We start from the raw sequence: 72,089 nt of genomic DNA, 5'->3' as shown, positions 1-72,089 counted from the left end.
TGAGCTGCTTGCCTGGTTCCTGTGGGAAGATCTAAACGATTAACCTCTCTGTTCCAGTGAAACCAAAACATCAAATCAGTGAAGAAAAACCCATCAACCAAAGGCTAACTCTTGGCGCATTTGAACTACATTATGTAGGGAACATGGTAAAAGCATCTGGAGTGAAATTCGTTTTAAAATGTCATATATAATCATAACCTAATTTACCTATCTCATAAATGCATTTCAATAAATACACGAAAACAAATGTATCACCATATCTACTTGCTGGAACCCAAGGAAAAGTTAATTTATCTGATTTTATCTATTATAATCTTGCACACAAATATACACACATACACACAAATACATATACACAAGTTTCAATTTCAAATTAAATTACAGACAATTGTGTTGAATGATAGATTTAGATCTGCTGTTCAGACTAACAAAAAATTTAGAACTTAGAAATAAAATGCAGAGTAAATAAATGAAAGAATAAAATAACGCAAGTACAAATAAAAATATAGAATGAATGGCTCCTTTTTACTAAATCTGAAAGTCTATTTTCCGGAAATGTGATATTGAGATGCTCGAAAATCCTGTTATTCCACAAAAGTATAATTATAAATCCTCTGACTATTGATTCACTGGTACTTTTATATAAAATAAATCATAACGTTATATAAACAAATTCAATTTATTAGAACTCTATAGTTTAGGTTTTTCTTTAGATACCGTGTAACAGCACATTAGTAATTGACACTTGTCATGCCTGAAAGAATTAAAATAAAGTGTAAAGGGTATAAACTTCGAATTCAACCAGCACTGGATTTGAATCCAGCTATACCACTTGGGCAAGTTTCTGAATTTCCTTAATTCTTGGTTAAACATAATTACTGGAATCATTTTGAAGATTCAGTGAGATAACATGTAAACAGCTAAGCTAATTTAGTAAGATTTTCTGTGTTTTTCTGGAATAAACTCTAGATTCTTCCCAACATTTTTCCCCTGGCTTACAAAGACAGGTAGATAAGCGAAAATTAAATTAAAGCCTAGGGTTCCAATTTTTTAAGAGTAAATACATGCTTTTTTTTGCACATCTAGAGAAAAATAGATTATGGCCTTTTAATTTACATTTTATTTATGTTTGATATAAGGTACTCAACACAAAATGAACATTCAGAAATGAGCTGATTAATAGATTATGCAGTCTTATTCAGAGAGAATGTGAATGCTTCTATATTTTAAGAATTTTTAAAAATTGGCAGTATTTAGGGAAATCCAACGGACAAAAACAAAATTAAGTAATGCCAAAATTACTATGATCATACTAACACTCATTTCTGGAAAAGGCAAATATTTCAATGAGTGTTTAATAACCATCTGTAGCTTGCATTTTTACAACTGCTTCAGAAAGCATTCTTGTTAATCTAACCAGAAGTAACAGTCCTGCCTCTGAAAGCCCACAAAGGTTTTGCACAGCTTCCTCACACCTCCCTTTCTCCCTTATAAAATAGGGATTGCAGACACATGGTATAGTCCTTTCTGGTCCAGAAGCTCATTGTCTTACTCTTCTTTGAAACTCTCAGAGTGCCTAGCACAGCAACATTCACACTGTTGGCTCTTGATAATTTATTAGTTAGTGAATGAATGAATTACCAGCGTGGTGTTCGCTATTCTGTGCACAAGGCTAATGTCTTTAAAATGACATTTTATTTAAATTACTACCCAACAATGTTGTTCTAAAAATCTTTCAATCTGTTTTGTGTTTGGGAACACATTAACAGTGGTCAATAATTTAGCTATTAATGTGAAGTGTCATTTCACCAGGGATCCATCCTGGGAAATGCGTGATATGGAAGCATTTATTTAAAAGAGTTTTAAAGTACTTATGTGCAGTCCAAAGCACTCAATTTCTAAGATAACTGCTTCACTAGCTCACTCTCTGGCAAGTCTATATGACTTAGGTTTTAAATTAGAGAGCAATGCTTCCTCACATTCCAACTTGAAAAATCATTTACATTCAACACCACATTCTCACGTGCTTCTGGTCACTCAAATAATACATTACTTTTCTTAGCATGAGGCAGTTTCAAAAGATTCTCATAGTATTGTTTTGTCTGATCCTTAGAACAGTACCAATACTGTTAGGGAAATTCTTTTTAGAGCTCATTTTATAGATTAAAAATCCAAGACTTAAGGAGTATCAGCTTCTTTGCCCAAGGTGTCATATGCTGGATGAGTAGCTGAATGAGGGCTGGTACTCGAGACTTCCCGTATCATGCCACGTGCTTTTGCCCTTTCTTCCTCTTCTCTTTGAGATGACGTAAAAGCAACACTAAGAGAGAGAGTAACAAGGGATACTTAAAGTACAGTAGAAGAAGAAAAATATGCACTGAAGGAAACTTTCTGAGGTCCTCAAAGTCTATAGAATAGCATGCTGTTTTCAGTTCTGTCTTTTGTTTTCGTTCTTTCGCTTTGTTTGGTTTTGTTTTAATCTCTGTTAATTTATTGCCTATTTTCCAATGCATTTAACACACACTGTTGTCGTTTAAAGCAATGCAAAAAAAAAAAAGACGAAATAGTTGTACCAAGCCATCAGTGTTTGTTCTTTGAAAGAGCTTTTTAAAATTTCTCATTCTGTTGGACTCTGTAGAAATTCTCCCCTAGTTCAACCCAAGAGATAATCCTCAGATGAAATGTCAGAGTCAGGTATAATTTTGGAAGTTGTCTTGTTGCTGCAGACGTGATTTACGGCACATTGTTCTCTTTTTTAAACAATGACCATTTGAGGAATATAATAAAATGTTTACCAAAAAAACGCCTAAAAATTATGATAGTATGGTCACTACCTATAATTTTAAGGAAAGGACGAATCACACTCATATACACACACAAACATGCAGACTTAGCAACACACACACACACACACAAATGCACACTTTTAAATTTTGGTTAGAAGAGTCATTTTGAAACTAAACATGAGCCAAAATAACTTTTTTAAAATTTAAAGTGACCTGGAATTTCACAGATCACAAAAATGTCAGTATAAAAACACCACATAGTTAACCTTTACTTCTTTACTATAAAACAATTTTATTAGTATATATAAGCAGGTAATTGAGTTTAAGAAACTATTTCATTTAATATTTTGTTGTATGCTTTTTTCTAACAGTGATAAAAATTAATAAAAGAGTATTTCTTTAAAAAATCTCATACTACTTTTAACTCTTTTAACATAAATTTCATATATCTGTATTATTTTTTGTGTCTTATTTCCTTTAGTGTGTTAAAGGCAATTCTTAAATTAGCATGATTTTAGTAGTTATATTCTACTTGATTTCAGACCATCTTCAATTCATATATTTTCTGTAGTTGTTATAAACCTATATCCTTACTGCTACACATCTTAATATTCTACATTATCTGTCATTATCGTACTAATCATTTTTATCGTCAATTTTTTTTAGTTTTCCCTCCAATGTAATACACTCCAGAATATTTGTAACCCAAAATTTTCTTGAAAACTAGTGACATCTCAATTTTAATAGTAGTAAATAAGACTATGAAAAATGATTATATGTGATTAAAAATAATGCAGAATATATATATATGTATTTGTTTTTACTTACTTAAAAATTGTTTGATGTACAACTTTAAAAGTTATAGGAGGGTCCAGCCTGGTGGCGTAGCAAAGTAGGCACGTTCTGCTTTGGTGGCCTGGGGTTCACTGGTTCGGATTCCGGGTGCAGACATGGCACTGCTTGTCAAGCCGTGATGTGGCAAATGTGCCACATATAAAGCAGAGGAAGATGGGCACGGATGTTAGCTCAGGGCCAGTCTTCCTCAGCAAAAAGAGGAGGATTGGCAGCAGATGTTAGCTCAGGGCTAATCTTCCTCAAAGTAAATAAATAAATGAATAAATAAATAAAAGTTATGAGAGGCATATTAAAGTATTGGATTTAAAATATAATAGACTGATCTAAATGAGAGAGCAATTCAGGAATACATGAAAGGAAATAGTCACAATAAAACTGAAAATGACAATATTCCATATGGTAAAAATTGTCATATGTAGTAGGTAATATTAAACATTTTAAAAACAGCAACCAAGGGGCCAACCTGGTGGTGTAGTGGTTAAGTTCGTGTGCTCCACTTTGGAGGCCCAGGGTTCACAGATTTGGATCCCAAGTGCAGACCTGTGCACCACTCATCAACCCATGCTGTGGTGGCATCCCATATGCAAAAAAATAGAGGAAGATTGGCACAGATGTTAGCTCAGGGACAATATTTCTCACCAAAAAAATAAAAAAGAGCAACCAAGAAAAAATTAATTAAATAAGTGATTATCGAAATTAAAACTAAACTTGCCATCCTAATTTTTAAAAATATGGGAGAAATAATTAATCCTTTTAATTTTAGTAGTCAGAGTCCCACTAAGGAAACAGCTGACACACTGAAAGAGTGCAACTGAGAAAATGAAAGAGCTAATGGTCAAGGATCTAACAAAAATAGGAAGCCATTACCACTCCCAGGTTTGAAGGGGCAAAATAACATATTCAAAAGGAACATAATGTTTGATATAGAAACAAGATACAGAATCAAAATGTCCATTGATATCAAATGTAAGTGTTAGATTACCTACTACATCAAAATGACACAGTCGACATGCTTTGACCACAAAATAAATGTTCACATTCAATTTAGACATAAAAAAACTCACTTGATAACATATACTGATTAATTCAACAAATATTTGTCAAGCACCCACTATGAACCAAGCAGAAGTGCTAAAGCATTGCCTATAGTAACCATTGTTCTTGCATTTAGAGAACTTACAGTTGAGTGGGGTATATTAGTCATTAAATAAATATTAACACATAAATATATAATCATAAATCATGACGTGGGCTGTTAAAGATAATTACACAATGTAGTTTATATCCTCATAAGATGCTGTATTGACTCCAAGCTGCCATAGCTTTGAAGGCTGTATTGGTTGGTATAAATCGTTGCAGATTGTGGGACCCAGATTCACAATCAAAACAACTTCATTGCACAGATAAGCTATGCTGTGGTCAGCACAGGTGTAGTCTAAACAACATCCTGAACAACTCAACGAAATTCCAATATATGTTTCCCCAAAAGTAGTTTCTCCATGAGGATAATCTACCTCATTAAGTTAGTTTAGTTAAAAAAGGAAAAGTTTAAAAATTAAAGCCACAATAAAACATAAATGTAGGAGATTTAAAATTCCCTTTGAATTCAAAAGAAAAGGGTATTTAGGGAAATATTCAGTACATGTTGCTAATTGCACTAATTATTATTTTGTCACATTTATTACCTTCATCTTTCATAGCATGAGTAATTAAGTGACAAAAACAGGTTTTATACTGTGATCAAACAATATTCTGTTACCTCCACCTACTGATGTCTTCAAAGAAAGTGCTGTCACAGTTTTTCCAGTAAAGAACTTGTAAGATGATAAGTAGAAAAATGTCGCAGTTTAAAGAACATAAGCCTAAGGCCTGGATGGACTTGATAGCATGGGTAACGATATGCAAAGAAAGACTTCCAACGGAAACTAATTTAACACAATTCTTACTTTCTGTGGCGTATGGATGCTCTTTTTTAGTACATCCATTGTAACGCTTACTTAATATCACAGGATCCTGTAGATGCAACTAGAAACTTCACCAAGGGTCTTCTCAGCAGAAGGGGAATTCCATTAATGATTGAGTTCTCTTTCAAGTGCTGGACAGCAGCCAGCAGAAATACAAAGTCCATAAGCCTCAAATAATTGTGTGATTGGTTTTGACACAGGCATAAAATAGTGCATGCGTGCGTGTGTGTGTGTGTGTGTGTGTGTTTAAAAGATATACTGGTCAATCTCTAGGGATATTCTGCCTTATGATAGCAAAGATAGAGTAGATAAAATACCCAGACTAACCCAAGCAAGACCGATATCACCTAAAAATACATGAAATAAAAAATGACTGCCACAGGCAAAAATAATCAGACAACATCAAGTGACCTTCTTTCCATGCTTCATGGTGCAGAACTTTGGATCTATACCTAACTAATGTTGACCCTTAGGGAGATCAGAAGCTGCTTTCAAAGGAGTGTTTTGGATATGCTTGTCAGTGCGTCTGAAGTACACCTCTGCTGATATTGTCTGACTTTCTGATTACAAGCATTTTTATAACAAAAAGTTAGCATTGCATTGTATCAGCAGTCACCATTTTGAACTATCCATTATCCAGATAGCCTGAAGCTTGGTTGAGACAATCGGTATTTGAGATTGATGGTCTATTTGGCAGCCATTCCTAGCCATTGTCTAGCTCTGATCCTCTACCTGCTTGAGTCACTATAAAGTTAGATTTCTAGACCACACAATACCAGAGACAGTATTATATAACACTTGGCTATTAAGTTTCATATGTGAGTAGAGATGGCCATATAAAAATATTAATGAGCCTTTTGCATACTATTTAAGACATTCCACAAAATATTATTTTGTTTTCCTTATCTTCATATCCAACATCAAATTATTTTGGAGTTTTGATGAAAAGAAAAGATTGGTGTCTCGTAAAGAATTTTGTGCTAACCTTTAATTATAAGGTAAATAGTTCTCATCATGCTTCCCTTTTTCTTGGACTTCCAGGATGTACAGATATAATTTTGTGCTCAAAATTGCTCTAGGTTTCCTTTCTGCTGCTTGTGTTTTGATATTTCTATAGTGTAGATTAATTTATTGAAAACCCATTTTGAAAGTATATATAATAAAGTAGTAAACTGATATAAAATTTAAATATATTCACATGGCTAATAATAATGAATGTAACATTAAATTTCTACCAAAGGTTAACAATAACAATAAAAAATTGTTTTTTTTACTTTGTTACTTTTATGCAGAATATATTTTCAAATGGTTAAAGTATTATCTAACAAGACTTTTTACTGATTACTCAGATATAAATTTTACTTCGATTTCTAATATTAATTTCATTGTGATACTGCCTATAAAACCCAAGAAATAGTCCCAAAACAGGCCAACTTTATTCAGATGCAGGACAAAGTTGACATATACAAAGTGGTATAAAAATTTGGACTCAGGAATGCTAGACCTTTTAATGAAAAAATGAGTTTTCCTCACCAAATCTCATTGGATTTAGATTTTTCTGTCTGGAATAAACAGAGTTCAAGTTAACAGGCTGTTTAATGACAATCATAGATGTTTCCACTTTAGAGACAGCTGATGCTGTAGTGTAGAGATAAATCAGAGCAATTTATTCCTATAAAATTTTGAACAATTTTCATTTCCAGACACATGCCATTTAATGAGATGCACTGCTGAAAGTCAGGCTTGTTTTTGACATTATTTCTAATTATCCCCAAACCGTTTTTCAGATTCTTGAAAAGAAAAGATCTATTATGAATCTCATATGTTAACATTCTAGTGTTAGCATGAAGAGAAAGAGTTAAAGTAGTAATAGTATGTCTTACCTTATCCCACTTTCTCTAGTTTAACATTAGACTCAGCCTACACAAAAATGAGCACCAAATGCTCAAGATTTTTACCGACAATTAAAGTATGTATCAACATACCAACCATTATTTTATTTCTTAAGGACCTTGATAAATCAGATAGTTTAAGACTCAGTTATAAATACTATAAATTGCATTCTAATGCAAGCTTAGCATTTGTTTTTATTAATGGACACTGCTGAATTAGAGATTATGATAAAATCAAAGGATGACTTTTTAATTTATTTTTATGCTGTGGATAAATGTTTCGAATTCTTCATATGAACTGGATATTTTGAATTGATTGTGGACATACTTTGGGGGAATGTCTAGATATGACAGAATTGCTTTTGGCACTCAAAGATTCCCAAAATATAATGCCCAGGTACTTTTCCACTTTTATTTCCCCTGGCTCTCTTTCTGTTTTCTGTGCTTAAGGAAAAGTGGTCTACTATTTTACTGAGAAACACTTCATCATCCCTTCCATCAAAAACTCTTTCTTTCACATTTCTCCTTTTGAAATTCAATCCCTCTTTCAAGGTCAATCTCAGCTATCTCTTTGCTTCTGGTCCTCCTTACATGATACAAACACTTGCTCTTTTGAACTTTTAAAGTGCTTTATACTTCTCTTGTGGCATTTATTTTCTGCTTCATATCTTGTGACCGCACCTATAGGATCCCTCCTTTCCTACTAAACAATGTTCTTCTTGGGAAAGACTGGATCTCGTGTATCCACTGATCTCTGGAAATGCCTGGCACCATGCATTCCTTGCACCTGACAGGGGCTTCACAAACATATGCGCTTCTTATTTTATGCTGTACCACTCCTTTTCCTGTGGAAAGGACATCAATGCATAATGGAAAGTCCTGGTACCAAAACGACAATAAATCTGGCCTCAACCTGCAATATAGTGGTCTGAAAGTTTTATTCATTCATTCAGCAGATCTGTACTGATACCCTGTGGTTAGCTGTAGACTACCTGAGTTAGAAAGTTGAGAATTAGGAAAGGTCATATTGGCCTGCATTTTGCCATTCTTTCCTTGAATGTAGGTAAAAGATCAATTTGATTTCTCTTCTCGTTGTCTTTTCACTTTCACTCTAGGACTAAGAGGAGTGGTTTTGAAAGTGTATTTCCCATAGTCCTTTAGGAGCTGTTGAAAGGAGAAAGGATTGGGAGCCAAGTGGGAGCAAGCTCTGTGACTCTACCCTCTGTTTCTTTAACCAGGGCAACCCTAACATTCTTTCCTGTTTTTTTAATTGGAATTCTGAAAAAACAGAAAGAAAGAAAGAAATTTTTATTTGTAGAATAAAACAAAAAAATACATTTGAAAACCCTGGTGGAGAGAAAAACAGTACTAAAAAGAAGGCAATCTCGGAAAGGTGAATTTTATTGCATTGTTACATTGTATTGCTTTTGTGATGAATCACTGTCTATGTTCGACTGGAACTTGTTTTCTTGCAATGTTCCAAACTATTTAAAGGAATTGTATCATGTAACCTATAGAAAATTGGGCATGACTATATAAGGTATATTGTTGCTATAGACCAAATAATTTAGGATAGATGCAAGGTTGAATTTCTTTGAAAAGGTAAACTGGTACTCAGTTAATTGTTTTCTTGTACAGGAACACTCAAGTAAAAGCACTTAAATAATAGTGCTTCTGGTTGGTTCAGTGACCCATCTTCTCTAAGATTCTCGGTATCATCTTTCTCAAACAAAATGATTGCAGCAGCTCCAAGCATGTCGTCCTCTCATGACATTGTTCAAAACCAAGAGGGGGGAAATAATCTTTTCCCCACTCCTTTTGACAGAGAGCAAACTTTTCCCAGAATATTCAGCACACTTCCTAGGTATGGGTTGATGGCCTTACTCTACCAGCAAGAGACTAGAAATTGGAGTGTATAGTATTTCCAGCTTCTATTGAGGGTAGTGGGCCCTGCCAGCAGGAGAAGGGAGAGAAATGGCTGCTCTGTACCAAATAGCAACTGAGAAATGGTATTAGGAGAGAGGCTTAAAAAAAGGCCAGATTCTTAATCTATATTAAATTAGAGTGACCCTAACTAATGCTGAAATAAACTATATTTAAAGCAGTTATTTGGAATAAAACAGCATCATTTCAATTTATGACTTCCTTCTCTTGCAATGTTAACATTTCAAATGGTTAACCGTGTATCACTGTTTTATTGCTGATTCATTTCCAGTTTATTCATATTTGGTTGTCATTCATTGCTTTGCCTTTTGAAGAAAGATTAAAAAGCAAGTCTGTTTGAACTCTGCATGCATTTTTGATTGTCGGTGCCATTTATGCATAGTGTGAATTAAGATGTGCTTGTGTTTCTTTCCTCTTTGATGCTTGTTTTTATGTCCACCAAACACGGCCCTTTGTTGCTGCATTGTTTCATCTCTTTATTTCTATTTTATATTTGCCAGAGAAAAAAAATTAAAGTATGTTAAAGAGATTTACTTAACCAAAAGATAAATCATTTTTAGACTTTATGTGAGAAAATATTAGATAATGTGGAAAATATTTTCATTTCTTCTACCTCAACTCTTTTCCGCCATGTATTGACACCTCGAACTATAGAAATCCAGCTTGCAGAATTACTGTCTCAGAAGTTCACATTTATATTTCTCCCTTAATTTTCATACTAAACTTTACAATGATCAAAGTCCAGCATTTTCCAACTAATTCAGGGTCTCTGTAAAGGGTGACCATTGCTTAAAATAGTGAAACATTAGAAATTCAGAAAGATTACATTATTCATTTAATTTATGACCAAAAAAGCAAGAACCACTCTGAAGCTAGAATGTAAGTTTATAAAATACAGCAATTTTTCAGCTTACATCAATTAATAATTGATTTTGCACTCAGACACACTTATTGATCTATAATTAAAAGACCTCCAAAAGCTATTTTTAAGCTGCCTTGCATTCCAAAATGTAACTGAAGTTGTAGAATGCAAGAAATTCTTAAGTTTTTGAAGAGGATTTGAAAGGATGCAGGCGTGCCCTCTAATCCATGTTTTGATGCAGGTACTTTTACATTTCTATACTGAACATTTCTTATTTTGTTTTACCATTATGATCCTTTTCATATAAAAAGCATTTTGGTAACACTGGATAGGAAATTGAGTAAAATTAAACATCAGTTTTAACTATTGAATTTTGAATTGCTTTTAATTTTGTGTGTCTCTATGTGTGTATATACATAGATGTAGATACATACACACATATTTAAAATATGTCCATTACCCCACCAGCATCCCCATTCCCCTGAAAGGGAGGTGGTAGGGAAAATATCTATTATAAAATTTCTTTAATGTTTTTGCTGTACTTTCTTCACATTTATGATATGTGTTCACATTTATAAAATATGAAGACCCCATAGGAATTGTCCTCACATAACTGGAGAGTTGCGGGGAGAGAGAAGGGAGCTCAGATTGGTGGGAAGGGGGGGAGCAAAACTGTGAGGTAGAAGCATCGCTCTAGAAAAAAGTACTGAAGCAGAAGAGAGAATAAATTTTTCATTGTTGCAGTGAATATGAGCTCTGTCCTCACTGCAAAAAAGATCTGGCGATGGAGAGAGGAAAGATTGTGTTGTTTTTGCCTGTGATTCCATTTTCAACTTATTTGTTTTATTTTGTAATTAATAAACTTTAATTTTTAGGGCAGTTTTAGGTTCACAGCAAAACTGAGCAGAAACTAGAAACTTCCCATTTATCTGTCCCCATTCATTTTCAATTTTTATCAAAGAAGCATTTGCTCTTGTTTTGGCGTGAGAGGTCCACACTTTAAAGAAAGTTTAAGCACAGCAGCTTAACACATAAAAAGGCTTGCTTCCTCACCCAGTCAGCCCAACAACCTGTAATATTACACTTTGTCGGGTAATCTCTATGAGATTTCAGACACAAGTCAGCAAGTTTAACAAAGACAAGCAGAGATCATATTAAGAGGGAAGGTAGTGAAGACTACCTTAAAATGACTTAAAATCATTTTCCTTTACACTGTTACTGTCTTTCTTACAACTTCTTATAGCATACACTTTTACTGATATTTTTACTGAACTCTTTATTGATATTTCAGTTTGCTTAGAAAAAAAATGTTAGCTGCAATGAGTCTATGGCTCTGAGTACTCAGTTATAACTCAGGAGAAAAGAAATATAACTTTGTCTCCAAATGTTTCTTATGCCTGTTCCTTATCTTCCATTCCTAATTGCCTAAACAACCCATGTTCAAGTTCTTAATGCCTTTGGGCTGAGTTTTATAATAATCTTTCATTTTTCAATCCTGTCCTATTCTAATCCATTCTATTCAACAACATCAACAAATTTTCCTAAATCACAAATTTTACACAGCCAATTCTCTACTTTGAAAGAAAGAAAGAATTAAACTTTCATTGACTATCTCGCTGTCCTCTATTGCCATTTAATCAACATCAAATTCTGTGTCCTGAAATATTAGACTCAGATAAAATTAATTTAATAAAGAGATGCGAAGGTTGGACATCATAGTGTCGAGGCGAGTAATCACTACTAGGGGTCTGGAGTTTCTACCGTTTCTGTGGAAATAAGCTGGAGAAAGGTGCTCTGATTCCACAGTACCTTGGCCCAGTTATTTAGAGAGAAACACAGCAGAACAGGCGAGAAGGGCAATTAATCAGGTTACCACTGTCTGATAAAATGATCCCTTAAGACCATTCAATTCCCTTTGTTCTAATTCTGTGTTCTCAGGAGAAACATCTAATCTATAATTTCGTCTCCTCAGAGAACCTACCTACCCAGGAGGGTATGCCCTTGCAGATGACTTGTCCCAGTTGTCAAACCCCAGGATATCCCTCCAATATAATTCGAAGCATTGGCATTCGAGCTTTGGAATTAGCCTCATGTGAATTTAACTCAAGTGATTTGCTCCCCCAGGACCAGAGCACATGTAGCAATCTGATAATCCACATTTCTAAATCTACCAAGACCATGGAGAGTCCATTAAACTATATCTCTTGGGGCACATCCTGAAAAGGGAGTCACCCACAAATGTTATTAAAAAATTAACTTGGTTTGACATGTCTTTTAATCACTTGCTTTATTTATTTGGTGATGGCCCCTTTTAAAATTTGTGATAGGCATTATTTCATGCTGACTTCCACAAAATAACTCATCCTACTGCAAAAATTACTCTGAGTTAATTTTATTCTGAATCATTTCAATATCTGGACTGTAAATACACAAAACACTAACATTATACCTCAATACCTTCTGGACTAAAATTATTTCAGAAAGATCCAATCAGTAAATTCTATGTAAAACTAGTATTCCATATTAATCCTAGTCTAAAATATTACTTATAATTATAGACAAGTAAAAGCTTCAAAAGCATTAACACTGAACTGTAGTGTCTTCATTATGCTTGCACACTCCCGGTAACTAGCATCAGATCATGTAAATCTTGTGTACTGTGAAAGTAATCTTATGAACACATTGCTGAAAAATTGTCTCCATATTAACCCTGTAGGTGTAGTTCCACAGATATTTGTGTGTAGAGGCCTTGGTTGGATTTTCAGCTCTGACATAGGGCAATTATTTTGCCGTGCTTTACTTCAGTTTTCTCATCTGTAAAAGGAGCATATAGTACCACATGCTATGGCTGTTTGGAGGATTAATTATTTAACACATATAGAGTGCTTGGAATGTAACACATAGCAAGTTTAGCCCTTATGATTATGTATTCTCAAATGCTGGTTTATTTCAACAGATATGGAAGTCACAGACTTTCTCGTGCCACTACTTTGTGACTTTGCTGAGACCTCCAGAGTTATGCCCATTTTATGGGCCTTGTGAATGTGAAACAAGTTCTGGGGGTTGTGGAATGCTAACAGTGGCTTTTCCCATATGTCTTGATTGTGAAGTGAAAGTAACTGTGACCATATCTGGCTTGCATTTGGTGGGTCTGAACAAGTCTACCTCTCTCAAGGAATGCTTTTCCAGTATTTTAGTGACTCTTGGCCAAGAATTCCCTGTTGACTCAGAGTCTGCTGAGGCTCCGGAATGAACTTGGAGATCCATTGCTTTTTAGACCCAGTGGACTCACATTATCTTACTGTTATGTTTTCTTTTTAATAGGAAGGAATTCTAATTGTTTAAAAATTTTCAAAATGTATATTAATAAATATCTACCCATGAGTGAGATAAAAGTATCTTCTCTACATTCCAGCCTCCAGCCCTGATCCCTGAATGCACAGACATGCCGTTTGGAAACAAACATTTGCTTCAAAAATGACTCAGGAAGTTATTTTACAGGATATCTCATAAGTAGGTTTAAAAAACCGAAAGTTCAATGTTGTTTTTCTCATTTTTAGTTCTTTAGTTTTTTAAAGCTTCTATCCTACTAGGCTATTTATATTCCTGCCAAATGAAATAGCAAGATTCACAAATTGCAATAAATTCCATGTCTGCTCTTACCTCAGATTTTTAAATATATTGCTTCCATAGGCCTAATGTTATTGAAGGATAATATCTGATACCAATTCAAATCTGACTCTAACTTTGGTACATCATGCATTGCCTTTCCCTACATTGGTGATCAATATGTAATTCGTCCAAGATGGAGTTTGAGCAATGAAGCATACGATCTTACTTTCCCCTCATAATGAGCACATTCTGGATGTGAAGCTCTGAAGAGAATTTTGGTGAGTAATGAGACCTAGTTACTAAATCTCTTTGGATATTTATAAATGACTATGACATGCTAAAAAATCCATATCTTTCCACATGTGTATAAAATTTAGATGGATTTGAAATGTGATTATATTTCCTTTTTTAAAACTGATTTTTCTTTCCTATTCTGATACAAAAATGATCACTTCAGATCAAGCTCCTAAAACTTTCTTTTTGCCCCTCCAACTTGAACTTTTTGCTTGGAGACATTTAATGAAAGGGACAAAAAGAAAAAAAATTCCATCTGTATGTCTCTTTGGAAATTCAGGTTTCTTGAAGATCAGGGACAGCACTCAATAGATCCCTCAACGTTTAAACTTTCTGAATATGACATGATTTGTAATATAGAAGTAAAGGCACATCAAAGTTGGCAATTCAAAAATGTGACCTGTCTATTGTATTTAACTTTCAGGTGAGTTCATGAGTTTCTTCCTGCTGTGTCTCTTTCCTGTGCCATTTTAGGCAGATGGAAGAATAATAGCAATGATTTTTCACTACGTTTTAACAGCATAGTTTATAAGAGGATGCTATTAGTTTTATCATTTGAAAAACAAACTATGATATATGGATATCACAAGTTTAAAGCTCTGCATTCGAAGCAAATATGAAGTCATATTCAGTGTTTTGATATAGAAAATACTTTTTAATCCTAACATAGATAACTTTAGTTTGGTTTATTAAATGTCTTATAGTAGTATTCTCTGTTTCTTTTACTAACCTGTGCTCCAACACCACTCAATGATCAACTGACTCTAAGATACTCTAGTTTTTTGTGTATATTAATAAGGTAATATCAAGAGGAACTGTCGTGTAGGAGGTGGAACACACTTTTGCTTAAATACTGTTTCAAAGAGCTAGAGATACCTGGTTTCAGGTGGAATAATCATTAGTGATTGCCACCACCCCTCGGTATCTGGGCACGTAGTGAAATTGAGAAGTAAAAGTTGATGAGCAAAATAATAACTGAGGAATGCAAAAAGCCAAATAACACATGTTATATATAACTAAACAACTTCTAGTTCATAATAACCTCCCCAGCAACTCCAACTTTGTGTGTATTAAACCTGAAGTCATATCACTGTTTTTCAGGAGTTATATGCACCTGGATAAGAAGATGAATTATTGGGTATTTTATATTTTACAGAATTGGAAAGGAAAGTTAGAATATTTTTATGGTTAAATTTTAGCTTCATCCCAATACATATACATGAAGATTTTAGGGATGTACCGCTTTTCTTTGTCGCTTTGTGCTCTTTCCCTACAGTGAGAGGTCTAGTCAAGTGCTTCCTATTAGTAGTCATAATTAGAGTTATATATTTTAATAATGTAAGGGAAAGCTTAAGAGATCAAGTGAACACAATAACTCAGTGTAACATATATAGGCTATGACTTTGTTGATTACTTAAAGGTTACCTAACTGTAAAGATTACTTGAAGACCATTACAGAAGGGACAGAAAATGGAATCTTTTTTGCAAGCAAAGAATTGCTAACATATGAAGTGCTTGTGTTTATTTGTTAAAGCAAGTAACACTACATTCTTGAAAGGAGAATATATTTGATCTTCCACTGAACTATCTTAAGTCCTTGTAGATAAATCTTTTTCTGTATGAACAGCTATAATTCTAAATACTGTGCGCTTGTCAGATCCATGAAGTAACTTGGAGAAGGCCTTATTTTCAAAATTATCTTGTCAATTTCATTGTGACAGTAGCACAGGCAGGTAGCAGCAGTTTTCTTCTGATTATGTTAAAATCTCATCTATTATTTAGTTTAAAGCTGACAGCATATATTAAGGCTTAATGAAGGCTTTCAGTAATTTCAGACTAAATTTATCTTCCCCAATTTTATACGTTTTTGTCATTTGAGGGTTATAATTTGATCAAAGGTTAATTTCAGGAGGAGTTTTTCCAAATTATTTCAACATTAAGTAAGTAGAGCATGAATTTTTGGGAAATATACCCACGTGAAACTATTTTTAGCAGACGTGGAATGATAAGACATGCATTAGAAAAAAGCCTTGACTTATTTCCAGTAGAAGAATGAAGTAGTTACCATTTTGTCCGCATTCTCATCTAGTAGTCATCAAGTCTATTTCACCCACTGCACCCCATCCCAGTCATCCTAACTCATAGAACATGAATAGTTTTAATCTCAATGGAAAATATTAGACTTTAGTGATCTGTGGAATAGTATCTGATTAATTGCATAGATAAATATAAGAAGATAAATATTTAGGTGAGGCATGTTTAAGAGCTAAACATTTTGCTAACAAAAATAATATTAAATTTAGTTTTTATTTTAATTTTTTTAAACAAAATGTGTATTGCTGTCCTGTAGTTTTCTTTTTCAACAGATTTTTCCCATTGGATGGTATCAGCTGATAGAGAATGTTTTCAGCCACTCTGGGAAAATGTGAATTCCTAGAGCTCAGAAGAAAGAAAAATTGCTTTTACTTTCCTCTCACATTCTTTCTTGGAACTAACTTAACATTTTGATCCAGCAGAGAACTGGTCTCCTGTAGCCAACACTGAATAACTGCCAGTTTCAGTGCTTTTTTAGAATTCTCTAAATGTTATGTGGAAAACAATGTTACAGTACATGTGTTGGGGTTAAAAACCCTCCTAGACAGACACACAATCTAAATTCTTGTAACAACTGCCTTATGTTGGCGACAAGATATGTAGTCTTCTTCTTATGTACAAATGTAGCAAGCCAGAATTAGTGAGTTAAAAACAAAGCTGAGGGGCTGGCCTGGTGGCGTAGTGGTTGAGTTCATAAGTGTTTGGTATTTTTAAGAAACTACTAATTATGAGTAAAAGAATGTTCTCTCCAATGTGAGAAGTGTGTTGAAAGACATAATAGGACTGGTCAAATATATCCACACACACATCTTTTGATCTTAACCATTGTCTTAGTCTCAGTTTCCCCAAAAGCTGACCCTGATGTAGCAGACTTGCGTGCGAGTAACTGACTTGGGTGGTGACACCAGGAAGCACTGGTTATAGAATAAGGAAGTGATTCTGTTAAGGGAAGGAAGTTAAAGTGAGATGTGCTAATGAGCAGGTTACCACTGTGGGCAACCGGAGCTCAAGCTTTTTGGAAACCCCTGGGAAAAGGTGCAGAACCAGCTCAGAGTTGTCCTATGCATGGCTAAGGAAGCTGGGCGTTAGTGGATATTGGTCCACCTCCCCATCTGGCATTGGTCGAAGACTCTTCCTGAGGAGGGGCATTAATTTCCTGCCGTTCTAGCCTGCCACACCACATAGTCCAGGCCTCTGCAAGTCGGAAAAACTTTTAGGCCTAATGTTGCAAGAGTTTGCAGTAAAAATGCAAAGTGTAAGGGATCAGTGAGTACCATGGATATATGAACAGGATACCCACTGCTTCTGATGAACATGGAGTAAATTTGATATGGGAGTAGGAGGAGTAAAAAAAATAATCTTTACAGAAATCTATGCAGCATAAACTAGAAGACAGCATTATAAAATTATTTGTGGAAATGGGTTAAAATAGTGTAATAATTTAACTTCAAGTGTTATACATAATGGTACCTTGGCAACATGTGTCTATTAGGAATGTAATTAAACTTGAGTCAAGCAGCAAGCTGCTTGTCTATGTAAACAAGTATGGAAAGTAACAGAAAAAATCAGTCCTATGGGTTGGCATGCCATTCGAGTATGGTATCCAAAGGGACCGAAAAGTTTAATTCAAATAACAGAAATGGTTAGTGCTGGGTTTACTTAAACAGCATCTAATTGATCTGTAGGCTATTACTTGGGAATCAGGTAGGAATGGGCACTACTTTAGGAACTTTGTAAGCAAGAGACAAGAACCAAAAACGCGACTTTAGTTAAGAAAAGCTATCAGATGGGCTGCTATTTAAGGCCAGGTTGAAGTTCATGATGAGAGAGGAGGTATGGTGTACATGCAATATCACCAGTGAAAATTAAAGCATCCAAACCAGAAGTATCTTCCTCTCAAATAAGTTAAAATACACTACAGCATCATAACTCCAAGAGTTAACGGGCTTTGTTTATTCATAAATGTATTATAGGTTCCTAGAACTGTGTCTGACATTTAAAAGGTTCTCAATAAGTATTATTACAATGGACAAATAAATACACTCTAATTCGTTTCTTGTTGCATTGGGTCCTGGGGTGAGTGAGCATGGGAGCCAGGCAAAGAGCATTTTTGGAAGAGGAGGTGATGCTAGAGGGAAGCAGAATAGGAATTCAGCTAGACCACTCAATCCTCAGTACTGGAAAGTGACAAGTCAAATTTCCACTGGATTTAAGAATGTCTATTTATATTCAAACTGCCTATTTGAATTACACCCAGGATAAAATGGAAGTATTTAATAGGTTTAGATTTCAGAATCTCGGAAGAATGAGACACATCGTTATTTAACACTACCTTCAAAGAACCCACAAACTTTTTATGGATATGAAATATGTTAGCATTTTCACAATCAAATAGCAATGCAAAGAATATATACATCATGAGGTGATGATGTAGAAATTCATATGAGGACTTAGCAAGCGCAGATCAGTTGGTCTGGAATAATTTTGCCCTAGGAATAAAGGTTAACAAAGCAGGATGTTGGGAACCAGCCCTGATGGCCTAGTGGTTAAGGATGGCGCACTCCGTTTTGGTGGTGCAGGTTCACTTCCCTGTTGCGGAACCACACCACCCACCTATCAGTTGCCATGCTGTAGTGGGGGCTCACATAGAACTAGAACGACTTGCAACTAGGATCTGCAACCACACACGGAGGCCTGGGGAGGGAAACAAAGAGGAAGATTTCCATACATGTTTGCTCAGGGAGAATCTTTGCCTACAAAGAAAAAAAACAGTATGTTGGTATGACTTTCAAAAGTATTTTTACTCGATATGATACTCACTGATTGCCTATATTATTTACGGCAGAGGCTAAAGCTGCTCTAACAAAGACAATTCAAAACATAGGGATTTAAATAGCATAGATTTGTATGTCTCTCTCTGAGACAATAGCCTTAAAGTGAGTGAGCGTTTCATTCCCTTTGGGGTGGCTCAGTTTCACATCATCACTCAGGAATGCAGGTTTCATCTGTCTTGTCCCTCTGCTGTATCACAGATGCTGCCTTCTTCTCCACATGGTCCCAATTTGGTGAATCCATTGTTCCAGCTTCCAGGAAGTGGAAAAGACCTTGGAAGAAAACAATATCAAAGTATTAAGTCTCAGACTCAGAAGTGATGCCTTCACTTCTGCTCAATTCTATCAACAAAAGCTTAATTACACTTAACTTCATTGGAAGCTGGCAGCCATCTGCCCTACTACAAATACATAACTACAGAGAGATGGAAAACCAAATTTAGGTGGACTGTAGGAAATCTGTGCCATATCATGAAAAAAAAAAAAGCCTAACATGAAGTATCAACCTACTCAAATCATCAGGGTGTTTGAATTTTTTAAAGTTACATTCCTCTAAAAGTATTCATGTTCTGGTAAACAAAGGAACATAAACATCCCCATAGCTTATTTAAGGAAAATCTACCCCTATTTCCTTTTCCTGATCATACTTTTAGTATCTTTTGTGCTGTTATTGAGAAAGTTTATTCTATAACTGACAGAGACAAAATATAACTAATTGGCATTGGAAATATAAAATTCATTATTTTTGTTAGAAAAAATCTTTGCAATACCTGTAATTTTTTTTTTTTTTTGGTGAAGATTTGCCCTGAGGTAACATCTGTTGCCAATCTTCCTATTTTTTTGCTTGGGGAAGATTATCCATGAGCTAACATCTGTGCCAGTCTTCCTCTATTTTGTATGTGGGATGCCTCCATAGCATGGCTGATAAATCAGTAGGTCCACGCCCCTGGATCCAAACCAGCGAACCTGGGCTGCTGAAGCAGAGGGTGTAGAATTTTAACCACTGGGCCACGGGGCTGGCCCCCTGTAATATCTGTATTTTAAAGATTAATATCAGTTTGTACATAAAAGAAGAAACTCCCAATCCTGATATAATGGGTCATTTTATTCTTCTTACATTAGCTTTGGTTTAGGGATTTAAGGAAGTCTAAATTCAAATTTAGCTTTCAATCCTTAGGTAAGTATAGCAAGAGGGGTCTTTAAAGGATGTATAGAACTTGATGAAGGAAGCTTGAAGTATATTAAAATAATCCAGACTTTTCTTGATTCCTCTGGTGATATTTTAATGGAATGATTTATTTTTAATAATATATTATTACACCACAGCCTTCCACTACTGCTCAAAAATTCTTTTTAACTTAATATTTACTGCATGTTTTCTATTTCTCAATTATTTGTCTATTTTGTTCATTTAGTTGATGACTGAAACATTTTCTTTTTAAGTTATGCTAAATATTTTTCTTAACTATTCTTATTTGCTCCGGGGAATGTGTGAAATTTAGATTTTTCTGCACACACACAGATGTGTTGATAGAAAGATAGATACAGATGCAGATATATGGACATACATGTAGACATATATGATTCTACTCTGTGTTCCTATATCTTATTTATTATGACATTGCCTCTGACATTTACAGAACCTGGGTTATATTAGAAAACATAATATATATCTATTGAAATTATAAATCTAAATATGAAATATTTTAGATAATAAACTTCAATTGTGTTTAAAATGTTCATTATTCTTTTCATTTGGCTTGGGTAATTTGGAGCTGCTATCATGTTATCCATGTTGGGGGAGATAGATAACATGTTTTAAAGGCCTAGTGTGCCCCATGTGTTTTATAAAATCTTATTTATGCTCACAAAAACTCCACATGGTGGATAATATTAACCCCCCCCTTTTTTTTTAATAGATGAGGAAATTGAGTCTCAGAGAATTTAAGTAACTTGACAGTGCTTCTGAGCTAGCAATTGGTATCTGGCTTTAAACTTTAGGGCTTTCTATTCTATCAGTTTGTGTACTCCCTCTGTAAATTCCTGCTAAATTTCCATTTGCTTATCGAGCCACCAGTTTCTCACACAATAATGATGGCAGTTATGTCAATACTGTCTGTCTATCATTTATCTGTAATTAAAACTGTATCTATTTCATATATTCAAAACAGAATCTTACCAATAAACTGAATAGTTAACTAGATTAGCTACACATTTATTTCGTTGGATTTATATATTGTCAGTTACTAAAATGAGAGTTACATTTCCATTGAAACTGAATATTATTCTTTGAGTATCCTGTCATTTAAAATGGAACTTCAATAAAGGACTATATTAATTATTTTATTGAGCACAGTAAGAGATAATGATGGAGGTAAGAATCGTGGCAGAAATGCATTCATATTAAATATTTACCGCATAACTCATCCTTATTGGACACAGCTGTCAACAAAATATGCCCTTACTCCTGACAAGTGGCTCCTGTGTTTTGCTTGTAGATTAGCTTGCAGCCCTGCTCTGTATTCTTTATCTTCATCACTGCACCAGTCCTTTAATTAGGCAGTGAAATCTTCTGCATAGTGATTAGGAAGTTGCAGTTAAGAAGGTGTTACAAAGAGATGTTTCTGGAAGCTACTCAAACTGGCTCTCTGCTTTGGAAATTCCTCCATGTACAGTATCAAGGAAATATGTTCACATTTCAAAAGCAAGTGACAAGTGACCTTCAGTTAATGAGGTTTACCAAAATTTTAATCCTCAATCCTAAAACATTGGGTATAACTAGGCTTGAACAATGTTTGGCAAAGAATGACAACTTCATTGTTTAACCCGTGAAACAGAGGTAGTAAAGCACTTTTGTTTTGAAATTATACTGATTTAGAATCCAAGAGTATATTTGATCTTTTGCAAGTAATTTTGATACTATTTCATGCAAATATTTTGAAAATATACCTTAGGCAATTGAAAAACATCCGTTTTCGTAATTATCCCATTACATACACTTTAAATTATAATACTTTATAGGAAGTACAAATTTCAGAATCAAAATTCATGATTTCAGAATTCAAAAATATGACTGACCAGGCTAAGTACGAGTTGATACTACCTAAAAAACAACAGAACTCAAGAGGAAGGTCATATCTATAGATAGTTTTATCAATATGGAGAAGCTATTCTTATTAATATATCAAACGTAACATTTAAAGGTATTCCTATTACAAAACCAAGGTATGAAAAAATATTGGTGCTGTGAGGGGTAAGTTTAAGACATAAACATTTAACAAAATTGGCAAGGAAAGCTGATACGCTCCTAGTACACTAATTAGAATCTTTGATTGTTTTCATCATTTTGTGCATCAGAGAGGGTTGATATTTTTAAAGTCCCATTTCTGTGATTTGGATGAGTGTCTGGTAATGGTAAAGATAAGAAAAGGTAGATCATGTTTTGAGGGTACAGATATTAACATAATTTTTGTTAACAAAACATATCAATGTAGTCTATGATGGAAAATATTTTGGAAAAATTAACATGTTGAAATCAACAAGATCATATTATTTAAAGTGGTTAAAATAATATTATATGACAAAATTATACATGGAAAAGGGGTACAAATAAGTGTCTTTTCACCAACATAGAATTATTTCAATCTAATTCCAGATTTTTCAAATAATGACTGAAATATTTATTGGCGAATGAAATTTTATCTTGTAGTTAGTCACCTTCTGGAGATAATTATAGATATTTATCTCTGTTGCTGATAAGCCCTGGGGCAGTTTATTCATAGTCTTTTTATTTCTCAGTTTTTCTCTGGTTCAATTTTAGTGTACATATTCTCCCCCACCAGGCAGTAAAATGTTGTTCTCATGTATAGAGACTCTGGATCCAGACTTCCTGGATAAAAATCTCAGATTCTATCACTTGGAGAAACTCTGTAACCTCTCTGTTCCCCAGGTTTGTCATCTGAAAGACAAAAATAATAGTAACCTGTGCTTCATTGGATGATGTTGATGAAATGAATTAATACAGACTAAGTTCTTGGAACAGAGCCTGGTAAATGTTAGGCACTGAGAGTATTATTTCAAGTCCCATAGAGCTAATTAACAGGTTACTTTAGTTTGCTATTCTGATGTCTTTTTCATCGTGTTGGATCACCTCCCCACAATTTAATGAAAAATATAAAATGGAAAAGAGACCACACAGGAGGATAGCTAAATCTTTGAAGTCATAATTCAGTTTCAGCCTTCACGATACATAGGCATTTGCAGTAGTCCACTTTGGCCTAGACCCTCTCTCAATTCAGAGACTCTCTTGTTCACTTTTACCAGAACATCAACCCTTTTTTACATGGGTAGGATGGGAGAGGGGCAGTTTTGTCCTGAACAAATATTGAACCCCTTTCGCTCTCAGTTCCATTTGTAGTGGTGACGATTCTCCAAAGCCCAGGCCCCGGGGACATTTTGCTGTGTCAATCAGTTTGGTTCTCGACTTTGCCCACTACTGGTTTAGGAGGCTGTTTCCTCAAAGGATCTGATAAGTAATATACTACATGTCCCTCTGTTTTCCAGTTTACATTTGTGCCCTCTTCTCTCCTTTTCCCCAAACCTGAGTGTTTATGCCTTTTTAGAACATCATTTACCTTTCTCATGGGGCTTAGCGGAGGGAAGAAAAGTAAAAGTATATACTATTCAATCAAGCATTTTGACCTCAAAGCCTTAAAGAACACTTTCAAAAACAGTATCCTAAGATAACTTGGGGATATTTAATCAGAGATTTAAAGTTGTTTCGTGAAAACCTCTGCTGGTATTCTGCCAAATTTTCCAGTTCCTTAGAGGGGGAATATTGTTTAAAAATGTAAACACAAACTACTTTCTTCCTACCACTGTTTATCCTAACCAGGGGCTTACATAAGATGAGGCCCTGCTGATGGAGGTGTCTGAGAGCCACCGTGTCGCACACGCTCCTCAGCTTTCCTTTGCATCAGACTTCGAACCATCTTACTTCTAGACTATATGAGCAATCAAAAAGTTTAAAATAAGGAGAAATATATTTTATTTTCTTTGCTCCTTTTAGACCACATAAGCAAGGCTGACATTCCTTAGATCTAGAATTCCTATATAATTTCAATTAAATGTGGAAGAAGCAATTTCTATTTCGAAGCTTAATATTGTTTTACAATTCATTTTGTAAGGATTGTTCCTAAAATGTGAAAGAATAAGGAGAGAAGGTCGTTAGTGGAGAGGAGTCAGTGCTAGTTTTCATAATTTTTGTGCACATGCATTCACATTTCTCTGATACTTTTGGTTAAAGCCAAGTTTAATAAGGAGCTTTAACTTAACTGTATAACTATCATTCTTTTATTTTTTTCAGTCCAGGGAGGAAAAGAAGAAATGAAAATATGAGGTATCATTTGTTGATAATGTTCCCAAACTGCAGACTCATCTTCCTTGGAGTTCAAGGAAAGATTTCGCATGTGTAGCTCCAGCTGACATCACAGTACCACACGCCTGGCACACACCTACAAAACTCTCTGATCTACCTAGATATTGAGAAAATAAATTTGCTTGGGAAGAGTATCAAAGAGAAGGCCAGGAGTTTCTAGTTAAATGAGTGGAGCATTTTCCCCTCCTGCATATTTGTTTCTCAGATGTTTATCTGGGCAGTATAACGATTAGGCAAATGTACAGATTATTTTAGGCAATTTTAATACTTGCTTAGTAAGTATAGAAAACCTACAAAAAGCATAGAGTTCGGGCATTCAGACTTTTGCAACTGAGGTTTGTCCCAGTTATCTAATTGCAGCAGGAAGAAATCAATGTATGCCTGGGCATTGCCCAGCTTCTGGCTAGTGGGAACCTGGACTTTAATTGATGCCCCCAACTCTGTGATTTTACCATTTGGTATATTGTGTTGCATTAAATTTTATTTCAAATAGGATAAGCAATTTCTGCAATAGTCTTGAATTATAAATTACCGTTGTAATGGAAAGAAATTTTGGAAAGACTGTCATCTTTTCTCTTTCTTGCATCTGAGGACCCAAATAAGAGCTACATTTATCTGATTTGGATACAGTCTTAGAATGTAATCATTCCTTATGTGCCTAGAATAAGTGTAAATTTTTGCTAAACTATCATGGATTTTATGTAATAATGCATTGAATCATAAGGACTAAGTTAATCTATAAAAACAGACTCACCTAATTATTTATAAATATTCTTGAAGCAATATAATATGTTTGTTTAATCACTTAAAGTGCTCAGATGAGAAGAAAACAAAATATAACTTCTAAAATTAGTGGAAATGTACATTTACGAAACAAATTTTAAGAACTAGGCACTGTTTCTATTTGTTTTATGTTTTTAAATGGATGATTATTATTACTTTATTACTTTAATTAAAATCAGTTGAGAGGGTTTATTATTTTGCAGAAGTGGAAATATAAAAAATATTCAGATTGAAATGTCTGTTATATTAATTGCACACAAGGTATTTAAAAAGAAAAAATATTACAGAAAAACGAGTTCCTGCCTATCATCTAAACAAGACAAAATAATGAATCATTGAAGGAAAATTGTCTGCAGATTGTCTATATTTCAATCTAATTATACCCTACCTCAAATGATTCATCCATCTATTGAGATGTCTGGTATTTTTAAAAAGCGATTTACCTTAATAGATCTGACATTCTGAAAAATAAATTTCATTTATTTGGTAAAGTTGTATGAGTATGTCAACACACAAAGTTTTGAGAAATGTTCATAAATCTTTATAAAAATGAGAAAGAGACAAGTAGCACAATTTGAACTTTTATTCTAGCCTCACAATTAGGTGTAAACATTTTCCCAGTATTTAGCTATAGGTATATGCTAAAGAATTCACCCCTTCATCTCTTTTTAAACAGTATACATATTGAAAAAAATATTTATCCCCTTAAAAAGTGATATTTTTAAAAAGGAATATAGGGGAGTTGGCAGGGAGAGTGTATAAATGTCAGATAGGAGAGAGTAGATGACTGAATCCAGCCTGCATTTTGTCCCTTAGTCACTCTCTCCTTCAAGGCTTTTTTATACGGCATACACATCATCCATCGCATTCCAAGGTCAACGATTGACCAGTGCGTTATAAAGTTAACAGAGAAAAGCAAGTTTTGCAAAACACTCAACCTGGTAAAATCTATCCCTTCATTTCTAATAATCAATTGTCATACATAGAGTAGAGTACTATTTTTAATGTTTGGTTTGTAAAATAATTTAGACCCACAGAAGGAGCAGAATCTGCTTTAAAATTCTATATCCTTGAAAAATACACCCAGCTAGTTTTATCCATCTACCTACTTGTCTATCCTTTTAAACATGCCAGTAAAACCTTAAGAGTTTGGATATGCTTCATAATAGCAAAGACTATATACACATACCCACCCACCCATCCATTTACTGGGCAGTCACAACACTTCTCACAGTCATTTCTTCTTTATTGCAGAATTCAAAATGACCATATAGAAAACCTCTTTAATGACATTCTATTTTCAACTCACATGGTTTGCAGCATGTTACATCTGATGGCAGATTAGTAGCTTGATTAGTTAAGACGTTTGCCTGAAGGCGTAACCATTAGGTTTGTGTTTCCCAAACCTCAAGGGGCAAGAATACCACACTGTCAAAAACCCATCTGTTTCTTTTCTCTTAATGGCTAAAAAGCATTAAAAGTTGCATTTCAATGATTAACTGGTCTTGTCCTTTTTTACATAGCGGCATTAGTTATTTATAGAAAACTCTCTATTAATAGTCCTTTACTTCAACACTTGGCTTGTCAACATCCTTACATATCCAATGAAGGGAGAGATTTAAGCATGAGGTGATGAATATGATACAAAAAATTATGTGTTCTTAGAGGTGGAACTAAATACAGTGAACCATGACTAAAGGTAATTTAGAATACGTATAGCGCCTTTTATAGATTATGCAAGACTAGGCTAGATCCTCCTCCCATGTATGTATTATTATTACTCTTTTCTGTAGTCCTCATGGAGCTTACATTTAGAAAAGACAAGACAAAACAAAGGAATAAGATGATGTTGTACAGGGTCAAGTGCTATGATGATGATAAAACAATAGAATGAGATGATAGAATGATTTTGTCAGGTGAACTTTTTCTGAAGCATATATCTTTCTCTAACAATTCTTTTAATGACGTCTTCTAGGTTATCTAGATATTGCCCTGGACTTTCCTCTTACCTTCTGCAGCGATGAGGAAAGAACTCTGGATAATGTGTACAATAAACAGGTCAAATAGTCTGACCCCTGAATAATATAACAGGAGCTCCATCTGGCTCTTTCCCCATAAATCACTCCAGTAGATGTTAGTAGGAAAGCATTAAAATTCTTAGCTATTTTAAAGATTTATTTACTTTAAAAACATAGTTGGGAAACTTATTATGAGCAGATACCATACTTTGACATACGAGTTATTTTGAAATATTAAACAATTGAACCCCAAAGTGGATTTTCTAATAAAGCTTTAATATCTTCTGTAATTATCTGACAATTTGAAACAAAAGTTCTAGATAGTATTATTATTTTAGAATCATTTCGTGACCGTGGAGACCTTTTACATATCAGTTATTTATCTAACTCCTTCCCACTCCTCTGTTAAACCTTTTCTGCAGCATGACACGTGGCATCCAAAAGCAGAAGCATTCGATACAGTCTAAAGTTCTCTGTTTTGAAATCTATTCACTAAATGTAAAATGTTTATAATGACGTTGAAACTTTTGAGATTTTTCAACAACAATGATGTGTTAAACAGCGTTTGCTTTCCTTCTATACAAGAATTGAGCCCTGTTATTAATGATTTTATTTTTAAATCTTTGAATCATTATCTATCTTTATAATGTCTCTGAAAATATGAGTGTGGTAATATAGTGATTGAACAAGACGCGTTTGAGTGAGAAAGAACTTTTGTTGGATTAAGTGGCAATGGGATTTGGCACTTCATTTCGTCTTCACAACTGGTTGGAAGAATTGACCAGAAAATTAAATAAAAAATGGGAACTTATCCATTTCCTAGGGTAAGAAGCAACCTAGGGAATTTAAGTATTGCAGAAACAAGTTTAATGAGAGATGAGCCCTATAATGGTTTATTGAAATGAAATGCTTTCATTTTCCTAATGTCTTGAGATTACTTTGAAATCTGATGAATTGTAAAGCCAGAGAAGCAAGGTGGTAGAAAGGTGTCGGACCTGGCCAAGGAGAAGGCAGCAGGAGGAAATAGTGTATTGTTGTTATTGAAGCTATTAAATACCTCCAGAGTGCCCAGCCTTATGCCATGTTTTTCATAAGCATTTATCACTCATTCGTTTGGCCACATATATAAAGTGTAAAGTATTTTATCTATTGCATAGTTGAAAAGATAGCTATTGGTTAGAGAACCTCCCGTCAATAGGACAATCATCAGGAGAAGTTTCACATAAAAAGAGTGATGAAGGCGAACCAAGCTGCACTGAGCACCTATGCTATGCCAGGCTGTATTCATTGCTCTGTATAACCTTATTACATAAAATCTTGACAACAACCTTTCAAAGATGATTTTTCTATTTCTGACGTTACAGAAGAGAAAATTAATAGGCCAAAGTGGTGAATTAACTTCCCTTAGGTCACAAAGCAAGATAGCACTGGAGAAGGGATTCAAATAGAGATTTGTTTGTTCTCCAAACCCATGTAGTTTCATGACATCTCAAAGTATTTCTAGCACTGCTCCCTGGGATGGATCTTCAATGTCATTTATCTGAACTGTTGAGTTACTGACTTATAATTCACTGTAAGGGACAGACTTGTCAGGACTCTCTGTTTAGTAGATCTGTCCTAATTACCTAGCTAAGGGGCACTATATTAGGCAGTAACTTATGAAAGCATAATTTCTAAAAAAGAATATATTTTCCTTCAAATTCCAAAACTTCTGATTGGACTCCAGTTGAATTTAGGACGTAAACAAAGAGTAAACTGTCTGGTTATTTGATTTGGGGTCTTGCTATTTTCAGTTTACCATGAAACTTTGTGTTGTGGAGGGAATATAATTTTAAAGGATACTTATATATTTTACGCCAACTTTTTAAAGCCTACAAAGGGAATAGAGCTTTCAAATATAATCCTAGTATAAGTTCATGGTTTTGAGCTAAAGGTAATTTTACTACTTTGATAGTGGAGGCTGCCAAACTGCTGAGATTAATATGAGCAGGTATTGTTATTTGGGTCATTGTCTATACTGCTGGATGTTTCTGACGTTGATTGCACTTGTCAAAAGGAAAATTTAAGTAAGTGATTTTTACTCACTTCTCCATTATAAATTTAATTTCCCTGTAAACTCCATAATTTATTTGTTTTATCAACCTCATTATTTCCATTCTTAGGACCATATTTAAAAATCCATAGAAAAGGCACTATTTAAGGGAGTCAAGAGCATGGATTGCGTGGATTCATATCTTGGCTCTGCCGTTTCTACTTTGTTACCATGGGCAAGTTATCATGGGACTCACATAAATGCCTCACACTTACGGGCCTCAGTCTTCTCTTCAGTAAACGGGCCGGATAATTGTTTCTAACAGGATGGACTTACTGTGATGATTAAAGAAGCTAAAGAACCCGTAAAGAATTTAGAGGCGTACTTGTCCCGTAAGTGTGATGAAGGGTTTGCTCTTTCTGTCTTCAGACATAACAATCTTATTTGAGTAGACATCTGTAAAATCCTGTCAATATCATATAATATATATTATACTTGCTATGCAGAATCTCATGACCAAGTCCTTTTGCGTTTGGAGAGAAGGATAATAACATAGGCAGTTTACTGGGGGTTATTTGTTTAGATATCCCCAGTTAAATCATGAACAAAATATAGAATAGCAGCTTTTTGGGACAGTTGAATAGCAAATTTTTGTAGAAATGTACAAGCTCTTCAATATCTCCTGCATTGTTTTAGATTACTTTTATGTTTTTTCAAGATATTTGTATCAACAAAGCTCTCCTTTATTTTTGGTGAGAATACGTTCTTTTCTTATAAAGCCTAAGCTTTGTATGTTTTCTCTTTCAGCACAGTTGGAGTCTAAACTTGATTCATCTTTCATCTTATGATCTAAAGGCCTATATTTGCATACAAGAGGAGGTAGCAAAATATAAATAAGTGTAGCTATGTTTTGAATGATTAATTTAGTATAAATTTACTTGCAAATTTTAGATCTGATGATATATAAATTAATCTTTTTAATGACTATTATATATTTATATGTATACGACATATATAAGTTATATATAATGGGCATAGTATATTTTTATGTTTTGTATTTGACATAGAATCAATCCGGAATGTTTAGTATTTATATGCGATCAAAATAAGTCAAAGAACATGTTAAAATGTTAAATTTATCACCAATGATCTAAGAAAGTGCTCCCATATTGGCAGACAAGTAATTCTTCTTTTATTCATATCGCTTAAGCCTCTTCTGTGACTTCTACAAGAGTGAATGGATTCTTAGTTAAATGAATAACTTTCTTAGCTGAGTACAATCTACTAACAGCATGACTATTAAGATGGTGAATAGAAAGACTGGAAGATTTCATTAACAAGTCAGAAAGGGCATTTTGATTTGTTTCCAATTGATAAAGCTTTTGTGATTCCCACCCGTAAACACGGGAGGTGGGGGGTGAGAAGGCTTTGCTCTATAATAATGTAAAGAATTACCACTGAGATTTTAGGAGAAAAAGGTTTAATATCCCCTTGCACAATGTCAGTTTCTTTCAAGCATATTTAAATTCTCGTGCTAGAATTTCCATCAGCACAAGATACCAAAGTGAAACTTTCTTCTTTCAGGTATTCAAAAGAACTTACTCTTTTTTTCGTTTCCTATTCTTAAAATATAAATACCCCGATGAATACTGTACGGATGTTGTTAGTGTTCTTTGTGAATTGGGGAGAAAGTTGCACTTCAAAAGAAGTCAGAAAGAATTGAAAATGCAAACAATAAACAGAGATCAGCGGGACAGTGTACGCCGATGCCCTTCCTGCTGGGCCATTTCGTGCGTTACAACTGTGAAAGGGGAAAGCGTGCACGATGATTTGACTCATTAGAATACATGTTAGGGAAAAAAAGACTTCATTTCTGTGAATGTTTATTGAAATTCAAAATATTTCTTTTATTCTGCGTGCACGTTTAGTATTCCCTATGCTGATTTCCTGAGTGTGTAGCTTTCCTGTGGATGTGCGAGTTCGTCCAGGCGCCGCTCCTACCAGGAGCCAGAGCGCTGCTTCTCCCGGATCGGGGAGCGATGGAAATCCGCTAAAGCTCCAAGTTGTGTGTTGAATAAAACGCTTCGGATTTACTGGGTTGCAGTCATATTTCTGGGGGTCTGACTATTCCATAATGGTTTCTGTGAGTTTTTCCGGGACTTTCAAAAATAATGGAATAGTTAAAGCCATTTCTTAGTTTCCCTTCTCTTTAATTGATTTTAAAGGTCTTGGCCTACCGAGCAGTCAGCTTGACTTTCTACTCTTGATTGTGATGAATAATTCTATATTTGAAAAGTATATTACTGTGTGATACGTGACTGGAGTAAGGCAAGTTGCGACTGTGAGGAGTTTATGTAAAGATTTGTTTAAACATTTTGCATGCGGTGTTTAGTTGGATATTTTTCAAAGAGAACTTTGTGCATTTTTATTGATGGTTCATAATGAAAGAAATTGTCGTGTCTCAGGTTAAGACTCACGAAGTTATTATTATATAAAAGGAATTAAAAACTAGAAAGTACATTTCTAATCTTTATAATCCATAGCTTTTTAACATATACTTTGAATGAAACAGCAATGGAAGTGGAAATATTTATTTTTTTATTTTGATATTTAAACAGTGAACTTTCATTTGCAAATATTAAAGATCTATTGAGACAACTTATGTATGCCCTAGCAAGCTTTTTATTATTTATGGTATTTATTTATTTATCTGTTGCTGAGGAAGATTGACCCTAAACTAACATCTGTGCCAGTCTTCCTCTATTTCGTATGTGGGTTGCTGCCACAGCATGACTAACGAGTGGTGTAGGTTTATGCCTGGGATCTGAACTCGTGAATCCAGGCCGCCAAAGCAGAGCCCACCAAACTTAACCACTAGGCCACAGGTCTGGGCCCCTAGCAAGCTTTTTGAAGTATTTTATAGATACACAAATATTTAAGGAAATTATAAATAATTACATCATTCTCTTGGTCTGACTCTTAGACTCTGAAAGCAAGCATATTCAATCTTGATGAACAGGCACTAGAAAACTGCCCTGTCTGTGGTCCCCTGAATGTGATTTGGCCTGAACATCATATAGCATAGTATTTTTTTTTGTCATGTTTAAGTTTTTTATTTTGGTAAAATATATATAACAAAATTTGCCATTTTAGCTATTTTAAGTATAGAATTCAGTGGCATTAATTGCATTCATAGTGTTGTGCAATCATCACAACTAATTATTTCCAAAACTTTTCATCACCCTACACATAAACTCTTTACCTTTTAAACAATGTCACCTAGTAAGTTTTAAAATTTTGTATTTTTGAATTTGTGAAATTTAATTTTATATGATTCATAAATTAGTGTGGAAATAACTATCATTTCTTTTGTAATTTTGCATACATATATGTGTATCTATCTATATAGATATACATGTGTATGTGTATATATGTTCTATTACTGATTTTTGATCCACATGTTAATCATATGTTAGATCACGTTACATATTTTGAGAATTAATTCAATTTTATAAATTATTAAATGTCTCAGACATCGATACACATTATAAACCATTTCTAATTCTACATGTATTTATTAGTATGCTCAACTGGTGCATATATATATTACAGACATATAGTCAGATATATATATGTGTACTAATAATGAGCGCTTCTAATGTCATATAGTCAGATATATATAAAAAAAGAAGAAATTTATTTGATGTTAAATAACCTTAAATAAGGAGCCTATATCATGTTTGAAATTAGTGTTATTCTTATTTTTACACAAATGGTATTTTTGCTTTTAAAGATCTCCCTGAATTATTATTTTGTAAATCATTAACAGAAGTTACCATTATCTTTTGGTATTTTTCTGTCTTAAGAAACTCTAAGGTATATAATTTCCCAAGAAATTGAGTTGCTAAATTTATCTACTTCCTTTTGTTTTTAAGCTATTCAATGTTCTGAGATTCTTTTCTCCCTCTTCCATTCGTGGAAGTCCACTCGGAAAGTATCCAAGCTTCCTCCTCAGTGGTCTAGAGTAGACGGAAAGCAAATCCAATGTGTATATGAGATACGGATTCTCCCTCTGCACTTACAACTTTAACAAAGATACCAGGCTATAAACTTCTGCTTTCCTGGAGGTGTTTGAGCACGGTTCTTGGAATGGGTTATGAGCTATTATTGTACATCTCACAACCCTACGGAGGTGCCGTTGACTTACACTGACGCTTTCCGGGTGTTTGTGATGCTTTAGCTCTATATTAATGCAAAAATGACCCTTTTCCCTTCTCCCTTGTGTATAACCTAATGGATATGCATTTCTTAGAATTATATAAACCTTTAATAGAAAGAGAAATTATCTAAACCTTTAATTAATAAACTTCCATAAAGGCAAGGTATTAATACCCCATGCCTAGAGGCCTACCCTTTTCCCAAATCAAACTGTATGACCTTCCATTTTTAAAAATTAAATTTGTGTTTGTGAAGTGCCATCAGCTGCATTCGTGCTGACAAGGTTTTGCATTTTAGGGGGTCTGATATGTGACTGATAACTGCCTTTCCTTTTAACTCCCACTTTCGCATTCAAATAGAGTCTACTTCTGTTGTCTGCAGCCACAAAGGGCAGGGAATGACAGGTACCATCAAGGCTACCTGGTTGTTTAAGCAATCAGAGTTTATTGATAAAGAGGAACAGAACAAGGAGCGGGGAAACAAAGAACAACAAATTGGTACTTAGAACATCCACACCACAATCAGCCTGGGAAGTCCCAATAGTTTGTCTGTGGGCGGGCAGGAGTGGGGATTGTCCGGATCTGAGGCAAAGTGTCCTTTCCTCAGTGAGACTTCCAGTTGTTCTATGCCTATGACTCCCTTTTATCCTAAGATTTCTCTAGGTTCTGACTTAGAGTTTTAGACATTTAGATATTTTGAGTTATTTCTTCCTGTTCCCACAAGTGAGGTGCTTCTCTCTTTTTTGTTCCCACTGATGGGATGTTTCTAAAGTCCAGTTAGGTGTCCGTTGGAGTGGCCAGCCCAGACAAGGAACATGATGCAGGACACATTCTTTGTAACGTGTGCCTTAGAGTCAGGGCCGAAGTGGCCATCTTTGGCCCCGAGCCCATACACATTCCTTCATATAAAGCCCAGGTTCAGTGTCCTGGGAAGGCGGAGAGGTCAGTGAACTCTGTACAACTTCTCACTATAATACCTTGAAAACCTCACCTTCACCCCTTCACCATCACTGCCCTTGTCAGCATAAGGGCAAGGAGTTTAATTTCAGATCTTAAAAATGCCACTATTATAAATTACTTTGACATTCTTTATCCTTAATTCTTTATTGACTTTACAAATCCTGTCAAACTATTTTTAAAAACTCAAATTTAATCTAACTTAGAATTGTGCATCTCCCATAGTCATGTAGTCATGTGACAGACTTTGAATTTCTGATCTGTATTTTACGGAAACAAGCATTCTTCACACGTTTTGCCAATATGGCATAGCAATGATTATATGGACTTGAATACTCACAGAACCTTGACAGTATAGTAACATTTAAAGAATAAAAACAGAGTAGAGTCTTTTAAAAATATTGTTGTATTATTCTAGACTATTATAGTCTAGAATAATCTAATAGATAGTTTATATTTTTCAAAATGCAAAATAGGATTAATAACCAGTATGTGTTTTTATGACCTGCTGATTAACAATAAAATGTGCTTTGACATCCAATTAATATTTGGTGAGGATTTGTTATATGTTGAGCATCATCATAGGTTTAGGAACACAAAGAGGAATCAGATGTATCAGGTACCCATGTAACTTCTATTCAGCTGTATAAATTCCTAAATGTCATATATTTTAAAACTTAAAACTGTTGTCCCATATTTTGAGAATAAATTATGCACTATGAAGAAAAGATATCCTGACTCTATAACCCTTTGGATTTGCCACTCTAAATAAATTCATGTTTGAAAATCAGCCCAAAGCATTGTTAACTTCTTCCTTCATGGTTCACTACACATATTCAGACATAGGCTTCAAAATATTCCTTAAAGAACACCAGCAGGTGATTGATAACTGGAAAAAAAAAAAGTATCCATTGGAATAAGTCAAACACATCAACATCCTGCATGTGTGGTAGCCTACATTTATTTGAGCATCTATGTGTAGCAATAGCATCTATATATTTCACTGAACCCTCAGAATTCAAATTGACATCAGCAAAATCAAAATTAATTGCTTATAAACTACCCTCTTGTCAACATAATTATATTTTACTGACATGGAAAGTAACTATTGAATTAAATAAAACCTGTAAATTAAAAAGCTTTCTGATTCATTTTTTTCCTTCTGTAAGAGTTATTATAAAAAGAAGAAATAATAGGTTTTACCCCAGGAGGCATGTTTAACTCTGTGCCTATGGGTAATTCATTGGAAATTCTGTGATGTTTATGGAAAAAAGATGATGAGTATGTGGTAATACAAAACCTCTTAATGTAGTGTTTCAGAATTCAAAGGCTCTGCTAGCATCAGAAACAGCATTTTACATGCAGTACAGTTCATACTTAAAGTTAATAATGACCTTCAAAACTTGCTCTTATTTATTGCTGCTGAGTTAAGAACAGAGTAGCAGAGTAGAAAGTGATGACATCAGGGTCACAGCAGAAACATAGGAGCATTTGAAGTAAAACTCACTTGTTCCTCAGTGAAACATATGATTTATAATTTTTTGTATTGCAAAGTATTTAAATAATCTAGTCATTAAACTATCTTCTGAAAATAATTTCTTGAAAGTATTATTCTTTCATCTGTAAGAATTATCGTGAAAAAGAATGTCATTTTAATTTTTATACTGTGTGTAGTTTACATTGCAATGGTATGCATTTTTATAGATGATTATGGGTGGGAACAATAATAAGAAATGGAAACGTTTTTAACCAATAATGGGAATACTTAAATTCAAATTATAAGTCTGTTACAATCTTATTTACATAAATATGTTTTATTTCCATATCGACAACGTATTATAATAGCTTGGGAGGAAAGAGTGTTAACTAATCTAGTTCAGGCAGAAATGCCTAAACAGATGAAATCTAAATTTTATTTCCACTGTTACTTTAAATAGTTGGAAAATTTTAACTATTATCCTGGAAAAGCTATGCTTTCCCATTCTCTATTTTATGATATCAAACTGTGTCCTAGCAACTGACTACAGAATAGAAAATGCTTTCTAATAGGTTCTATTAAAAAGGTCTCCAACAGATTTGATTATTCTGCTGTTGTATACGTACAATAGTGAGACAAATTGGAATACATGTTTTACAGTTATTTTGTGATAGAAAACTTTCAGTAGGCAGAGAGAACCATGTCTGAATCTAGGTAGTTTACTGAACTCTAAAAAAATAGAAGCTAATAAATGCCAGTCTCAAGCATGAATTTCTGTGGAATATGTCAAATCCAAAGGAATGTAAGGTTAAAACATAATCCCTAAGTTTTTCCTTTGAAATAGAACACAAGTAGTTTTAATCAAAAATAAAAATTCGTGGGGGACCATCCCTTCTACATCATTGAATCGATGCTCCTCGAGGGCAGGAAATCATCTAGTCACAGATTTACAGAGCTGAAGATCTCTTTCGAAAGGTCAAAACTTTTTGGCCTCAAGTTTTTCAATTTCCACCAACTCTTACCTTAATTCCTCATTAGCATAATGTTACTAGTCAATGGTACCACCAAGCCTGGGCTTCCAAACATATTCTGATCTTTCTGGTTTGCCTGAGCTATGCTTGAACAAGTCCCTCCCCCCTGGAATCAGTAGATGCAAGACTGGAAATTTTCAAGGGAATCTTTACAACGTGTGCATAGGGGGGTGTGTGTGTGTGTGTGTGCATGCGTGTACTACAGGAATGAATGCAAGAAACTATCAGAGAACGATGCATTTAATGCCTAACACACTCTACCTGAGATACGGCACCTTATTCTTTTCTTCTATCATCAGTGCTAAGATCTAATTTGCCATCAGTCCTTCCTTGGTTAGTGTAAGCTTTTATTTTTTTGCCCGTCCAAATTGCACACTCCATATTGCACTAGACACAGTTTCTTTAATTTCTCCTATTTTTTAATTTGCATTCATTTTAGAAAGATATTATCCAGAAGCTCATCAATAACACAATTTTTAAAAATACTTTACACTTCAGTAATAAAGTAATTATAGAAGGTTATGTAAAAGTAATAAAGAAATGCTATTTTTCTGTTTTCATATAATGAAGAACCCTACTTTTTTCTGTTAAAGACATTAAAGGTCACACACAAAATAGTGAGGGTAAGGCAGAATCTACGAAGCCTGAGGGCTACTCAATTTCTCCCCTGCTTGAATTGATATTGACTGTCAAATGAGGAAAAGAAGTCCACTTATAAGTTAAATTAGTTTTTCCAAACATCTAAGTACTTTTATTCCACCAGGAATAAAACAACGTAAAGACCATTTTAATTTCTATTCAAAATTTTATATTAAAAATTATAAATTCAACATATCTTTAGGACAGATGCTAAACATCTTCAGACACATTCACTGTAGTGGCCACGACTGGACTTTTGAAATACTTATTAGTCTGCTTTTGGTAGTTTTAGAGGCAGCCCTTTCTGAGGTTGATGAGATGATGTAGATGATTTTGGTATTTCTTCTTTGCTTCAGTGTTACCAAGGGACGATTCAGGCTTGTTTGTACCTCATACATGTAAGACACCTTAAAATTAATTGAAATGGACCTTAATTTAATAAAAAAAGAAATTTTGTTTTCTCTGCATCACTATTAAGTTTGTTCAGAAGGACATACCTGTTTATATATATCTTTCCATAGGTACTATCCTTTTGTGTGTGTGTGCGTATGAGGAAGATTGGCCCTGAACTAATATCTGTTGCAAATCGTCCTCTTTTTTTTCCTTCTCTTCAAAGCTTCACTATATGGTTGTGTATCCTAGTTGTAAGTCATTCTAGTTCTTCTATAGGGGGTGCTGCCACAGCATGGCTTGATGAGCAGTGCATAGGTCTGTACCCAGAATCTGAACCGGCAAACCCCAGGTCACCGAAATGAAGCATATGGATTTAACCACTCAGCCACAGGACTGGCCCCCCATGGGTACTATCTTGAGAATCTTGTGCAATTGCTGCTCAAGGATCTTATCTATTCAACAAAGGAAAGGCTTTCGTTTTAATATTTTCATTTCAGAATAATTAAAGCTAACAAGTGTTTTAGAAAGAGGAGTATAAATCTTATCTTATATCACTTTCTAAATCATTTTTGTAACTTGGAATTGAAGACTGAAGGTATCTGGGTTTACAGCAATGCAAAATGAAGTTCTCTTACCATGAATGACTAATTAAAATAAAAAGTTGTTCTTTTGCCATTAGACTAGTGGAGAATAGAATTCCTAAAATAAGAGGGTTCATTTATTTATATTTCATTATACCTCTGTAAACTAAGATGTTGATAGCATAGTAGATGCATTCTAAAAATTTATGATCGAGATGTTACAATTTTTTGTTTAATAAATTCTTGTTTAACATACGTCTTTTTAAAATACGCTATTTAAACCTTACTTTTTGTAATCTATAACAGCAACTAATACATCAGCATTAGTAATTCAGAAAAAAAGAACTGTGAAAAATAATGACCCTCAAAAAACTTTTTTTCTCATTTTTGAAGAGGATATACTCCAAATATTAGGGGAAACAAACAAGTAATATAGAACCAAGCTAATATGAAGGTTTTATTTACAAAAATAACCCATGTGTTCCTAGGGTCAGTACATGATCAACCAAATCTCATATCCTTTTATAGTCGTCAGAGAAATCCTGTATGATGAGAATTGTTGCTCTGAATCATAGTTCTGAAATACTAGAAAAATTCTGAATCATCTGATAGAGTAGCGAACTTTGTAATACCTTAGCTTCCTAAAGTCCTTTGCTTTTTACAAGCCACTTCTAGTTATATTTTCTTACTTAATTCACACCAAAATCATTTGAATAGGTGTTGGTATTCCTATCATACATAGGCAGAAACTAAAGTCAGATAGACTAGACAGCTTGCCTAAGGTTGTAGATTCAGGGTCACCCGCCTAAGGTGACAGACTCAAAATTGAAGTCCCCTCACTTCAAATTCAAAGTCGTAGCTCCCCTGTGTCTGGCTGCATGACTTATAAGATATGTGCTAAGAGACATGTTGGGGGAAAATCAATTTCAGGAACCAGAAAATTTTGAAAATGTTTTTAACTCAAATAAACAATTCAATTAATCACAGTATTCCTTCCACTCAGTATTCTATTTAATGAAAAGGCTGCTGTGTTTCAATGATCCCCTCTTATTTTTGATATCTAACATAGAAAGTTGAACATTTCTGAGGTGTACTCATAATAAATACCTTGGAAGAACCATTGCCATTACTTGTCTTTACCAAAGAAAAATATCAACTTTTAGTTTTGAGAGAAAAATAAGATAGAACATATATCCTTGAATTCAGATAGCTGCAGGAAAAAAATAAGAAAATCATTTACAGGCCACTTCTATGCTGGTACAGACAATTTATTTTTATTTAAAATGCATTTTTAGATATTTAAAAGAAATACATAATTTTTCTTGCTCTGAATGTTTCTCCTAATACTTAGATTACCATTTGTCATTTTAAGTCAGAGCATTAAAGCATGTACTGCATCATATTACCTGAAACTTGCAGAATGCCCTGTGCAGATGATAAATGTGTGTGACGATTGTGCTATTTTGCTCATTTTCAAAGCAAACATGGAAAGCACTTGCCCAATATAAGACAGAGCAGTAGAAGGAGAGAATATGGACCAACCATATCTGCAGATAAATGACAGCTGGGGTAAACCCATGTCATTCTGAGTGGAATGGATACATTGGGGTTGTTTGGATTTGGAGTTTTTTTAAGTAATAAGTCAGTGGTAAAAAAAGTATAATAAAAATGTCAAGAGAGTTGCTTACTTGGCTTAACTTGAACTTCTTTCTGTAGAATTATAGCTTCTGTTTCATGGGGAATTAGTTTGCTTCATAATTTTTTTCCAATAAAATCACAGCTATGAAAACAACCAAAAATTACAGTATAACGTCGTGTGAGCATTTATGGCACAAACAACTTTTGAAGTTACATTTCAAAACATTTTAGAAAGTTTATTTAAATTGTGTGGAAGCTTGATTATGTCTCCTTTGCTTCCTCTGTTCTGGGCAATGCACCAAGTGTGGCCAAACATCCTGTGTTCTAGCTGCTTAAATGTTTCGTCTGCATACCCCGTTCTAGTCTTCTGTGAAGGACGCCAGGCACCTCTGAATGGGGAAAGAAAATTCCTCTTTTAGACGTAGTTCAACATTTAATTATTCATTGCATAGTATTTTTAGGAAATATTTTTTAAAAGACAATAAATCCTTGGGGGCCAGCCTGGTGGTGTGGCGGTTAAGTTTGCACATCCTGCTTCAGCAGCCCAGGGTTTGCCAGTTCAAATTCCAGGTGCAGACCTACACACCACTTGTCCAGCCATGCTGTGGCAGGCATCCCACATATAAAATAGAGGAAGATGGGCATGGATGTTAGCTCAGGGCCAGTCTTCCTCAGCAAAAAGAGGGGAATTGGTGGCAGATGTTAGCACATGGCTAATCTTCCTCAAAAAGAAAAAAAAGCAACAACAAATCCTTACTGTCTTATATTTTTTTTTTTTTTATTAATGTTATGATGGATTACAAGCTTGTGAAATTTCAGTTGTACATTTTTGTTAGTCATGTTGTGGGTACACCTCTTCCCCCTCCGTACCCTCCCCCCACCCCCCCCTTTTCCCTGGTAACCCCCGATCGGATCTCCTTCTCAATATACTAATTTCCACCTATGAGTGGAGTCATATAGAGTTCGTCTTTCTCTGACTGACTTATTTCGCTTAACATAATGCCCTCGAGGTCCATCCACATTGTTGTGAATGGGCCAATTTCGTCTTTTTTTATGGCTGAGTAGTATTCCATTGTGTGTATATACCACATCTTCTTTATCCAATCATCAGTTTCTGGGCATGTAGGCTGGTTCCACGTCTTGGCTATTGTAAATAATGCTGCGATGAACATAGGGGTGCAACGGACTCTTGAGATATCTGATATCAGGTTCTTAGGATAGATACCCAGTAATGGGATGGCTGGGTCATAGGGTATTTCTATTTTTAACTTTTTGAGAAATCTCCATACTGTTTTCCATAGTGGCTGTACCAGTTTGCATTCCCACCAACAGTGTATGAGGGTTCCTCTTTCTCCACAACCTCTCCAACATTTGTCGTTCTTGGTTTTGGATGTTTTTGCCAATCTAACGGGGGTAAGGTGATATCTTAGTGTAGTTTTGATTTGCATTTCCCTGATGATTAGCGATGATGAACATCTTTTCATGTGTCTATTGGCCATATTCATTTCTTCTTTTGAGAAATGTCTGTTCATGTCCTCTGCCCATTTTTTGATCGGGTTGTTTGTTTTTTTGTTGTTAAGCAGTGTGAGTTCTTTGTATATTATGGAGATTAACCCTTTGTCGGATAAGTGGCTTGTAAATATTTTTTCCCAATTAGTGAGCTGTTTTTTTGTTTCAATTCTGTTTTCCCTTGCCTTGAAGAAGCTCTTTAGTCTGATGAAGTCCCATTTGTTTATTCTTTCTATTGTTTCCCTCAACTGAGGAGTTACAGTGTCCGAAAAGATTCTTTTGAAACTGATGTCAAAGAGTGTACTGCCTATATTCTCTTCCAAAAGACTTATTGTCTCAGGCCTAATCTTTAGGTCTTTGATCCATTTTGAGTTTATTTTGGTGTGTGGTGAAAAAGAATGGTCGATTTTCAATCTTTTGCATGTGGCTGTCCAGTTTTCCCAGCACCATTTGTTGAAGAGACTTTCTTTTCTCCATTGTAGGCCCTCTGCTCCTTTGTCGAAGATTAGCTGTCCATAGATGTGTGGTTTTATCTCTGGGCTTTCAATTCTGTTCCATTGATCTGTGGACCTGTTTTTGTACCAGTACCATGCTGTTTTGATCACTGTAGCTTTGTAGTATGTTTTGAAATCGGGGATTGTGATTCCGCCGGCTTTGTTTTTCTTGCTCAAGGTTGCTTTAGCAATTCGTGGTCTTTTGTTCCCCCATATGAATTTTAGGATTGTTTGTTCAATTTCTGTGAAGAATGTTCTGGGGATTCTGATTGGGATAGCATTGAATCTGTATATTGCTTTAGGTAGTATGGACATTTTAACTATGTTTATTCTTCCAATCCATGTGCAAGGAATGTCTTTCCATCTCTTTATGTCATCGTCAATTTCTTTCAAGAAAGTCTTGTAGTTTTCATTGTATAGATCCTTCACTTCCTTGGTTAAGTTTATCCCAAGGTATTTTATTCTTTTCGTTGCGATGGTGAATGGGATAGAGTTCTTGAGTTCTTTTTCTGTTCGTTTATTGTTAGTGTATAGAAATGCTACTGATTTATGCACGTTAATTTTATACCCTGCTACTTTGCTGTAGTTGTTGATTATTTCTAATAGTTTTTCTGTGGATTCTTTGGGGTTTTCTATGTATAAGATCATGTCGTCTGCAAACAGCGCGAGTTTTACTTCTTCGTTACCTATTTGGATTCCTTTTATTTTTTTTTCCTGCCGAATTGCTCTGGCCAGCACCTCCAGTACTATGTTGAATAGGAGTGGTGAAAGTGGGCACCCTTGTCTTGTTCCTGTCCTCAGAGGGATGGCTTTCAGCTTTTGTCCATTGAGTATGATGTTGGCTGTGGGTCTATCATATATGGCCTTTATTATGTTGAGGTACTTTCCTTCTATACCCATTTTACTGAAGGTTTTTATCATAAATGGGTGTTGGATCTTGTCGAATGCTTTCTCTGCGTCTATTGAGATGATCATGTGGTTTTTGTTTTTCATTTTGTTGATGTAGTGTATCACGTTGATTGACTTGCGGATGTTGAACCATCCCTGTGTCCCTGGTATAAATCCCACTTGATCATGGTGTATAATCTTTTTGATGTATTGCTGTAATCGGTTTGCCAAAATTTTGTTGAGGATTTTTGCATCTATGTTCATCAGTGATATTGGCCTGTAGTTCTCCTTCTTTGTGTTGTCCTTGTCAGGTTTGGGGATCAGAGTGATGTTGGCTTCATAGAATGTGTTAGGGAGTTCTCCATCTTTCTCAATTTTCTGGAACAGTTTGAGGAGAATAGGTATTAAGTCTTCTTTGAATGTTTGGTAGAATTCTCCAGAGAAGCCGTCTGGTCCTGGACTCTTGTTTTTGGGGAGGTTTTTGATTACCGTTTCTATTTCCTTACTTGTGATTGGTCTATTCAGATTCTCCATTTCTTCCTGATTCAGTTTGGGGAGATTGTATGAGTCTAGGAATTTGTCCATTTCTTCCAAGTTGTTCAATTTGTTGGCATATAGTTTTTCATAGTATTCTCTTATGATCTCTTGTATTTCATTGGTATCTGTTGTGATTTCTCCTCTGTCATTCCTGATTTTATTAATTTGCGCTTTCTCTCTTCTTTTCTTGGTGAGTCTGGCTAGGGGTTTGTCAATTTTGTTAATTCTTTCGAAGAACCAACTCTTTGTTTCATTGATCCTTTCTATTGTCTTTTTTGTTTCAATATCGTTTATTTCTGCTCTTATTTTTATTATTTCCCTCCTTCTACTGACTCTGGGTTTTGTTTGTTCTTCTTTTTCTAGTTCTGTTAGGTGTCGTTTGAGGTTGCTTACGTGAGCTTTTTCTTGTTTAGTGAGGTGAGCCTGTATTGCGATGAATTTCCCTCTTAGGACTGCTTTTGCTGCATCCCAAATGATTTGGTGTGTCGTGTTCTCATTTTCATTTGTCTCCAGATAATATTTGATTTCTTCTTTAATTTCTTCAATGATCCATTGTTTGTTGAGAAGCGTGTTGTTTAGTCTCCACATTTTTGCACCTTTCTCTGCTTTTTTCTTGTAGTTGATTTCTAGTTTAATAGCGTTATGATCAGAAAAGATGCTTGATATTATTTCAACTCTCTTGTATTTATTGATGTTTGCTTTGGTTCCCAAAATATGGTCAATCCTTGAGAATGTTCCATGTGCACTTGAGAAGAATGTGTAACCTGCTGTTTTTGGATGAAGTGTTCTATATATATCTATTAAGTCCATCTGGTCTAATTTTTCATTTAATTCTATTATTTCCTTGTTGATTTTCTGTCTGGATGTTCTGTCCATTGGTGTTAATGGTGTGTTGAGGTCCCCTACTATTATTGTATTGTTGTTGATGTCTTCTTTTAGTTCTATTAAGAGTTGCTTTACAAATTTTGGTGCTCCTGTGTTGGGTGCATATATATTTATAAGTGTTATGTCTTCTTGGTGGAGAGTCCCTTTTATCATTATATACTGTCCCTCTTTATCTTTCTTTATCTGTTTTGCTTTGAAATCTACCTTGTCTGATATTAGTATAGCGACACCTGCTTTCTTTTGTTCATTATTAGCTTGGAGTATTGTTCTCCATCCCTTCACTCTGAGTCTGTGTTTGTCTTTGGGGCTGAGGTGTGTTTCCTGGAGGCAGCATATTGTTGGATCTTGTTCTTTGATCCATCCTGCCACTCTGTGTCTTTTGATTGGGGAGTTCAATCCATTTACATTTAGAGTGATTATTGAGACGTGGGGGCCTACCACTCCCATTTTGTGTCTTGTTTTCCGGTTTTTTTCAGTTTCCTTTGTTTCTCGTCCCATGGTTTAATCTGTTCTGATGTAGAGCTGCTACTCTCTGTTGTTGTCCTTCTACTTATCTCCTCTGCTCTTGGTTTTGTAGCCCCTTTCCTTTTTTGGATTTTTCAGGAATGAGGGTTTTCCTGAGGATTTCCTGAAGAGGAGGTTTTGTGGCAATGAACTCCCTTAATTTTTGTTTATCTGGGAAAGTTTTTATTTCTCCATCGTATTTGAAGGATATTTTCGCTGGGTAGAGAATTCTCGGCTGTAGATTTTTGTCCTTCAGATTTTTGAATATATCATTCCACTCTCTTCTAGCCTGTAAAGTTTCTGCTGAGAAATCTGCTGATAGCCTGATGGGAGTTCCTTTGTAGGTTAGTTTCTTTTGCCTGGCTGTCCTTAATATTTTCTCCTTGTCGTTGACTTTTGCTAGCTTCACTACTATATGCCGTGAGTTGGTCTTCTTGCATTGATAAAGTTTGGAGATCTATTGGCTTCTGTCACCTGAAGATCCATCTCCCTCACCAGATTTGGGAAGTTCTCGGCCATTATTTCTTTGAATAGGTTTTCTGCCCCTTTCTCCTTCTCTTCTCCCTCTGGTATACCTATAATCCTTACGTTGCATCTCCTAATTGTGTCTGATAATTCTCGGAGAGTTTCTTCATTTCTTTTAAGTCTTGCTTCTCTCTCCTCCTCTGCCTGCAACAATTCTATATTGCCATCTTCCAAATTGCTAATTCTTTCCTCCATATTATCAGCCCTACTGTTCAGAGCATCTAGATTTTTCTTAATCTCCTCTATTGTGTTCTTCATTTCCAATATTTCTGTTTGGTTCTTCTTAATCGTATCAAACTCTTTTGTAACATAGCTCCTGAACTCGTTGAGTTGTCGGTCAGAATTCTCTCTTAACTCATTGAGAATCTTAATGATGGCTGTTTTGAAGTCATCGTCATTTAGGTTATACATCTCATTTTCTTTGGGATTGTTTTCTGTGTATTTGTTGCTTTCTTTCTGTTCTGGAGATTTAATGTATTTTTTCATATTGCTTGATGTTGTTGATTTGTGCCTCCGCATGGAAATAGAGTTTAGTTGCTCCTTTCACTTGTTTCAGCTGCTGCGGAGGGAGGAGCAGCTGTTTATATTTCACCAACCAGGAACCCTGTCCGTAGTTGCTAACTGGGCCTGGGCCCCTCTTCGTAGCCACAGTGGCCCTTTGGATTCCCTCCTCTGCCGTGGGGGCCGTCACAGGGGGGCTTCAGGCTGCAGGTGCCTACTGTTGCAGCCCACCTAGATGTGCTCTCTCCTTGGGGTCTGCAACGGTGTTATGGGCTTTTCCAGCAGCCAGGGGTGGGATCACTTATATTTGTCGCTCCGTTGCTGTCGGCACCCACCAAATCTCACTTGTCCTCTATAGGTCGCAGGATAGCTATTGGCATCTTCTACAGTCTGTGGTTAGTACACCTAGCTATGCTGCTTTTGCCCTGGGGTCTTCCAGCCTTGTGGCTGGCGGCTGGGTGCCTTCTATTGGTGCTGTGCAGAGGCTTTCCCTAAGGCTGCTGTGAGCCTGTAGGGTTTCCCCCTAGGCTACTAAGCTGGGTCTCTGGAACTCTCTCCAGCCCCAGTCCTCTCTGAGATCTCCAGCAATCCCTAGCCTCACGGGGTGGGCAACGGCAGCTGGAGGTCGCCCCGCCCTCAGGGCTTCTCTCCGGGCCTCTGCCGGAGCCGTGAATGCTCAGCGTGGCCCCTCTGCTAACGGCAGGCAGAGAGTTTTGTCTGCTGCCCGGGCGGAGCTCCGGCGCTTCCCCTCCGGGTCGCAGGACCGGCCTTTGAAGCTTCCCCCGGCCCCGGTCCTCTCCGAGATCTCCGGCAATCCCTAGCCTCACGGGGTGGGCAACGGCAGCTGGGGGTCGCCCCGCCCTCAGGGCTTCTCTCCCGGCCTCTGCCGGAGCCGTGAATGCTGGGCGTGGCCCCTCTGCTAATGGCAGACAGAGAGTTTTGTCTGCTGCCCTGGCGGAGCTCCGGCGTTTCCCCTCCGGGTCGCAGGACAGGCCTTTTGAAAGTTCCCCCCGCCCCGGTCCTCTCCGAGATCTCCGGCAATCCCTAGCCCCACGGGGCGGGCAACGGCAGCTAGGAGATCTCCGTGCCCTCCGTGTCTCTCTCTGGGACCCTCCGGGCGCCCCGAGCACCAGGCTGGATCCCCCCGCCAATGGCGGGGAGAGACTCTCCCCGCGGGCTCAGGTGTGCAACTCCAAAGTTTCCCTCTGCGTTTAGGAGTAATTGCAGGGGGTTTAGGTAGGGTTCTGGTCACCTGTTTCCAGCGTCGCTCCTCTGTTGTGTTCTCGCTCCTGCCCTAGACGTGCGTGGATCCTCTGGGGGCGTCCGTTGGAAGAAAGCCGCTTGCGGGTACCAGGCTGCCCGTCGGGGTCGGAGAGCCCTCACCTATTTCCACCTCCTCCCGGAGGAAAGTCCATCCGCCTTCCGATGTATAGTCGCGTGTGTGTCTCAGACGTCCTGAGATGCTGTCTGGATATCCTTTGTCAAGCGATAAGTGTCCAAATGGTTGTAGACTCGAAGGGCGAGAGACAAAGAGGACTACTCACGGCGCCATCTTGGCTCTTCTCCTACTGTCTTATATTTTAAGAAATTACAATGTGCACCTTACCTAGGCATTTTTAAAACAGAAATATTAAAATGTAATCCAGAAATAATTTAACTTATTAAAACTTTATATTTATGATACACTTTATTGGATTTTTTTCCTCTCCTCTTAACACACAAGTAAGCAAGACTTTTTTTTTAATAGATTGTTTCCAAGTAAAGAGACATTCCATTCAGAATAGAATTATCTGCATATTATTTTTACTAACTTACCAAAGATAATGTTCATTACTGAAAATTATATTTAATTAATAGCTACTATCAATAAGGGATTATATCTGGAAATTAGCATAAAAAAGGCAGCAATACTGAAGATTCTTACATTTTGCCAAACAATAAATGCATCATCTAAGTGCGTGACAGATTTCATAGGAGCAGACAGGGAAGACAAAAATGGTAGCATATGGGTTCTTATTCTGGTACTAGACTAATTATATTTCTATGTCTGTATAAATAAGGAAATATCAACCAATCAAGAAGGATGTAGAGGGGAGATTGGTTAGAAAGGAAGCCACTCTTTATGGCCGCAGGCTACCCAGGCAAAAAAAATCTCTTCAATAAAAAACCAAAGCCAATTGTTTAATCTTGGTTCTTCTCTTTTATTGGGTAAGCCAAAATGTGTTTTTGCAAACAATATTAGTAACATTCATAAATACAATCATTTTAATATCATTTCAATATATATGAGCATCCAATAGAAACAGCATAAAATAAAATAATTTAGATTTATTTTAAGAAACTTTGTGGTCTTAAGGTTTTTCCAAATAAATTTTTGTGGTTACCAACTAAAGTTGAAAGGGCCTCTTCCTTGTACCTGTGATTCCTGTTATCCCCCAATGTGTTCTGTTTTCTCCTGTTGTTCTGACACAGCTGTTAATTACATCCTTCCCAAAGTGCCCAGTTTAAATACGATGAATACTCTATCTATAAGGTACATATCAATGTTTATTGAATTTCATGCTTTTCATCTGGCACTTCACATTTTTTCCCCTATGTAATTGTTTTGGAGTATCTTTGAAGAAGCAATGTCTCATGTTAAAAATAGAACTTCTTTGCCACTCAGACAAGCACAGGTGTAAAGTTGCCATAAAGTGAAGTAAATTGTTAGAAAAAAAAATTTAATTATACTTTTTTTCCTTTTGACTTTGTCTTTTCATTTTACTAGAGTCCCAGCGACATCAATTTGGGCAGGCTGCTCTAAATGATTCAGCCTCAGAGTTCCCTGAGGAATCTCTGTCGCTCACCTGTCCTCAGGAATGAGATCATTGCCTTGCCTGTCTACTGGGTAGCTGCTGTGACAAAATTAAACATTTAGATTTCTTGTCAACCCTCAGATTTGTACTTCTGGCAGGAATAAAAGAAAATGTCACCCAAGCATGACTCTGTGTGAGGTATGATTTCCTCTAACTGATAGATTATAAAAGTTCCCTTTTTTATGAAAACTGCCATTTAAATACTTATGACAAATCTTATTTCATGGAGAAATAAATTCTCACATGTAACAACACAACAGCAAGGCTGAAATGTTTATTGCCTAGAAATGCCGTGAGTTGGAGGTTTTAGTCTTTTTTGGAATAGGAGTATTTGTTGAATACTTTGCAAAATTAGACTTTTAAAAATAAACTTACCAGATATGGGGAAATTGGAGTAATTCTAAATTAAAGAAACAAAGTTTGCTCAATTATGTAATATTCATTTTTGTAAAAATTTAAAAAGAAAAGAAGTAGCAAATTAGTTGGGCTTACTTTTAAATTGAAAGCAAAAGTTAACTCCCAGTTCCTTAATTTTAAATTGCAGGAAAAAAATCTGAATTTTGCCACTTCTTAAAATAGCACAATCAAATATTTGTTTTACAACATGGTTCTCATTCATTTGTTGTACACTATTTTATTATTTGACTTAAATCTATAGAAAAATAATTACTGTCCATTTTAGTAACAAATTCAGAGGTCACACAAAATGATTGCAAACTCCTAAAACATAGAATCTTGTATTTTACACTTTTGTATCCATTTCAGAAAGGGTAGTCCTTGCTGTCTAATATTCACTCCATAATTCCTTGTATACAGTGCCGTCTCAGGCATAAAATTGATCTCTGGTTGACCTTGAGTTTTACATACTTAAAAGGTAGGGAGCTAAAAACAAGCATTAGACATGGCTGTACTACATAGACAAGAAATTGAGGTGACACATTAAGCCATCTTTCCCACTGAGGACTGTATTGACATATTGCATTATTTTAATCTTAATTAAAAATAATTGTGCTGTATGTGTGCTTTCTTAGCCTTTAATTAACATAAGCTCTTCAAAACCAAAGTGGCAGCATAATAATGCATTCATAGTTTATAGTATAAATGGTGGCCTTAGGGAAAATGCATTGCTATAATTTTCTTGTAGGTCTCTGCTGATGTCACACTGCTGATAAGAATGGGAATCAACTAGAGGATGAACAGGGAGAAAGAAAGCATTAGACATGAGTTATATTTTTTAAAAGTATTATATTTCCTTATTTTACCATCATGTATACCAACTAGTAGTTGGTAGTGCCATTTTTTCTAATGCATGTGTGTTTGTGGAATATTTTTGTTAACATGAAGTGGCACATTTCCTAATCAGGTAAATCTTCAGGTGATAGTCAAGTGACTTTAAACACTACAGGCTTTAATTATAATTCCAACTAAGTAGCCCACAAGTAGTCAAAGAGAAATGGATGACAGCTGTGGTAAAGCAGACACTGACAGGCTCTTCAGAGTTACAAGTAATGTTAATTTTCTCTTCTTCCTTGAATATCTTTATTCAATTCCTGCTTGATGGTCTGCATTTTCGTAAGGGATTGGTGAGGCGCGTAATTTAAAGTAACAGACAATCCCCTAAATCATTTATATATGACCTTGGAACGATTTGTAAAACTCGCACAGGGGATAAACTCACATTCTTGCTTTTTTTTCATTTAGGTAAAAGTGCAATGCGAGGTGGCCCAAAGGAATCCAAAGGAAAGTTCTAGAATTATCAGTTCAGACCATGCATACGTGGATTGGCCTTGGGTCATTCTGCTTGTTTCTCTAAGAATCTAGTGCCTGCTTGTTCTTTGTTATTCTACTGATTTATCCTATCTTGAGACCAGATACATGATTACGGGCCAGGAACTCCCAAGTCATCTTTAAATAGCCTCTTAAATGTTAGTCTGAACATCCCACTTGAAATATCTCATAGAAAATGTACATTCTTTTCAAAAAAACTTTAGAATTTCTTTTTAGTTCCTAACAGATAAGCAGTCTCCATAAATCTCTGAAACCAGTAATGAACTTTTGCTCGTCCGTGCAGACATATTTTCTAACTGCCTCTTGCAAGCCATTACAAAACAAATTCTCTCTTTAGGAAGTAATGTTTATTTTTTTTTCTTCTTCTCTGTTTTAGTTTAAATATTATGCTGGATAATGCTCACCAACTTAAAAAAGTCTTCACTTTTCCCATTCATTCATTCCAGGAAATAAAAAGATTACTGACTTTATTTCTGGACTTAATTTTGTATATATGCTTATTTTAACATATCATATTCCCCTCTAGAGGTAGAAATATTATTTATATTATCTATACTTTATAGAAAAATTTGAAAGACTTTATATATTTGTGAAAAGCTAATAATTATATATAATTTATCTGAAAAACTTTCATGTGGTATCCAACCACTTCATTAATTAGAAAATTTATTTAAAGATTGTTCTCTTTGATTCTCAATTTGGCAATGAGTGGAATTAGTTCCCCCAGTAATTGTGTATTTCCAAATAGAGACTAGTCACCACAAATTATTTTATTATTACTAGTGCAATTAGTAGCATGATTATCATTATGAAATTTATGAGTTATCTAATTTCCTTTCCAATACTAATATACTCTCTCTGAAATGTGTTTGCACATTGTGAATCATAACTAAAATACATTTTCTTAAAGATTAGTATAATTTGGATTGTATGGACTTTGCAAATGATAATTGTTAGTTGAAAACCCCTACATGCTATGAGAACAAAAAGAAAATTTGAATGATCTTTAGAAATAATCCCCCTCATTGGAGGAATTCTTTTTGAACCATCTAAAACACAGGTCGTTTAGCTTTTCTCATATTCATCTCTTGATAAATAGTTCAATATTCTGCCAAATTGCCCAATCCCTATTGGACACTTTTGGACTTAGACATTCTCCATGAAGTTGAAGAACAATATACTTTTCAGTAGCTTCTAGACATTTGTCCTACTTATATATGCTTAGGACTGAAGTGGAATATGCTTCCTGATGCTGCCTTAGAAAACTCCTTCAAATATTTGAAGGGTGCTTTCAACTCCTTCTAAATTTTCTGTTTTTCTAAAGTAAATACCACCAGACTCTTCAACAGTCTTCTTTCCTACCTTTAAATATAAAGAATTAGTGTTTCAATGCAGCTAATGACTTAAGACATTTGGCAGCCTCCCCATTGCTGCAATCAGCATTTCAATCCTCCAATCTCTGTAAACTCTCGGTTTCATGAAATCATAAGCTTCCTTTTGGAACTTGCCTGGCTGGCCCCACTTTGATATGATTTTTTTCCTTATTCTGGAATTTTCTAAGAAATTTTGATGATCATAGCTTTTTTGTCAAAGGCTGGTTAAAATAAGAAAACAGAGGCCCCTTCAGATTTATATTGATGCAATAATTCACATTTTTTGCTGAAATTCTTCAATTACTGTGGAATTGTTTTGTTTTACTACCTTCCAGCTCACATTTCATCATCTTATTCACCAGGATATCAGAGAGAATTGATAAAATTATTTATAACAACCTGGAAGTTGTAGTTTGGTTTATGGCATCTTCTTTAAATATATTAGCTTAGTTACATCCAAACAAAACAAGAAACAATTCATGTGGGGCCTGATTCACTCCCTAAAGAATCTAAGATGATACCAGGCAATTACTGATTACTTTCTAAGTATCTAAAATCCACTATTCTTCTCATTTTAAAAATTGAAAAAAGTCACCTGAAATATCTCTCACCATAAGTTTTGTTTCTAGTATCTGAAAGACTATGAGTAACCACATCTGTAATTTTTGTAACACCCTATTATGCAATTTGTCTGGACTAGAAAACTGAAAATTCTTTGAAGTATCGTATCTGGAACTAAATTTATCCTTTAAAAAATTATTTTCCCTATTATTTCTATCTTGATATTCTCTCTTTGAGAAAACCAGGACAAAATAGGAAATAAGCAACGGTGTTTTTTTTCCTCATCTGTTAATGCTACACCCTCTTCTGAAATCCGTAGAACACTCACTTTTTGTATTCATTTATTCATTGAACATTAGATGTTTTATTTCTTTATGTTAAAAGTATTTAAAGATAAATAAGACTTAAGGAAGTGTACCATATCCACTAATCTTTTACACATTTTCTTCTGAAATTACATTTTATGATAGTTGAAACATTCTTTTTTCCCTGAGGAAGATTGGCCCTGAGCTAACATCTGTTGCCAATCTTCCTCCTTTTTTTCCCTCCCCAAAGCCCCAGTGCAAGGTTGTGTATTCTAGTTATAAGTCCTTTAGTCCTCTGTGTGAGCCACCACCACATAATGGATACTGATAGAAGAGTAGTGTGGTTCTGCACTCCAGAATCGAACCTGGGCTGCCAAAGCAGAACGTGCCGAACTTTAACCACTAGGCCATCAGGGCTGGCTCTAGTTTAACCATTTTTAAAAATAGAAGAATTTTTTTGTTGTCTTTAGAATTAAAGCTCATTTTTTAGAGTCACCTATGTTATTTGGGACTAATTATTATTTGTTGAGTGATTTAGCACGTTACTTCATTCAGTTTGTGTAGCTCAAAGCAGAGTGAGAAAACCCACGTCTATGTATGCAGTCCTTTATTATTTGAAGTCAAAATAGATAGTGTCTCCAGAACATCTGTTTTGGCCATTAGGACAATTAATATGACCATAACTAGGGACCATTTATGAACCAGTGCATCTGGTGGAGAGAAGGAACTGAAACTATTCTCATCAGAGTGACTAGCATTTGCAAAAACATGAGGATTTCAATATCCCTTCCTATTGTATAAAGTATGAGAAGAAATTGGTAGAAAATGAAGCTAAATTATTTGACTCTAGTCTCTCCTCTTGTTAGGGAAAGTAATAGCTCTAAAGAATTATAAGCTTTTGTGTCTCCATATTGAAAGAATGAACTTTCATTCAGATAAAAGTAAAAATAGAAAAAGTATATTTTAAAGTATTCATTTAATTTTTGAGTATATTAGAAAAGCCAAAATAGCATGTTTAAAAAGCTATTATAATTTTTAAAAGCGTTGTAATTCTCATCATTTTATAATTATTTATTGAATTAGGATTATAACTTCTAAACTGTATATATTTTATGGACGAACACGCAGGATTTCCTAAAATTCTGTCTTTTTTTTTTGTATATTAAACTCTTTTTTTTCTCCTAGAGAGGAGATGGGGGAAGGTCAAGGGCTGTGGGACAGATGGGAACAAGCCAAGATAATTGGCCTTTAATTATTATCTTCAACTTTTAGAAAAACATCAACCATTTATAATTATCCATCATCATTGTTCACAGATTCTGTATTTATGAAAACTCCTACTTGCTAAAATTTATATGTAAACCCCAAATCATTAGCCACAGTGCCTTTAGGCTCATTCATGGACATCTGCAGACTAGGGCACGTTCTCAGCTAGGGTCAAATAAGATGACACCCTGCCTTTTCTCTCAGTTCTCATACTGTAAAGTGTCCTTTTCACATTCTATTTAGTGCCATGTTTTCTGCATTTTTCTATTGGTTTGTTGGTGATTTCACTGTTAAAAATGGCCCTCAAGCATTGTGCTGAAGTGCTGGCTAGCGTTTCTAAGTGCAAGAAGGTCATGATGTGCCTTATGGAGAAAATATGTCTCTCATGAGTTATAGTGCTGTCGGCCTCAAATTCCATGTTAATGAATCAACAATATGGTAAAACCAGAAAAAGGAAGAGAACATTTGTGATATGTACTTGAGGCATTCAGCAAAGTGCCATAGGAACATCTATAGTATATGGTGAAGCTATGGTAAAGTTGGAAATGTGGCTAAATTTATAGATTCATGAAACTGCAACTGATTGAAAAACAGCACAGCAAACAGTACTGTTGTTAGGTTGAAAGCCAAGAAGTGTGTGGTCATGTTACCCAGAGTCAGGAAAATGTTAAACCCTTCTTAGCTAGTGGTTTATCATAAATAAATACTGCATATAATTACAAGAAACATACATTAATAAGATGCCTTTAAACAGAAACAAACATAAAACAAGGTTATGTATTAATTGACTGACAAAAATGTTGTGACCTAAGGCTCACAGGAGCGTAACTCTGTATTTCCCCCTTGGTATTCACTAATTCAGTGTCCATGTGATGTTATAGAAAAGAACTACCATGAATAATGAGAATTGACTGTACATATGTATATATAAATTGAATACATATATATGTTTTTTACTCAGAGAGTCAGTTTTATTTTTTTAAGAGTCCTCTGTATCATTTTAAAAAAAGGTAATGCTAATAACTGATATTTGCATAATGTTTATGTATTAAGAACTTAAAGTGTCTTCGTGTATGTTAGATTTGTGAAACTAGATCTTGAAGGTTTTTAAAGTGTTATTCTAACAGCAACACTTTTGATATATGTATACCGAGTACCAATTGTGACCTCATAGTATCTGCAATGGTCTATTTTGAATGTAGCTAGAACTCCTATGATTAAACATTTTAATTATCTCACAGATCCGGAATGCTCTTGTTACTTCTTCTAACCATATAAACCCTAACAACAACCACAATGATGACAGCAACATAACATACTGTTGTTCTCACAAGGATGTAGTGCGATGGACAGAGCGCCAAAAATAATCACAGCAAAAGATGGAGCATTCTCACAGGAAATTTCAGTTCTTCTCTAGTGAGTTTCACACTCTGACAGTGTTCTGTTTTTCAGGCACCATGATTTTTGGTTCATGGCAACGAGGCCAAATATTTACAGATCTCCTACTGATTAACTTGCCCTGAGGCTCCCTTGGTGGATTTACTGTTTTGAGACATAAATTGTCTCAACTTTAAAATTTGGCAATCTCATTGGCAGTCTTGGCAATAAAAATTCATCTTGTCTGCATGTGAAAATTGACATTGATTTTAGTTTATTTAAATAAAAACATACTTCTAATAAAGACGTTATATTCCTTCGGTCTGGGCCCACAAAGCTTTTTCAGATACCTTTGTGAAAAGGAAGTAAAGTGCTTACTTAATTCTTTCCTGATGGTTTTGGTAGCAGGGGCATTGTCAATGGAGCATCTCTGAGGTCTCTTTAAAGTTTCATTATTTTACAGATTCCTCTAGCAAGTTACAAATTAAGACTACTTTTCTTGATATCCTGGAAATCCTTACTGGAGTTTGGAAAATATATGTCATGTAGGTTAAACTGTATGAGAAGAACTGGTAAAATCTTTCAGAAAACCAGGTAGAATTGAAGTTTTCCAAAAACTGATATAGCGAGTGCAATGCTGCATGGTTCTCTAATTAGGCTTATCAATACTATTTAGAAATATTACAATAGAAAGACTCAGCCTATAGATTCCGTTTGTAATTTATTGGTCAGTAGGTATATTTGTGAATAGAGTCCTGAGATAATGATTTATTTGAGTATAGCACCCCCAAAACTGTTTTACCTCTATATGCTTTCCAGTTCAGTTTGTCCTAAATTCTGTGAAAAGTTTGATGAACAAAATTGTGCCAACTATCCAGTGCTTTTATAAACTTTTCTTTTGGGGGAGTAAAAATGCAGAGAATTTAAACTTCAGGGATCATTAAGAGTTCCTTTTCTAAGAAAATCACATGGCTAGAATGTTATAGTTCATCAGTTCTAAGACGCAACATTTTCAGTCTTTGAAATTGGGATGTGTTTGATGATAGATGATGTATTGTAGTTTAATTGATGAAGTTTCTTCTCATAGTGATGCATAAAATTATGGTGTGTCTTACGATTGATGGTTTATTGGTTTCGATGAAATAAATTCCATTTCTGACACATTTTTGATAGGTAGTAGAAATGTTATTTTTGAGCTGACTTGAGTAGTTCCTGTTATTGGGATTATGTTTGCCAACTGATCATTTACATTCCTCAAGATCTTTTTCAAAGGAAGATTTTCCATTAAGCCCTTAAAGAGTTAAAGTCAAGAATGGGTGATTCTCTCTTGATAATTCCAGCTCTATAATCAAAAACTTAATACTTAGAGTCAAGGAAGATATTCCGTAGCAGTTACAATTTAGTTTTACAATTGCTTTTTAAAATGGTATTTTATAATAACACATTTTTGGCCTCTGGGGTTTTTGTTTAACTTACTTGTCAGTATACACAAATTTAAGGAACGAAGAGGAAAAGAAAATTATGGGCTAGTATTGTAAGTGACATAATTATTTTTCCCTGAGACTTTAGAGTTATAATGAAATAATGGGAGTATTCAAGCACTTTTAATAATATGGAAATGCCCTTAGGTAGCTGGGAAGGGGAAAATAAAAAATAAGGGAAGAAAAAAATAGAATTAAGAGCCAGTTGGCCACAAATGTTACAGAGCTTATCCCTCTTTACAACTCAAACTTCAAGAAATTTATAAGCAAAATTATATGCATATATTGTACATACCCACACAAATTATTAAAACTCTAAACATTTAAATTTACTAAAATACTAAATATTAAATGGTGGTACCATTTATTTTTAGATTCTTGCATTTATATGTGATCTTAGATTAGGTATTTTCAAGCATTGTAAACATGTTTGGAGGGATTAAGCCGAAAATGATGTTTCATGAGTTGGCAACCAACCAGAAATCTGAGGTATCCATGTAGTTATTTCAATTCAGTTTTACTTTTTTCCAGTAAAATTAGCAAAAAAAACAAAAAAACAAAAAAATACCTTATAAAGCCTGCAGTATTTGATCAAAGCAAATACTGAGGATTTATGAAAATGTGCTTATTAGGATAACTTGACATCAATTTTATTTAGAAGGCAGTATTAAATTCCAAATGCTCAAAAAGTTTGAACTCTGTTCTCTTCCTTAAGAGATGGGAAAAAAAATTGAGCAGAATGTTAGTGATGCTTTACATTCTGTTGACGAAAATAATCCATAACCAATCTATAAATGAAAATTTGGGTGAGCTTATTCTGAGCTGAAATCTGAGGACCATGGCCCGGGGCCTTTCTTCTCGAAGGAAGAAAGGGCACCAAAGAAGTGGGGTGCACAGAGTGGTTATATACCCCCATACAGGACGTTTCACATATGATTGAAATGTCCCTCCCACAATAGTCACAAGATTGCCCTGTCGGCACAGTGCTTGATGGACACAGCAGGTAGTGGGTCTGCTCTCTTGGAGGGCGTAGCAGGAGGCAAGTCTATTGTCTTGAGCTGGGTGGTCACAGGTGAGTGCAGCAATCAGTTTCTAGCCTAAGGAAAGATGCTTAATCCTTAAGGGAATGCCAACGTTGGGAGGAGGAGGGAAGTTGCACCTTTATCTCAAGGGCCTTTGCTCTTGCCATAGGGAATATCTAAAGCAGATATACAATGCATGCTCACTGGCCTCAGTCAGGCCCTTTTGGAAAGACAAGGTCAGGCAAAATTAGGTTTACGCAAAATGGCTTCCTCATGTACTCCAATATATCCTATTACTTGCCATTTTTATTTGTCATTTCTATGTGGACAGCTATCTGATGCAGAGTAAATCACTTTCACCTATGTCTCTGTCCCCTGTGAAGTTGGGAAAACCAATATTTTTTAAAGAAGCTTACCAAGCTTTCCTTGGAATGAAAACAATACTGTGAACACAGATGTTACCCAATAAATATTTTGGGGTGAGAGAGCAAAGAATCATCAAAGCATTAGAAGTCTATGGATTTTTCAAAATTACACTGATTATTAGCTTGAAAAAATAAAAATTGCTAGAAGAGAATAAAAAACACATCATTTGTCTGTACTTTTTTACATAGATTTACATTATTTTTATATTTAGCAGAAATATATATATATATATCCACACACATACACATACATACGTATACACATATATCCTATGTTTAATTACCTTGGCAATGCTTTGGTATCAATGAGGACATGCTGTTGGGTTCAATAATTAGTAAATGAAATAAAAACTATTACATGAGGATATTGTAAATAAGTTTGAGAAGGAAGCCAAATTAATATATGTTATGAGATCTCCTTTCTTCTCCTTAAAGCAAAAAAATCTATGTCTAAGGTCGTATACAGGGATGTCATAAAATTGGCAAAAGAGTGATATATTTCTTCTTTAAAAAAAGTGGAAATTTAGATACTGAAAGATGCAGGAAGTCTCATAAAAGAAAGAGAGAATGAGAGAGAGGTAACTGAGATTGTAGGACTGAATAAAGTGCCCATAAGAATGAAACTTCATTGAGAGTGGTTTCAAGTAAAGGACACGCATGGAGTGAGTAATTGAGTAGATGAATTGACTGACAAGAAATATCATTGAGATGTAACATGGTGCACCTAGGCAGAGTTTATTTATTTGTTCTTCAGAAACCCTTAATCCACCTAGTTTCCTCGTAACCACTATTTCTTGCCACCTTAGTGAATGGAATTCAGAATGTTGTGGATTTCACGTCTTGCAAAGGAAAACAAAATTGCTCAATTAGACTCTTGAGAAAGGCTTCATTTGTCACTGTGAATTACTTTGGTCATTGGCTACTATTAAGGAGGAAAACGGGAAGGGAACAAGGGATCACGCTCTGTGAACAGGTCAGATTAAACTAGCCAGATGGGTTCATGGAGTCATACATAGTGTAGGAAAAAGAAAAAGAAAGAAAGGAACTTTGATAGCTGATAACTTAATTATCTGCCACTATCAGTTTGAAAGGGCTTTTAAACATGTCCAAAATGTCTACCAAAGTTTCAGCAGGAGTGACAGCAGATTTTTAAGTAAGGATAAAAATGCCGCAGTCTTTCTAGAATAAAACTCTGACAGACTATGAGGAATTACCTTATTATAGTTGCTCGCATGACAAGTGTACTTGATCAGTGTTTCTTCCTTGGAATAGTTGAGCTTATCCAGAGGCAAAAGTTGAAAGGAAATAAGAGCTAACTAGTAATCCTAAATGTAATACATCAGCATTTCTATGAAAGTATTCAAGAAAACCTTATCAATTACTGTTAATGTCAACAGTAAGTACTTCCTCTGTTCCTTTATGATATAACCTCTTATTGAGGATTTAAGTGACTTTTTAAAAAGAGACTATAGAACACAGAGATATTTTTTGTGTTTTCTTTTATTAGACCTGTAAATTATCCAGCTTTTAAAAAGATCCTCAGTGGGACCGGCCTGGTGGGGCAGCAGTTACATTTGTGCACTCCACTTCGGCAGTTTAGGGCTCACAGGTTCGGATCCCAGGTGCAGACTTACAGGCCGCTCATCCAGCCACGCTGTGGTGGCATCTCACATACAAAATATAGAGGAAGATTGGCAACAGATGTTAGTTCAGGGCCAATCTTACCAAAAAGAAAAAAAAAAAGATCCTCAGACATGTTCCCAGCCCAAGTTTTAGATGATACTGTAGCCACACATATTTAACGATATCCCTAAGCCAAAAACTTTATTTACTCAAATATTTTTATATGAAAAAAGGGTAATTTGGAAAAATAATAGAATTGAGAAAACTGAGTAGATTTCTAGAAATATTTAAACCACTGAGTAAGACATTTTTAAATGTTTCTTTAAGGGAACAATCATTTCAAAATATTTCTGCTTTTGCATAACCTTGCTGCTATTGGAAAACATGATCAGGAAACCAAAGGCATTATCAAAATAGTTGCATTAATTTTTATGTCACCATTTAAGGACAAGTTGTAAATATGTCTACTGGGTTTCATAGTTTACATAAAGAACTATGTATAGATAAGATTTTTGTCATTACTTAGAAATTAGTGGTAGAAAGTTTTCATTCTTTTGTATATATTTTTCCTTTATTTCATGTGAATATAATACAACCTAGATAAGCTGGCATCATTCTCTCATTCTTTCTTGGAAGAAATGTATTTCCTGAGTAGTTTGCCTATTTTTATTTTATTGTTAGACAATACGTAATAGTGGAACACATAATTGTGCATTGCTAACACCCTTGTATATTTCTTCACACATCATCTATTTGGATAATCAATCTGGTCAAATGATAGATATGTAGTTAGATCTTTAATGTTCTGCCACTTCTGTCTTCAAAAAACGTGCGATGTGTCTAGATGGTGCATGGTGTGTAGGGTGTTCTAGTAAAGAAACTCACAACTTCCTTGTCAATACACATGTTCATTGAAGCTTAGTTTTTGAAATATTATATACGTAAGCAACACAATGAATGACTGTGTTCTGGAGTCTACAAATACATAATCTGTCCTATATTTCTCTAATTTTCTTGGAGTATACTATGTTCATGCAGAGTGTGTTTCATGTGAATGAGAACTGAGCAGTAATTTTTAAACTGCAGATTGTGACCCATTAGGGAGTCATGTTAACAGTTTAGATGTTTATGGCCAGCATCAAAAAAATAGAAGAGAATAGAAAATACACAAGTATATGAATTATTATCGTTTTATGGAACTTGCATTTTAATTAAATATATACATGCATATATTCCTACATGCAAATGCGTTCATAGGGACACATCACAAAATGCATTTCTTTACTGTGGGTTGTGAAGACTGTGCAGTGACTAAGAGAGGAATCAATGATTAACACAGTAACAGCAAGCAAACGGAACTCACATTTGAGAAGGTTAAGACCTTAGAACATGGTTCTCATCTCTGCTGCTCTTTAGAACCACTTGAGGCATTTTTTAAATACACAGATGAATGGTCTTTAATCAGATCAATTAAATACCAAACACTTGGTGTGGGACCATGCCGATGTGTTTTGGTTATGTTTTTAGAGCTCTCCAGGTGATTAGGATTTGTAGCCAAGTTATAGAACCTCTGCCATAGAGTAGTAATCATGATTATTTTATTTCTTAATTTTCCTTTTGCTTCTATGATTTTGACAGTTGATATCATAAGGTTTAAAAACATTTAGACACTGAGAACTACAAATTAATAAATGAAAAGAGACGTGGGAGACAGTGTAAAAATTGTTTAAGGGATTTTTGTGTATTACAGATATATTACGTTCTATGCTTATACAAATTTTTATCTGTGTACTAGTCAGGGAGAGGAGTATCATGGAGATAAGTAGTACAGTTAATTGCTCAACAGTGTAAGTATTGAAACATTAAGGATGTAGTAATTGATTTTTCATCCTCTTTCAGAAATTATATGTTAGCTGTAGTCAAACAGTAATTAAAGAAAGATCTTTGGTGCTATTGATTTATTGTGCGTGTCTTAAGTTCATGCTTTCATCTTTTTTTCATCTAAAGTCAGCTTTCCTCTTATCTTACAAATCTTCCATGCTTATATTCAGTTCTTTCTCTCTATTGCGGTAAAATCTGCTCTACTTTTTTCACTTGAGATGAATGACAAAATTTTATTGAAATAATTATAACATTTCTAGCATTAGTGTAGAGATGTGCAGAGGTTGAGGGCCACTGAATACCTGTGAGAAGTGAATTGATCCTCGCGCATTTGTCCCTCACCATCACTCCTTGCTACCTGTAGTTTTGTTCATCAGGTGGTTATGTTTGGAGAGAAGAGCAGCACGCGCTAAGTGAAGGAGGAGATCGGGACTTCAGGGCTCCTTTGCTTGGTGCTATTTGTTTTGTTCAGCTCAATTTAGCTGCTCTTTAGCTTGTAACTCTCAAAGTTGGTGCAAAGTCAAATTCAGAGAAGATCTAAATGATATAAACATGTTTGACCAGCCCAAGTGATGTGAATAAGTCTGACATCTATTTAGAATGTGTGAGCAGGACCAGGATATGCAAGGCTAACTTTCCAGCCTTAGTCTTGATCATTTTCAATAATAGAAGGTCAGACTTCCCATTGAAATATAAAATGAACAGAGCACAAACTTGAAAGGAAATAATTTCAAAGCTTGTATTTTAATTGGACAAAATTCTTCTGATACTTATCCTGAAATCAGTTTGGGCTTTGAGTTTTGCGTTTATGCTATTGATAGTTTAACTGATATATACTCCATGACAGATTAATTGATAAATTTCTATATGAAGATAGGGATTTTTTCCAATAGTTTTTGCACAACAATTCATTTCTTTTTATTAAAAGTAAAATTATCCTTATAGAATTAAAGTGCTAAAATATAATGAGTTGCCTAACATTTTTAAAATAGACCCAAACACAGACATGCTGTCACTCAACCTCTTTACCTTAAAACAGTTTGCCGGAAGACCCATCCCTGATGGCCCAGCAGTTGAAGTTTGGCGTATTCTCCTTCAGTGGCCCTGGTTTGGTTCTTAGGTGTGAATCACACCACCCATCTGTCAGCAGCCATGCTGTGGTGGTGGCTCACATGGAAGAACCAGAAGAACTACAATTATACACAGCTACATGTTGGGGCTTTGCGGGGAGAAAAGAAAAAAAAAAAAGGAGGAAGATTGGTGACAGATAGCTTAGGGTGAATCTTCCAAAAAATAAATAAAAAATTAAAAAACTCTTTGCCAGATAATTTATCCAAAACAAATATAAAAATTAATTATAGTAGCAAGATAAATGTATGAAGGTAACCAAGGGTATTTCTTCAAATCTTCTATTTGAATTGTGCTATGGAGGTGTAGTTGTAAACAGTTATTATTGTGAAAAAGACCCATAATTACTTCTTTTTAAACAGAACAAGGTGGATAACGTCTTTATTATGAAGAATTCTTTATATTCAAACACTATTAAAATCCATATAATTTGTCACTTTGCAAATCTCTGCCCTCCATTAGATAATATTCTCCTTCAGGGAATAGAATCCTAGTCAAGATATTTGTTTTGGTAGCTGTAGAGCCTCTGTAGTGGTTAAAGAGTGAGTGAAAGAAAGAAGAATTTCCTCCTTCAACTTCCCCAGCAATGTGGTATTTATGGATTTTTACATATCAGTAGGTTCTCGTTATCTCAAAAACGTATCAAAGAAAGTACGTCTGTCTCTTAGGGATAATTTAACCAATAACCAGCTTTACACTCATGACAACATCCAGATATGCAATTAGAAATAAAAGTTTTTTTTAAAGTGCAATTATTGTTTAGCAGTTATCAGAGTTATAGACAACTGCTGAATTTTGCCCTAGGTATGTACTTTTGCTCATTTTTACACAGCACTGAGTCTCTTTATCAATAGTAATGATTTCTAACACTTCCCCCCATGTTCCGGTGTGAAAGATCTGTGGAGATTATCCAGTCCATCTGCCTTCAATATACAGATCAGGAAATAACCTACGAAGAGGTGAAACCCTGGGGTTGTCTTCATGGCCACTCCTGAAATAGATCTCCAGGAGGACGTGCTGTTTCTTGTATTGTATCATTTTGCTATGTTATTTCGCTTAATATAACTTAATTTCATTTAATATAACTATGATACATTATTTCACTTAATAGCCACAACATGATGAGCTGATAAATTAGATATTATTAGATCATTTTTTTCAAAATAGCTAATACTTGTGGTCAGCAAACTATGACTCTTTACTGAGGTAGTTTGCTGATCCCTGATTTATGCTATGTTCCACATAGTGTGCATTCTGTAAAGAGAAAGCCTGTTGAGCTGTGTTGGTTAGCGAACTTAGTTCACAAACAGAGAGTATGCTTTCAAAAGACAAACCAACCTTCAACTTCCCATTACTTGGGAAGGTGAACTGAGATGGGTTAGGGTGACAATAAAGACCTCAATTCGAGTGAAAAGGGTTCTGGAATAAAAGAATTCAAAAGGAAAAATGGAATAATGGGAACTGACTAAGCCTGGGAGACTGTTATCTCTTTATCTGAGATTACAGGTGTGGGGGCCTGGAATTGGCCACCCCAAGATATGTCTCTTTGGCATGAGGATTATTTGGGGCTGGTTGCTTTTAATACACTGCAGACAGGAAAGCAACTGAAAGGTAGAATTTACTTACCCTTTTGTTAAGAGACATTTACATTTGTAAGGGAAATCTCCTTCTGTAAAGTTGTCTCCCTCTCTGTACCAGGAAGAATGGGAGGTGATGACCTTATCTCTAGAAACTCCTATCAATACAGAATGCCGGGACTTAACTCAGCATAATAATCTTATTCCTGTTTATTGTGCTTGTCTGGTGACCTCTGTAACTGACTCCCCCGACCCCCAACATCCTCCTTTGTCTTTAGCTGGATATGATATTTAATGCAGGGGCTTCAGCCATTTTGGCGAGTTGCTCAGCTTACCTGAGCCTCTCCCATGCATACACGTTATAAAGCTTTGTTTAATTTTCTCCTGCTATTCTGTCATATGTGAATTTAATTCATCCTCCAGCCAAACAAAACCAGAGAGGGTAGAGGAAATGTCTTCCTCCCCTACACAGGTTCTGTGGAAATCATATAAATGCAAAATGAAAAATTCTTTGGTCTTGTTTTGAGCATAATAAGAGGTGACTTAAGTTCAGTAGTTTAGAACTTGAGAGGTTTTAATGCTTGAGAGAAAATCAGTAATTGAGTTGCTGAGCAGAGTGGATTCTCTGAACAGCAATGAAGAACCTGATCCTGTGTGTGTATGTGTGTGTATGTTTTCCAGAAAGAGTTGCTAGAGATCACTGTCCAAATGAAGCCAAATTATTTTTATTTGAATTTTAGCATTGAATATATATATGTCACAAGTATGCAGTGAATATGTTAAATTATATTTGACTTGATGTTTTCATAAAGAATTCCTTTCTTTTGAATGAGAGAAAAAAGAATGATGGTCTCTGATGTAAAGCGGAACGACGATTGGACTAGAACTCAAGATCTGCATGATGCTAGGCAAATCACTCAACCTCCCTAGACGCTGCTGTTTCACATTTATTATGTAGAACATATCTAAGTTTTTACAATCTTTTATTTATGCATCTATTCAAGCACCTAGGAAGTAGGAGGGTATATAAATAAACCTTAATAAGGGAAAGTGGAAATCACCATGAACTACTGGCACAAGGTGTCCATGAGAGCCAGGCAGCAGAGCATGTTGGAAACATAATGCCTGCCGGTATCATTATGACTATCATGGTCCAAACGACATTGTAATTTATATCCCAGGAGGCTACTGTAGTCTGCTCAGGAAACTGATATACTATTTAGCTTTCCCTAGGCACTGCATTTTAAAAAATAGGTATAGACACAATTAGATGACATATTTAAAGGATTCAAGTTACATTAATTGTTTTCAGCATTTAAGTATTAAACCCCACGTCTATAATTTAAAGGAATTTAATTGTGGTTTTCATTCATGAGGGAAGGGGTACTCTGTACTGCATTATAAGTTATGGTTTGTTAGCAATCCCAAATCTTGAATATCATAGAACATGTGAGAATAATCAATAATTACATCAAAAATGGAAAAAAATAGTTTATAGATAGGCTTCTGATTTTAGACAATCACCTGACATAGTTAAAATTATATTGTATCCTGGAAACAGTCTAGACATGTTAATAATATTAAAATTAAAATTCTCTATCTGTATAATGCATCACTCCTAAAAAAATGTATAGTATTTAGCTCATTATGAAATAATGAGAGGATCTTCTTATATTATAACCTCACAGAGTGCCAATCTTCCTATAATTAGGGGAATAATAATTTAGAATATGCCCTTTCAAAAGAATCTAGGACAGTCTGCAAATAATAAACAAAAAATACAGCAATCTGGGCTCACTGCCCAGATTATCACAAATATGCATAATGGAGCAGAGAAAGAAAATAAATACTTATAAGTGCAACTAACTCCGTGGGGAGACTAAGAAAAAAATACAACGTACAGTAATTGGTCAAAACAGAGGTAGAAAATAATTGTAGGCCCCTCATGAATCTCCTTTATAAAAACCTATGTGTATCTCTATCTAAGAATCTTGTTTTTTTCTTTAGAATTATTCAGAAGTCCCTTTAAGATAAATACAAAGAAAACAAAGGAAGCTACCTGTCCTTACCCAGCTTTATATCAAGGAGAAATATCACCCAAGGACACTTCGACTTATCTAAAATGTGCAAATATGCCTTAACTATGTAAATTGGAAAATCAGCATATTCCAATTAGAAATTCTACCTCTCAAAACAGACATTATGTGAACTGAATTACATTTTTATTGGTAAATAGCAACCTAGAATTGTTTTACATGCCTAAAATTACCCCAAATTGCTCCCTAATGTCCTATTGACGTGGCATTCCAGCTTATTGAACCACAAAACACGGTTGGTTTTTTTCCACTTTTAATTTTTAAAAGTTTAATGAAATTTTGTTCTCTGAGTTTTACCAAGTAAAAGCCTAATAACCAACCAGACAAACACACTGCATATTTAGTGTTCAGCTTTCCTGGATTTCACTGAACAATAGCTTAACTTCCGGGGTTTAGTTTTTCTATGTGATTATTTCAATTTTTCTTTCATCTATTTATTCATTCTACAAAAATCATACTGAGTTTCTTCTACATATGTAACACTGTGCTAGACGTTGGAGTCAAAAAGTAAATGTGATTTCTGACCTGTAGGCACTCAAAAAAGAATGAATACAAATATAAAGAATCCAGTGAGGATTCATAAGCTCTGGTCTAAAACATACGATATAATACACAGATTCCTAAGGAATGTACAAGCATAAGTAGCTAATCATTTCACAAATTCAACTATATTAGAATTTTCAATGTGTCTTTTTTCATTTACAACCCGAAATAAGGTACCATACTGATATTTCACACATGAAAACTTTGGAACGCCTCACCTCATAGTTCGGGTACAGAAACTACCTCTGCTTAAAGCCAAGCCCCACCATAGGAAGAAACTGAGGTGCTGTATAGATTCGGGCTCCTTTCTGAAATTTGAAGATGAGTGGGAAGATAGGAAAATGTCAACTCTTAAGGATCGTGAACACTCTTATTTAAAGAGATTCCAATAGTTTATTTAGCTTTATCTCTACGTTTACTAGTATGAAGTAAAAGTAACATTTCTAGTCTTACTATTGACCTAGTATTTGCTTGTAATTCATAGACATATGACATGTAATATGTATGTGGCATGTAAATGTAGGGGAGGAGGACATTTCATCTCCCCAAATGGGGGTTCCTCTGGCTGGAGAACGAATTAAATTCACATGAGACAGAATAGCAAGAGAAAATTAAACAAAGCTTTAATGAGGAACCATGGCCCGGGGCCTTTCTTCCCGAGGGAAGAAAGGGCACGGAAGAAGTGGGGCGCACAGAGTGGTTATATAGCCCCCAAACGGGGTGTTTCACATGTGACTGAAACGTCCCTCCCACAATAGTCACAAGATTGCCCTGTCAGCACAGTGTTTGATGGACACAGCAGGTAATGGTCTGCTGTCTCAGAGGGCATAGCCGGAGGCAAGTCGATTGTCTGGAGCTGGGCGGTCACAGGTGAGCTCAGCAACCAGTTCCTAGCCTAAAGAAAGATGCTTAATCCTTAAGAAATGCCAACGTTGGGAGGGGGAGGGAAGTCAGTTACAGGAGGTTACCAGACTAGCACAATAAAATGCAGATTTTAGTCCTTGCCTTTGGTATTGATTAAGAGTTTTTAGAGAGAAGGTCATCTCCTTTCTTTTTCCTGGTACAGAGAGGGAGGCAGCTTTTACAGATAGAGATTTACCTTACAAATGTAAATGTGTCCTAAGGAAGGGCAAGTTCCATTCCTCAGAGCCTCCTTCCCTGTCCCAGTTTATCAAAAAAAATCAGCCTCAAATAATCCTGATGCCAAAGAGACATATCTTGGGGTGGCCAATTCCAGGTCCCCACATAAACATGTAATGTGATATGTAATTCATAGACACAGCATTATCTCTAGACACTTCATTATTTCCACTTCCTTATACTGAACCTGATTTTGAACAGACCTGTATTCCAAAGTTTCCCAGGCAGGTAATTGTGGACAGTATGATTGATATTGTAGTAGAACCACAAACATTGCATTTGTAGTAAGGATGTTTCTGAGATCTTTTGGGAAGTAATACAATTCCACAAGCCCTTTGTTGATATTTTTTATTTGATTCATTGTATGCCGGAGGCAGAAAAGAAATGACAAAAATAGATGTCTTCAACTCAATAAAAATGTACTTACCACCAAGTCATCTGAAAAGGCTCTTTTGCCTACGCAGTTTCGGAAACAACTTATTCCATTTGATTTTGTCGCAACCATAAATATCTCTAGATGCAAAGGAAAATAGAGGTTGGAATGAGAGTTGTGATTGTCTATCGGCCATGTCTTATTTTGTCCACTGCAAACTTCAGAAAATATTCCTTTGAAGCTAACAGCATGTTTTGTTTTTTTCTGTTTCAGGTAAGCACTTTACTCATTCCTGGTATTATCAGACTGCATTAAGGTAAAACAAGAAAAAGTGATATAATTAACTTTCATAGCAATTATCAGTATGGAAATATATATGAAGTTTTGGTAAGAAAATGTTTAAGACCAAGTTTCTTTTTGGAACTAAAGACTGAAAATGCCTGTACAAAATCTACATGTTCAGTTTTGTATTATTCTGATGTCAATGCTATAAACTTGCAACATTTGAAACTGTGTATCAGATAGAGTATTAAAGACAGTTATTAACTTCTAATGTTCTTGGGGCATTTCTCACTTTAAGAAGCCAGAAATGCAAATCAGAATTGATTTTAAATACAAAACAATTATGTTGTCAATATGCAAATTAGTATATTTGCAGTACATATTGGATTTAAAATAAATTGAAATATAACAGAGAAGTGATTTTCAAATACTAGAAGATATTTGTTACACATATCATTTTTAAAGTATACACATTTTAAACGTCAGGCCTAACTAGGAAAAAATACACTAATATTAATCAATATTATTTATCATTCTGAAGATTAGTTAACACACATGAAAGAAACTTCTCTGGAAAATAAGTTAATCATTTTTATAAGAGAAATATGTTATAGTCTGTAAAATTCATAATACTTCTTTTTCTGTAGTAAATCAAATCATAGTTAAACATGCTGTTTTGGTATGCATAGCTCAAAGAGCCAAATTTGATCATAGTTATGAGGGAATTTGAGTTCTAACACCTTCTAGATACACATGTAGCATTCAAATTAATATATTGTAGGAAATATTTACTTCATTTCAAATTTTTTTACTTAAAAATGAAATAACAGTGTTCCTATGATTCCTTTAAATTTAGCTTGCTTCTTCGACTTTTGCATTGGAGGCCAGGAGAATTCAAGTTTGTAGGAGCCTGTTCTGTATAGTCTAGGCAGGCATTTTTAGGGATGCTTAACCAAATTTAGTTCCTTTAGAAAACAAATTGATGGTTCAGGAACCAAATGGCTTTAGAATGTAGTAGTTTTGAGCCCTGGAGCTCTGAAAGGGGAGGTGAAGGCTCATTATCTCAGAAAAGGACAAAGTACTTTTAATTAGAAGAAGGGCCATCATCATTCGTTATAATGGTTTGAAAGTAAATAATGTTCTAATGATACAGCAAGGGTATTCTCCTGCCAAGTGAATGCTTGAACCCTATTTTATAAGCAGAGAGGCTAAATTTTAATTTCATTTTCTAATAATCATGCTAAAATGTATACTTTTCTGAATGTTTTAATTTGATACTGGTTTAAAAAATATATCAGTGTGAATATATTACAACTAAGCCATTATAGCAGTGGATTATGGAGATGAGAAAAGGCTTTTGGCTATTGTTTTATTTCCTTTTTACCTCTCTGTGCCTTTCCTTTAATGTCTGTCATTGGGATTCTTTGTTACAAACAAGTGATTTTTTTTTTAAATTAGGAAATAATATTTAATGGATTAAATTGGACTCTCTGTTAGCATAGATAAATGTCTGCAAGGTAAGCAAGTATGAGAAACTTTCTAAATGCTTTCAGTTATGTGTTTCTCTGAAAAGGCTTAGTAATATTTGTTTGAATGGTATTATAGTTATATTTGAAATACAAATTTAACTCAAATTATTTTCCTTCATATCAAAATATATCTAAGACAAAAAAGTTCAAAATTTTTGTCAGTGTGACCACTGTTTATAATGATAATGAAATATAGATAATTTTGTAGAAATATTCAGAAACTACTCTATAACTTCAAAATGAAATATTTTGACCTATTGTTTCATATTCAAAAACAAATTCAAGTGAAGAACTTTATGTTTTTGGTTAAATAAATCTTAGAAAACATTTTACTTTTAAACTTTTGTAATGAAAAATATTTTTCAAATCCGTTAGCATAGTTTTCTCTTTAACTGCAGAATTAGAAATATAATTTAGTCTTTCTTCTTGACTCAGAATTATGCCATGTATCAGGGTCCATTGCAGTAAATGGTCTAATAAAACATTATAAGAGTGAAAGATATACGTATAGGTGCTTTTGCCAAAACAAACACATGTTGAAAAATAAAACAACAACATATTCTTAATCATCTGATGCCTCCGTTTATTTTATCGTCATTAGTATTTTCTCCTAAATAAAAAGTAGAACAAACTTTTTGCCATTTGTTGTTAGTTGGAGTCCCACTAGTTGATGCTTTACTCATTGTTAGGATTCCAGACTTCATGATACGTGTTTCTTGTCCATTTGAGGCTCTCCTTTGAATGTGAATACTCAACAATGACATCATGAGTCTCAGATTGATAGTTATTTGATTTAGCAGCATCTGTTGTTGTTTGATGTAGTCCAAGCAGATGCTCTTCCTTGAAATTCAACATACGATTTGATTTACTCTCATGGCATATAACCTCAGCAAAAGAATGCTATTGCTGTGTATGCACAGGTATTATAATTAACAATTGTATGTGTCTTATAAGGACAGCAATGGGAAAACTCTTTGAATCAATTACTTCCTAAACTGACATAAAGTAATTTCATGATTAGGGCATCTAGAGTCATTTTTTTCAATTGGCAATCCTTTCTTTTAATGCTTTTGGAGAATTAATGAAAACACATCAATGTATGTTATCAGAATGATGTTCTTTCTTATGTTTGTCATAGTATTTCAAACCTGTCACATTATGCAAAGAACTGTAATGAGAAAAATACCCAGAGACAGAAACTACTGTTTATTTGATTCTCTATTCACATTTTTCAATATGCTGCAACACAATAAAAACCAACATAATTGTTTCATGGTTTATATT

Source organism: Equus quagga, chromosome 21, assembly GCF_021613505.1.
Source record: "Equus quagga isolate Etosha38 chromosome 21, UCLA_HA_Equagga_1.0, whole genome shotgun sequence".
NCBI classification, from domain to species: domain Eukaryota; kingdom Metazoa; phylum Chordata; class Mammalia; order Perissodactyla; family Equidae; genus Equus; species Equus quagga.
Note: the sequence above shows the minus strand (reverse complement) of the source record.